Source organism: Cannabis sativa, chromosome 2 (genome assembly GCF_029168945.1).
Source record: "Cannabis sativa cultivar Pink pepper isolate KNU-18-1 chromosome 2, ASM2916894v1, whole genome shotgun sequence".
In the NCBI taxonomy this organism is placed as follows: domain Eukaryota; kingdom Viridiplantae; phylum Streptophyta; class Magnoliopsida; order Rosales; family Cannabaceae; genus Cannabis; species Cannabis sativa.
In genome coordinates, this window is record NC_083602.1 from 18,991,743 (window position 1) to 19,063,831 (window position 72,089).

Below are 72,089 nucleotides of genomic sequence, written 5' to 3' on the forward strand. Positions count from 1 at the left end.
GTGGTTGCCCGTTCAAGCACGAAAGTGAGTTTCGTGCTTTGGCGAATTGTGTTGCTGAAGTTAAATGGATCAGTTCTGTTCTTTCAGAACTTCATGTTTCTCTGCCATCTGCCCCAATCATATGGGTTGACAACCAAGGAGCCGCAAGTCTAGCAGCCAATCCAGTGTTTCACGCTCGATCGAAACACATTGAAATCGACTTGCACTTCGTTCGGGATCTTATTTTGGCCAAGACAATTGAGGTTCGATATGTCCCTTCCATCGATCAAGTGGCTGATATCTTGACCAAGGCATTGAGCAAAGACAGATTTCTCTATCTCAAAACCAAACTTCAATTGTGTCCTACACAATTTCGTTTGAGGGGGGATATTACAGTACAAAGTTAGTTAAAGTCCTCTTCTGTTATTTTCTGGTTTAATCTGTTAGAGTTAGTTACAGTCTCAATTATTGTAACAACTCTCCTTTCTGTAATCTCTCTGCCTATAAATAAAGATCCTAAGGCCATTTTCATGGCTCAAGCTTTGCAAGACTTTGTACCCAAAGTATCTTTGTGTTCATTGATAGTCCTGTATTGATAGCTTCTATAGTATGAGAGTTTCAATTTTAGAAAAAAAAAAAATTAAAAAAATCATACCTTCTCTTAAATTATTCCAAATTGACTACAATGTTCAAAAGGAAAAACATCACTATCTATCTATTTGATAACTCAAATCAAATCTTTAGATAAATAATATTGTTATACGATTTTATTGCTTTTACATATCTATTCTATATAAAGTGTGCCTATATAACTGAATTCTTGGTTTATGAGAAAAATTCCCATTTGATATTTGATGCTAATTATTCGAGAGTAGGTTAAAGCAGAACCATCAAGATTTGAATAATAAGGCAAAAAGTCTCATCGTGACAAGGTTAAAAGTCTCATCTAACCCTAAACTCTTTTAAACCAAATACAAAAAAACCCTACTCTTACCTTCTCTTTCTTCAACGATATTATAACAAGCCTCCAATTCAAGAACAAGGCTTGAATTGCATAAAGCTTTAAAAATCTTTGTATATTCCTGAATCGTAACCATCAGTGGTTGACTCTCTTTGCCAATCATCTGGTAAGTATTATATTTATATTTTTTTTTTTATGTATATGTATAGTTATATGCATGTTTTATTTTTCATATTGTTCAAACCCAATTGGGTCGTTCTGCCATTAAAGCTTCTACTCCCAAAGCATAAAAATTTGGCTTCTCTTTCATTGAGGTATACTGTAACACTACGTGTTAAAACTTCTATTTCTGGCAATGTAGGGATTCCTTGGAATGGGGTGAGAGCTTGCTAGAATTTTCGATATTACCAAGCTTTTTGATCAATTCTCTGATGACGAAGTTGTCGTTTGAGATGTTCGGTAACTATAAGACTATCTTGGAGGGTGTTGCGGCGACTGCTAAGCTCGGCGACAATGGGAATAAGAGAGTTGTGGTGTATGTGAAATCTGGTATTTATAACAAATATGTGGAAATTGGGTAAGATGTGAAGAATTTAATGGTTATTATTTAGTTGTTTGATAAATGAAATGAAATGAATATTAGGATTTTATTTTTGCTTTTTATGTTGGTAATCTCACATTATTAGTGCCCATTAATGGAGGTAGGTAAGTTAGGGACCCTTTGCGGTTTGTTCATTTCAAATTTCACTTTGGTTGAGAAAAGAGTACTTTTTATATGCTAATCAAGAATAGTAAATTGGTATAACTGTTATATTTTTTCTTTCATTCATTAGTGAAAAGTTGTCATTTTTGTTTAAAATCTTTGGAGCTCAAAGAATGAGTATATATAGTCTGGTAAATTTTAGGCACTTTTGTATGTTTCTATAGAAATATTAATGTTAATGTTTTGTGCTTAATTTTATGCAGAGAATAATTACTGGCAAAATTTTTTCTATTTGGTGAGTTTTGCTTTTAAATCTTACGTTGAACTGTTTTTTTCTTTCAATTTACAGATGAAGTTGACGATCGGTGAGGCACGCGATGAGATCAAGTTTTTGGACGGAGTTGTGTTGATTTTTTCTAAAATGGTCAAATACAGGTATATATAGAGATGGTCAACCTCCAAGATTTCTTTTTGGTTCTTCGTATATCAATATCAGCGATCCTAATGCCACTCCCAATTGACTCATTCCAATGATTCTGAAGCCTCCACAAGAAAATGGCCAGCATCCCACTCCCAATCGAGATTAGCAATCAACTCCAATCACCTAAGATCGCTGCCCCAGTTTGGTTCTTCGCCTAAGATATTGTTCCTTTGTCAAATTCACACAAAAGCCCTAAATCATCAAATCTTCTTCTGCTCAACTTGGGTCCTCTGCCCAACCCCACTTCGTCGATTCATTGGCTTCAGGTATTTTGTTATTTTTCATTTCTAGAAATTTCAGTTAATATACAAATGAGTTAAGATTCTCGTACGTATGTAGGAAAAATGAAGTTTAATTTTGTACAATTGATTTCTCAAATCAATTATAAGATAATCTTTGTTTTCAAGTTTATGGTATGTTTTCCCTAAAAAAAAACCAGTTAGAGAAAATAGCATGCTTACAGTAGACCCTTCACATCTCTGCCTTTTAAAATTAAGGTGAATTTGGTTGATTTTTTCTAGGTTTATTTCATTCATTATATGTTTGATTTTATTGGCTAATAGTGTCTAAAATTATTTTAGGGTGTATTGGAAGTTCTTGTGAAATTGAAGATTATAGGGTGGGTGTCGTGTGGTTGGTGAATTGGGTCTCTGATCAAGAAGATTGCCACGATTTTAATTAAGCCATTTGCCAGACTTGAGTGCCTAAGAACATTTTGGCTGTAATTCTTGTGAATGATGGATTGTGGATTACATGAATTGTGATGACTTTTAATAAATTATTAACAATTATTAAAAGTTAATAATTGAGAAAAACAGACTTATTTTCTTTGATAATTCATTTGAGAAAGGAGAACAAATGAAAATTACAAATAAAAATCAAAATAGGTTGCTGGAGTCTCAAAATAATGGAGACAATCTTGCTATACATTTTATTTATTTATTTATATTTGATGAAGATATAGAAGACTGTTAAATCTTAGATTGATCATTTTGGACATCGGGATGAGAATCTAAATTATGCAATCATTTTTTTTTTTTTTGACGAGACTAAATTATGCAATCATTGATTCAAATGTTAACGTCAAACACCATAATAGAGATAACACTATTTTTCGTCATTGTAATATGTTTTATTTAATTAATTCTCTCTTTTTCTTTTACGGAGCTGAGAGCTTTTTTTCCCTTGGGAAGTTTATGTATTTCTCTATTTTCATCAATGTTGCCTTATTATAGTTGACAAACAAGGTGGTAGTGACAATAACCAGGTATGTCTACCATTGCTTTAGCTATACTAATTTGCAATGACATATACATTTGTTTGAAAAGCTTGCTTGGCAGCTGTCTTAGTTTTCTTAACACTCTTTCTTAACAAAATTTAAGATGGCTATAAGATGCTGTAGAGAAGCAATCATTTATAGTCAACGAAAATTATAAAAATATTGGTACAAGTTTTATATCCTTACTCTTAATTTTTATTGTTTCTTAATTTTTATTGTTTGCAGAATTGGACATTTAAATTTGGTTTATGAATTATAACTATAGTTAAATAATGATGGAGAGCTAGCCTGGACTAAATGATGGAGATGAAATAGCAGATACACTGGGCACAAAAAAAATCGTTAGAGGGGAAGCATATCCAAATGTATTGCTATTCTTCTCTTCCATAAGACTAGGAATATGAAATTTATAATCTTAGAAATATGCTGTCTTTATTATTCAACTATGTATTGATGATATTGTCATTGATATGACTATGTAAAGATACTATTTACATTTGAGTATTGTTTCAAATAATAAAATTACTTTCTGTATATATAAAAACAATTTTTTGTAATTATAAAAAATATTTTGTTCATATTTTGCTCATATTTTGGGTTGTTTTGCAGTGTTCATGGATTTATGGCAATCTTATCAAAATAGATGCTTCAGGTTGGCAAGCTTGTATTTTACAGCACGAGTGTGATGATTTAGAGAGAACTCTTAATGCTGATACAATGGTGCCTAGAACATTCAGGACTGTAGAAAACTTAGATTTGCCTCTACCAAATGAATGCCCCAAATCATTTTGAGAAAAATTTACATAATTTGATGCAAGGGGATAAAGATTGAGTTTCACATATATTTTGCTTGGATTCTTGTACTCCTTCTTTGTGCAAGTTTGTACTGTTGTATATCAAAATTCATTTGTTCTTGAGCAAAATGTAACCACATTAGGAAAGTGGCCATCTCTGCTTAACTCTGAGTGTCAGTTTTCAGCCATGAATAACCAGAAAAAGATCTGAATGTGTTAGATACATTCAGCCTAAATTTTGTAATTGGGATTATTGTATAAATATATTTGAATCATTATGATGTATAAAAGAGACATTTTCTCTCTCCTTTAGGGTTATAGTTGATTAAATAATAATATAAAAAAGTAACATTTAGATACTCTTTTAATTTAATTTTATAAGATTAGTTTATGCCATAACAATAAAAAAGACCATCAGATTTCAAAGTAGCACGATCTAGCCACCCAAACAATTTTGATTCAAAAATCAAATGCTCAATCGTAACATCCTAATCGTAGAACACGAGACCAATTTCAATCATAAGTTTATATACACAATTATGGCATTCTTAACAAGTTTACTTTTATAAAACAAATCGTTTAAAAAAATAATTTACAATTAGTTATCGAATTCTTAAACAAAAACTACTAGAACTTAAATAAAACTAATATTTACGTGGCTTACCACGTAACTTTCATCTAGTATATATAAATATATATATTAGTTTTCTAAAAATAAGTAACTAATAAAAAAAATCTATATTTAATTTAAAACGAAATAAAAAATCTAATTTAATAACTAACTATAAAAAAATATCTTTTTCTCAAGAAAGCTACGATAAAAATTTATATAATATAATTGTTACTCAAAAATAATTTATATATACACATGAAAAAATTAGTTAAAAGTGACTGCATAAATTAATTTTTTAAATTTCAAACTCTATCCTATTTTATTGACAGAATAGAAAAAAAATAATAAATAATATTGGTATTATTTAAATAATGTTTCTAAAATCTATTTTATCTATTCATTATATATAAATATAACATTAAACCAAAAATTGTATTTTTTTTTCTAATTTTTAAATCATTTTTCAGAACCATATTTTTTTGAAAAAATAAAAATAAACTAAAATCTAATATAATGACCTACCCTATATGTACATATAATATCTATAATAGTATTAGGGCTTGTTTGGAACGCCGTATTAGGTCGTATTGTATTGTATTATATTATATTGAATTGTATTTTATGCAATATTTTTATGTAAAACTATATGTGGTATTAACTTTTATGGACACCTAAATATATAATATTTTAGTATAAATTAAAGTTTAACATAGTATTATATAAAAATATGATATATAATCCAATTCAATATAATAAAATACAATACAATACGACCTAATACGGCGTTCCAAACGAGCCCTTAATAAATTAATTCATCCTTATAATTATAATTAATAAAACTATAATAGTTTTTTCAATTACTTAATCAATTTTTTTCATTTTTTAATAATTAAGTCCATAATGCCAATTAAAAATTAATTAACAAAATAATTAATAAATTTATCAAACTAAGTCTAATAAAGTCTCAACAATATTTTTTTAAAAAAATGTAAAAAAGTGAAGAAAAAAAATCCTAACTCTGACGATATAATTTATAATAATCAATAATAAAAAAAATAATTACAATATATAATTGAGTAGAGAATATAATTACAAATATTGTATAATGAGTTTTCAATCGATTTATAGATCATTCAACATTAGATAGTGAGTTTTTTTATTTTTTTTTTAAAATAAATTTCTCAATATTTTTAGATCTATTTCTTATAACTAAATATTTTAAATAATTATGTATAAATTATGTAATTATAACTCATTATTTTATGTATTGAATAAACTTATTGGAGACAATAATTTGACGATCGACTATAAATACAATACGATAATGACATCGTGTGAAATAGAACGATGACAATAATTTTGAATAATCGAGTCAGAAAAATAATATTAATTATGGGAAAGAATACAGTTCACTTAAATAATTCTTAGCAAATAACAATAATAATAATAATAATCTAATTTTTTTTCTATATCACCATACTTATTTATTTTATATTAATAATTAATTTTTTAATAGAACAATTTAAAATTCTAGATATTATTTATTAATAGTATAAATATTAAGCATCTTAATAACTAATAATATAACTTTTCGATTATCCTATTAAAAGAATTTTATTTTTTAATAAACAAATTATTAATTTTAATATTATTATATATATGATCAATTTTTTAAGTCATTATTTATTAATTGATAAATACTTATTTTTATGATTATACTAAAGCAGGTGTGAGATTATTATGAATCATACATTATAAATTGAACCAAAAAAAAAAAAAACAAGTGTGAGATTATGTAGAAGAAGAAATAGGTGTGAGATTATGAATCAAATTTTTTCATAATGTATTATTTTTATATTCTAATCATATAAAGTTAATGTCATAATTGTTGTAGTTCTTATTGATATACTCAAATTTCTAAACTTAACACTCAATTTATCGTTTTGTTAGTTTATCAATAAAGTGCCACATGTAAATATAGTATTGGCCAAATTAATTATTCTTTTAAAAAAAATAATTTTAAAAAACAAAAATTAATTAAAATAAACTCATATTATTCAAAAAAGAAAAAAATATTGTATACATATTAAATGAAATAAAAATCAATTTTTCTATCTTCTTCAAGCCATATTATCTTTACTGATTAACAATAAACTTTTTTTTCTAAGGAGATTAACAATAAACTTTGATTCTTGATTCAAATGCTATTTTTTAATTTTATTTTTATATATTCAAAATCCTCATTCCATAAACTTTCTACTAATATTTTTCAATCAATGAACTGAAAAGGTAAACTTTAATTCCTGTATGAAAAATTAAACTCTCAATCTCAATAATCAATAGAAGCAACATCAAATTTCAAGTTCTCAAAATCTATAAAACTAAATAAAAAAAAAAAAACAGTTCTCATAAACACAAACTCAAACATAACCCCAGTAAAACACTAAAACTCAAACATTAAAAACACACAAAATAAAATTCGAACTCAGAACTTAACACACTCATTGAAATAAAAATTAAACTATAAATGAAGATTTATGCTACTATTTTTTCGAATTCCGGTATTTATTAGCAACAAATTTAATATTTTAAGTATTTATGTCACAAATTTTTTAATAGTAATGTTAAAATTTTAATATAATTTTATTAAGTAATTATTATTAATTAAATTATACAATTTATTTTTTATATATAATTTAAAATATTTTATATATCCGCCGCGAAGCGCGAGATGTTTACTTAGTTATGAAAAAAATAAACTAAATTTTTTTTCTCAAATACCGAAATAAATATAAATGCATTAATATATCTCTTTTAGGAGAGACTAAATTGTAGAATTTTTCCCAAACTTTATATATGTGATGCTCATAAGAATATTAAAAAGATAATAATAAAAAATTATATTGCATCCTCATATGTTGCTGCCCAGGATCGAACTGGGGACCTTTAGTGTGTAAGACTAACGTGATAACCACTACACCACAGCAACTTAGTTTTAATATTAATTATAATACTTAATTTAATTATAATAATATACGTTATCACTGCAAGAATTACATTTAATAGTAATATATACTTTGTTAAAAAAAAAAATAGTAATATATACTTTTGATTATTATTTTTGTGGTATTATTTGACAAAAAATTCATATCAAATGCATATATTTATTATATTCATACTTAATTAAGATATCAATCAAAATTGAATAGGGTCGATCGAGCCAAATCATTCAAATTTTCTTATAGTGAAACTGTAATTATTTCTTGTACACAATTATTAAAATATTCAAAAGAAAAATAAAATAAAAAATAACTAAAATAAAAGCAACAATCTCAATCCAAAGGATTATTTCTAATAATAATGATCATATTATTTAATTTAATTTGTTGCTCGACAAAATTTTCTAATCTCGCCTTTAGTAGCATCAGTGATGACTCCAATTCGTCCCATCTTGACCATGGCCTCCCCAAACTTTTGGCGAAAGTCCACCGACCCTTTAGCTAGGGCAGACACGATGCTCTTGGTCTGAGCATCATTGGCTAACTTTTGGTCGATTGCAAGAACACCTCTTTTCATTATAAGTTGATTGTAGAATGACTTGTCTATGACCATAGAACTCCTTGGTGTCTGATCTAAGAAAGCACTGCTAAGGGAGCCTGGAGGGCATTGCAACTTGAGTCTGCTTACCAAGGATGAGTCCATGGTCGGGTCAGCTCTGTTGCTACCACCGAAGTTGTATAGACGATCTTCGAAGAAAGTGCATTCTGATACTCCCACCGAGTGACCGCCTAAAATGCATAAAACAATACATGTATTAATTAATACACCAAAGATTGTGTTGGATAAGCGTACATAATAATGTATTTAATATTAAAAATATAGTGTTTCAAAAAAAAAAAATATATAGTAAATTTAGATACAGATTCATTAAATATTATTATCATGCTTGAAATTATTATACCACTTACAAACTTGAAACTTTGAATACTTATGACGCTATTTATAATTTAGAAAAAAAAATATATATAAATTTTTCAAAATAAAAATATATATATATATAACTTTAAAAGGAAAACCTAGTTTGTCTATACCCGGACCTATACAATACCTTTATTTTATATCAAAGATTTCTTTTCTGGTAAAGATTTAATATCAAAGATTGAATAAAATTTTCTTTCTTCAAAATTAAGCAATTAATAATAGTAATTAATTAAGGTAGGTGAGTAATTATACCAAGAAGATAAACCATGTCATTAACACCAAGTCCTTTTTGCTGAAAGGCCTTAATAGAGTCAGAGACTGATATTTTAGTAGAAGGAAGATTAACATTTGATGCCTTAGATTCTTTTCCATCTAATCTTCCATTTTCTACACCATAATCTATTTCACCACTCTGCATATTTAATAAATATTCAAAGTAATTAATATTATCTTTATAATAATAATATTAAAATTAATAATCTAATAATAACTTTTTACAAAATAACCTTCTAATTTGATCAAGATCTAAAATTCGAGTAGTTATCTAAAAATTTCGACTATCTATTAAATTTTTTTGACCAGATATCTAAGATGTTGATCGCTATTATTTTTTTTAAAAAAAAAAATTATCAAAAATAGGTCAAAGTGAAAAATAACTTAAAAATCGAAGACCATTTATACCAATCGAAACCGAATAGAAATATAATTTATCCAATGTTATAAATTATTTAATAATTAAGTATTAATTCATCAAAATTCATGCATTATTATATATTTACTTACACTAGAGAAGAAAACAGCATCTCTTGTAGCCATGGTGATGATGTCAGCACAAGAGACAACATTAGGGCATTGAGTCTCAAAAATGTTCTTTATATCATCTATAATTTCATAACCTCTTACACTTAGATTTGCACCTGCTCTTTTCTCTGTTGCTGCCCCATTTTTATTTCTATCTATTAGAATTGAAGCATCACAACCCTAATTTCAAATAATACAGACTTTTAGGTTAATTAGTAAAATTAATTAGATCAACATATAATGTAAATTGATTAATTATTTAATTAATGATTACCTTAACAAAACAGTCGTGAAACTGCATACGAAGAAGAGCAGCAACAATACTAGCGTCATCATTATAAGCTTGTTTCATGGCAGTTCTGACAGTTTGCTCGACATCAACTGATGATGTTACAGTTCGGGTTCTAGTCCATGAACCCGAGCTTTCCCTATTAGTGGTGGTGCTCATGCATTTTAGGCTGTAATAACCATTCTTCAAAGCACCATAACACTCCCCACTTAACCCCATAAAAATTATGGCAATGCCCATATAAACTCTAAACATTATTCTATTCATATTCATATTATTAGCTTATATAGTAGTCTAATTATGTAATTAACAACAATAATGTTATGAATGAGTAGTTATAGCAAGTGATGAGATTTAATGAGTATGTTGTAGTTTTAATTAGTCCCCTATATATAGGGTTGCATCATGAGAATTGATTTATTATATTAATTGTTTTTGGTCACTATAATTGAATTGATATATTAGTTGTACAAACGTGGTTGTATAGTGTACTAGTATATTGTGTCTTGTATTATATACTTAAATTAATGTATTATGTATGTATATGATTTGTGTGTTGACTTTTCATAAGTCAAAATAGTGTAACTAATATAACATAACATATATAGGTATGTATAGGTAGGGGTGTTTATTTGACCAAATCTAATGTTTTAAGATATATTCGGATCCGATCCAATTATATATTAGATGTTAAATTTTACAATTCGGTCTGTTCTAATTAATTTTAGTCATCCAATCGATCTAACAGATGTTGAATTGGATTGGTTCTATCCATTAATTAATGTATTTCATGTATATATATATATATTTAATATTTATTGTATTGAATCAGATTCATCCAATATTAATATATATCCAGTATTTATTGAATTGAATTAAATTCATTCAATCTAAAAAAAAGTAAAATTTTAATATTAGTTTTTATATATACATATATTTTTTTATATATAACAATATAAAATTTAATTACTATATTAAATAGTTTAATTGAATGTTAGGTATTAAATTTTTGGACACTCCATCTAATATTCGATTCAATTGGATATTCAAAGATAATATTCAATCCGATTCGATCACAATTGAGTATTCAATATTTGAAGGTCAATTATAATTAAATTAGTTGGTTATCATTGAATTAAATCGATTTATGCACATCTAACATAAGTGCATGTGTATATATATTTCAAGGGTGCATTTTTATTATTAATATTTTAGAGGCTGCTTTTGGTTTTAAATATGTGAAAATTTAATGTTATATTAGTGGTTAAAGGCTAAATCGTGCCTCTTCTTCAAATACTAATGACTATTAATTATTTTAGGAAATTAACAAGTATTATTAGATAATTATAATCTTCATATATGTATATTCCGATATTTTCGCAAATTTCATGTTGTACGTACATTTGCATATGATTCAACTAGATACATACATTTATGTGTTGTATTATTTATTATGTATTTATGTGTTGGATAAAAGTCTCTAATTTTTCAAACATTATTATTATCTTATTGCTATACAAGTTTTGCATAGTTGGGTGGATATGTCTTCTATCTTTGGTTTGTACAAGAGTGCAAACTTTTATTATTTTCTTTTAATAATGTTAATATTTATCATGTTAAACGATCTGCTAACAAAGCCGCACACTATTTGACTTGTAACTCGTGTTATTGGTCTGATCGTAGTTTTATTAAGAATACTATTCCTGCTACTCTTAAGTCTTTTATAATTGCGAATTTGGCTATCTAATAAAATTCTTGTACTTCCATTCAATATATATATATATGGAACACTTCTTAATGGGTATTACCCATGAATGGTTACTAAACAAATTTAACTATAAATATTAATTTTAAAAATATCAAACCATCGAATTTTGATCTAATAACGAATAATGAAATCACAAATTTGAATTTTTATGCTTAATTTAACTACTTAATTAAAAAAAAATATAAAAAAATATCTCTTTTTACACTATATCAAAAATATGTCCATATAAAAATATTTAACTCAAACTCAACTTTTTCTTTTCTTATTTTTCTTGCTAAAAAACTTTTTTTTTTAATTTTTTTTTTTACCGATGGAACAATCTCAGCCTATATGATATAAAAATGAGAGATTTTTTTAGTTAGATAGAAAAATTAAGCATAAAAATTCAAAATTTTTTAATTTTACCCATTCATGGGTAATACCCATTAAGAGTGCACCCATATATATAGATATATATATATTACAAATAGAATATATGTAAAAATGTTTAGACCTTATGTCTTAATTATAATCATTTACAAAATACAAAGTTTAAAATAGTATTTTAAAAAATTTAAGAACCAAATTGTCAATTTATTAAAATACGATATCTAAAAATAGTTTAAAATATACTAATATTTTTTTTTTATAATTTTGGGGCCTGAGTGTTCGGGGGCCCGAGGCACACGTTTGGCTTGCCTCAGCCCTACCCATAATTTTTTGTGTTGTGTCAGTTCCAGGCCATATTTTGTCGTGTCATGCTCGTGTCGTTCTAGAAAACTTGTCCCAAATATCTAGTTGCCAATTGTCACTAGAAGTTGTTCGCAGCGCGGGTGGTGCAGTTTTAGACTATTTTTTTAAACCAAAATACATATGTGATTTTTGTAATTTCTCAAATTGCAACCGCATTGCAAGACCATAAAACCGTGAAAACAACACTACAGAAAAACGGTATAGTACAGTACGATTTAGACGATTTACACTATCATCAGTATAAAATATTAAAATAAAAAAATAGTCTAATAAAACTTAAATAATTAATAAAAGAAAATATCTTATCAAACTTTTACCGTCATAACATATATAATAATCAAATTACATATATATATATATCAATAGATTAACAATAAGAAATGAACAAAAATAAAATAAAAAATAAGAATAATTTATATAGATGTTCCTTAAAAATTAATAGTTTTGTAACATATAATGCGGTACAGTTTGAACTGTGATTATTAAATTCGGAATCGCAAAATGTACCGCATCGTACGATTTGGCGAAAACACAAACTGTAACTGCAGTGTAAATAATTTTAAATCGTATTTTTTATGCGGTATGATATGGTACATAGTTTTCGAATGAGAATACTAAAGTCTAACTTATGTTTGGTATGCATTTTTAATTTTTTTGAGTGAGGTTTTGAGTTTACCGTGGGTTACTCTTACCTTTACACAATAGGAAAATTAACATCTCTGAAAATGATGTGTTTTACTTACCAGGAAAATCAAAACCTAGCTTGGTGAAGCCGCCGTTCTCCACTTCAGTTGTTCCCTTCCTCTTCACTTCACTGAACCAGGTATATCTCTCTGTTGGATATTTATTTTACCAGGATCTTAGATCTACTCACAAGTATGTTTATTAACATCCTAAATAAGAACTTTCTAAAACGATAAATAAACACATATAAAGTTTAAGAAACCTTACATTGGGTGCAGCGGAATAATATGACTCATTCCGTTCAGATATCTAGCCCTTGATTCCTTTCTGTAGCAGAGCATTATCAATATCTGAACCTGGATCTCTTTCTCTGAATCTTTGATGCTGAAACTCCTTTGCTGATGATCTTTCTTCACGATCTTCCTCACTATGATTGAGGTATCACTTGATGTGTGTGGGCACTACTCATACACTAAGGTAGTTCGAAATTCAAAGGAAGAGAAAGAAGAAGTGGCAGCTAAAGATAGGGAGAGAGAAGGCTCAGGTTTTTCTGATTCAGAAGTCTCAGAAGAAAAGTCTAATTTTCCTGAAGCCTTCACTATCTATTTATAGCATTCCACTAGGGTTAGATTTGAATTATATGGCATTAAAATAATGAAAAAATCAACTTAAAATACACACAAAGGTGGCCGGCCATACACTTAGTGGATTGGGCCTTGCTTTTTGCAATTTTACAATTTTAACACCTTTTGTATCTGATTTTCTCAAAAATGCCAATTTCCTAATTCAACCATTTAAATGTCAATTCTAACTATTTAATAACTATAAATCATTATTAAATAATATTGTCATTTATCATATTTATTAATTGAACCATACAAAGTATCATAATTAACAAATATGCCCCTATAAACTCTTTCTTTACAATTTCGCCCTTACTTAGTGAAAATTTCACAAATAGACATAGTCTAATTTGTGAATTATAATTGATTAATCAAAATCAATTACATGAGTTTTACAAGCAATATTATCTCAACTAGTGGGGGGACCATGGGTCTATATAACCGAGCTTCCAATAAGTAGATCAAGAATTTAGCACTAAAATTCACTAACTTATTAATTCTTCGTTGAATCCACGCATAGAACTTAGAATTGCACTCTCAGTATATAGAATGCTCTATATGTTCCAGCATATAGACACATCATTAGCTATCCATTGTTATAATGTGATCAATTATCCTCTATATGAATGATCTACACAGTAAAGGGATTAAATTACCGTAACACCCTACTATGTATTTATTCCTTAAAACACTTGACCCCGTATAAATGATATTTCAGCTTATGTGAAATGAGATCTCCACCATTTATTTTCGTTTGGTCAAGCTCGAAGGAGATCATCCTTTGCTTACTATTCGCCAGATAGAAGCTATAGATTCCATGTTTATGCTAGCGCTCCCACTCAATTGCACTACCGTGTTCCCAAAATATACGTATCACCCTGATGTTGCAATATTTAGCACACGCAAGTGTACGTATCGTTTCAAGTAGTAGACTCACGAGGAGTGAGGTCGATCCCACAGGGAGTGTAGTTAAGTACGTTAAAATTAAACTTTTACTTCTATTTGGTTAAATAAAAGATAGGAAAAATAATGAAGTATAAGAAAAATAGTTGGAAGCAACGATTCAAGAAAATTGATAGTTAATAAACTAGGGTGTTGATTTCAATTGTTTTTATTGAATATGGCTTAATATGATTATTTTCCTAATATTAATTCCTATGCAATAGCAGGTTTACTAAGGTAATTTATAGTCTTCTCAGATATATAAACCTCAATTACATGTAAACTTTCTACTCTCGTGATAAATTTAACATGCAACAGGCATTAAACACAGAAACCCTATAAGCTATCTAAACCATATAGGTACTCTCGTCCTATATTGAAATTCAGTTCTATTCTACTATAGCATATTTGACACTCATTTCTCAGATCTCGCATCAAAATCATAAACAGTTAATTGGTGATCAGGCAATTAAAAGTAGCACAAATAAAATAGAATACATAGAAATTAGGGGGAAAATATGTTGGAAATTATTTTACCAGGATCTAGATTTACTAACAAGTATGTTGGATTAACAACCTAATATGAATTCTAAAACAAAGAAAATAAACACATATAAAGTTAGAAAACCTTACAGTGGGTGCAGCGGAATAATATGACTCCTTCCGTTCAGATCTCTAGCCCTTGATTCCTTTTTGTAGCAGAGCATCACCAAGATCTGAACCTGGATCTTCTTTTCTCCTTCTTTGATGCAGAAATTCCATAGTCTTCCATACTATGATTGAGATACCACTTGATGTGTGTGGGCACTACTCATCTCACAAGGATTTCGAAAATTCTCTCTATTTTTCTCTCAAAATTTCGTGGCTGATAGCATTGATGTCGCCCAATTAGTTACACTGCGGTCGCGGTAGTAAACGGGCTATATGTCGTATCCACAGGGAGGAAAAATACACTCAAAAGGACAGTTAGTAATTTTACGAGAATAAAATAAGAATCTTGAATGTGATGTGAGAATATTTGAGAAAATGATTTTTCAAAATTAAACAAGTAATTAAAATGAGAAGTGATCAGAAAATAATTATTGAAGACACAAGCTTTGTACATGCAATTATATTTTCATAATAAAATTGATTCTTTAACCTCAACTATAATTCTACACCATTAATTATAGTTGGAAAATGTGTATGATTAAGCTCACTAGAAAAATATGTTCTTTAATTAAATTAATACTACTTCTAAAAATACTATCATATTATATAATTTAAATCGACAAAATACCACCGGCAGAATGCAGTAAAAATCATATAATATAATAAACACTCTAATAATTAATAGCCTAACTTACATAAGAAAAGCATGACTGAACTTATATAAAAGTTACTATTAAATTTAAAGTGCAATTAAGAAGAAGGGAAATTTAATATAACAAATGTGAAAAAGAAGAACAAAGAGAATCAATATATTAAAAGAATAAAAATTGCATGAACTTACACTTGAGTCTTGCCAAAGAAATTAGCCTAGAAAAGGCATTGTCTTTACACCAAAATTAATAAAGTAAAATAAAGAAGAAGGAAAGAAAAAGATAAAATTTTGGTATAATAACACTACTAAAATCTGATGCCTTTCTTTGTTGTCTAAGCTCTCTTTTATAGTGTAACTTGAATCCCATTTTTGTAATATTTGTGAAAAGAGCAATGGAGATAGTGGCATAAAAAGCTGAGTAAGTCACTTCCAAATAAGATCATGTCATTTCCTGAACGTGTGCCACTGCCGAATCCCTTTCATTAGTGTGTTGGTTGATTTTTCAATAAATGGGCGTAGTGGACAAAATTGAGAGAACTAGCCCAACTACTTAATTTCATACAGAACAATAGATTAAAATGTAAGAGAATCTTCCAATTTTGTGTCATGTAAGACAAAAGAAACAATGGGCCATTTGGGCTTAGTGAGTCTTGAGGCCCATTTGAAGAATGAAAAAGTGAGAAAGAATTGGGCTTGTCATCTTCTTTCTATTTCATCAATTTGTACACCAAATCTGAAAAATAGCACATAAATTTCTTATAAACTAAATATTTCCATTTAAAATAACTTTACAATTAAAATCATGAAATAATTAATTAAATTAATTTTATGCCTATAATTAAAGACTTAAAATGTACAAATTTGAGCCTTAATCACAACCCCCAGCTAGCTTATTGCTAGTCGCTAGCAATTCAAGCGAACAAAACGAATGTCAATAAAATATTTTCTTGGTCAAAAATTTTAAAAATGGCACAACTATTCAAGCAAAATATTAGGAACAAGCCAATAAGAACTATAAAAAATTACCTTGAATAAATCTAGAGTTGTGAGTGTGTGTACCAAACTTAAACCTTCTTACCGCAAAACCATAGCACATAAAACTTTCGAAATAATATACCAAGTAAAAGTCTCAACTCCATTAGCCTCACAGGTCATTGAAAATATTTATATATGGCTAAGGTATTCACTCATGGAGTTGGAAATTGAAAAGTGAGCACTCGAAATGAATAGATCAATTTAGGACAAACATTTGAATAAACATTGAAACAAAGATAGGTTATGAATTATTTGGACCAACCACCATAAGAGTACCACAAACCAGCTTTTCGAGATTTTTGAATAGACATCATTTACATTTATTCTAGGAGCCAAAACAAAAAAAAAATGAAATACTACAAACTTTTTTTTTTTTTTTCAAACAAGAGGCAACATGTTAGACAAATGGATAGAAATGTTGCTCTTGCAATTTTTTTTTCTTGTTTTTTTTTTTTTTTTTTTTTGAACAAGAGGCAACACGTTGGATATAATGATGGAAATGTTGCTCTTGGTTTTTTTTTTTTTTTTTTTTTTTGAAGAACATAAAGAAAATAATTACAAAAAGGCTCCTTAATAAGATTTGTCTATAGAAATTATCCCTTAAAGCAACATCCAATCAAAACCCTAGTACCATGTCCAAAATAATGATAACCATGTCTAAGAATCAATAAAAATTCAAAAGTTGTTTTCTCAAATCTCGTCACTCACAAAAATATGAACACTTAAACTTGGCAAAGTTTCTAAGCAAATACGTGCTAACACCCATCTTACCACAAAGTTTGGTATGTGCATTTTATAACTCTAGAAAAATTCTAAGTAACAAAGATAGTAAATTGGCTTGAAAATAACATTTTACAAGAATAAATGAGTAATTTTTGAAAATTTTGACCATGAAAATATTAATATGACAAAAATTAAGAAACATGCTTGAATATGCTCACCACCCCCAACTAAAATAAGACAGTGTCCTCAATGTCTAAAGATATAAAAATTAAAAGAATAGGGAAAGAGAACACCTGAAGAGCAAGCAACCATGGATAGCAGCGATATTGATCCTTTAAAAACATAAAAACTGAAAGAAAAAAAATTGATAACAAATAACAAAATAAGATGACAAAGATAAAAGGAAAAAGAGAACAAACCTGTGTACAAGATCGGGAAAGCACTACTCAAGGCTGGTAAACCGGAGCCACGAGGATATCCTCGACAGGCTGGGGCACCCTCTCTATGTAGTGTTTCGCCTTTGGCCATTCACTTTGAATTTTCTCCCATCGGTTGGGTCTTCGACCTCAACAACACCGTGGGGGAAAACGGTTTTACAACATACGGCCCACTCCACCGGATCTCGGTTTCCCGGTGGTGGATATGCAGGCGAGTGTCATAAAGATGCACTCGCTGATTTGGCTCAAATTTTTTTCTCAGGATCTGCTTGTCATGAGCCGCTTTTAATTTAGCCTTGTAGATCCTTGAGTTGTCATAAGCATCATTGCGCAACTCCTCAATTTCTGACAATTGAAGCTTACGATTAAGGCCCGCCGCGTTGAGATCAGAATTTAGGCTTTTTACAGCCCAGTATGCTTTATGTTCCAGTTCAACAGGGAGATGGCAGGCCTTGCCATAGACTAGTCTGTAAGGAGACATGCCTAGCTGAGTTTTGTAAGCAGTGCGGTAGGCCCAAAGAGCATCGAGAAGTCGGGAGGACCAATCTTTGCGGTCAGGGTTAACCGTCTTTTCTAAAATTTGCTTAATTTCACGATTAGCTAACTCAGCTTGGCCATTTGTCTGTGGGTGATAAGGCAATGCAACCTTGTGAAGTACACCATACTTTTGCATCAAATGCTCAAAAGAGTGGTTGCAGAAATGGGTGCCTTGATCACTGATGATAGCTCGTGGTGTGCCAAAACGAGATAACACATTTTCTTTTAAGAATTTTACAACAGTTGTGTTATCTGCATTTCGACATGGCACGGCTTCAACCCACTTGGAGACATAGTCTATGGCGAGGAGAATGTAAAGGTAACCAGAAGAAGGTGGGAACGGTCCCATAAAATCAATTCCCCAACAGTCGAATATTTCTATTACGAGCATTGGGTTCAATGGCATCATGTGTCGTCGGGATAGCGCACCTAGTTTCTGGCACCTTTCACAAGATCGACAGAAATTGTTAGTGTCTTTGAACAAAGTGGGCCAGTATAGACCACACTGTAAGATTTTTGCAGCAGTCTTTTTCATAGAAAAATGACCACCACATGCTTCGTTGTGGCAAAAGTTCAAGACACTAAAAATTTCATCATCTGGAATGCAACGTCTCATAATTTGGTCGGGGCAGTACTTGAAAAGATATGGATCATCCCAGTAAAAGTTACGGACCTCGACCAAAAATTTACGTTTATCCTGTGCATTCCAGGAAGCAGGAAGCTCGCCAATCACTAAGTAATTAACAATATGAGCGTACCATGGTAACTTAGTGATGGTGTAGAGATGTTCATCAGGGAAGTCATCTCGGATAGCAGGGCCATCAGCGGAATCAGAAAACTCTAAACGAGATAGGTGGTCCGCTACCACATTTTCAACTCCTTTCTTATCCTTGATGGTCAAGTCAAATTCCTGTAACAGAAGGATCCACCTAATTAAGCGTGCCTTAGCATCCTTTTTGGAAAGGAGGTACTTAAGAGCAGAGTGGTCGGTGAAGACCGTGATAGGGGAACCGATCAGGTAGGAACGAAACTTGTCAAGTGCGAATACTACGGCAAGCAACTCTTTCTCAGTAGTAGAATAGTTCATTTGAGCACTATTAAGAGTTCTACTTGCATAGTATACGACGAAGGGCTTCCCTTCCCTTCGTTGACCAAGGACGTCCCCTATAGCGTAATTGCTAGCATCACACATGATCTCGAATGGCAAGTTCCAATCGGTGGTGGAATGATAGGGGCAGAAGTGAGTTTGGTGACAAGTGTTTGGAAGGATTCCTCACACTCGGGTGTCCAGTTAAACACCACGTCTTTTGCCAAGAGGTTCGACAAAGGTCGAGCTATCGTCGAAAAATTCTGGATGAACCTCCGATAGAATCCGCATGCCCAAGAAAGGATCGAACATCCTTAACAGTCTTGGGGGCGGGCAGCTTTGATATGAGTTCAATCTTGGATTGATCAACCTCAATTCCTCGTTGTGAAACAATATGCCCCAAGACTATGCCAGATGGCACCATGAAATGACACTTCTCCCAGTTGAGTACCAAGCCTTTCTCTTTGCATCGTTTAAGCACAAACTGCCTTCCAAATTGAGAAGGCTTGATTCAAATGAATCACCAAAGACTGTCAAATCATCCATATATACTTCCATACAATTCTCGATCATATCACTAAAGATACTCATCATGCAGCGGAAGGTGGCTGGGGCATTACACAGGCCAAATGGCATACGCCGAAAGGCATAGGTACCAAAAGGACAAGTGAATGTGGTCTTTTCCTGATCTTCTAAAGCAATTTCGATTTGGTAGTACCCCGAATAACCATCGAGAAAGCTGTAGAAAGGATGACCTGCCACACGTTCCAAGATTTGATCGATGAATGGAAGTGGGAAATGGTCTTTACAGGTGGCGGCATTTAATTTTCTATAATCAATGCACATGCGCCAACCTGTTGTGACCTTGGTAGGGATGAGTTCTCCCTTATCATTTGGTACCACTGTTACTCCCGATTTCTTGGGAACAACCTGAGTTGGGCTAACCCACTTACTGTCGGCAACAGGATAAAGTATCCCGTAATCCAGAAGCTTCAAGATTTCTGTCTTTACCACTTCCTTCATTGGTGGGTTTAATCTCCTTTGAGGATCACGTCGTGGTATGGCCCCGTCTTCCAATTTAATGTGATGGGAGCAAATCAAGGGACTAATCCCTTTAATGTCAGCTAACGTCCAACCAATTGCTCCTCTTTGCTCTGTGAGCACGTTGATAAGTTGTTGCTCTTGAGTTGCATTAAGGGTGGAGGATATGATGACAGGGAAAGTGTTGTTTGCTCCCAAGAAGACATGCTTAAGTTCCTTAGGAAGTTGAGCCAAGTTTGGTTGAGGAGCTTGTACAGTGGATGGTTTTGGTGTTTCCCTATCTTGAGGAAGTCCCTCGAAGATTGGATTCCAAAACATGGTTCTTTTGGTTGGTAATTGATTGATGATTTCAGGGTTGTTTTCAGTATTACCCGACTCAGAAATCTCAGAAATTTCAAAGAGGTCATTGAGATGAGTGGAAGTGTATTGTGCTTCTACCTCTTCTGAAATAAGTGTATCGATCAGAAATGATTGGAAACACTCATCGTTATCAGGTGGTTGTTTACCAATGTTGAAAACATTCACCTCTAGAGTCATGTTCCCAAAAGAGATTTTCATGAGACCATTCCTACAATTGATGAGTGCATTTGCTGTTGCGAGGAATGGTCGTCCGAGAATGATGGGAATTTTGGACTCTAAGTTGACTTCAGATTGAGTGTCCAAGATGAGAAAATCCACAGGATAATAGAATTTATCAATTTGAATCAAGACATCTTCAACTATTCCCCGAGGTTTCTTAACTGATCGATCGGCCAATTGTAGCACCACAGATGTGGGCTTAAGTTCTCCTAGGCCTAGTTGCAAGTATATGGAATAAGGCATGAGATTTACACTTGCACCTAAGTCCAGGAGGGCTTGGCCAAATTCCTGTTCCCCTATTTGACATGAAATGGTGGGACAACCAGGATCTTTGTATTTAAGCGGTGTCTTGCAGTCGATCACCGCACTAGCTTGTTCTGCCAAGAATGCAGTTTTCTTGACATGGTGCTTCCTTTTGATAGTGCATAGATCCTTGATAACTTTGGCATAAGCCGGTACTTGCTTGATTACATGAAGTAATGGCAAGTTAACCTTAACTTGTGTCAAAAAGTCAAGGATTTCACTATGACTTTCCAGTACCTTCCTAGTGGATTTCAAAGCCTGAGGAAAGGGCACCTTTACTGGAAGGTTCTGAGGCACCTCAGCATCTGGAGCGGGCATTGGTACACTAGTGGTTTTAGGTAATGGTGATACCGTACTTTGACCACTTCGGGTAGTAATGGCATTAACCCCTTTGAGATTAGACTCTGAAGGAGCGGAGGTTTGTGCCATATGTTGCCCTTTGGGAGTGATTAGAGGCTGAGCGGGAAGCTTACCGCGCTCTTGAATGACTGAAGAATCATTTAACTTTGTTATTTGAATCTTTATGTCCTTCAATTCCTCTATCACCTGAGTGAAATAAGTCCTGAACTCTAGTTGGGATTCTGCGAGAATTTTCATGGAACTCTCAAGAGAATTCTTTTGTTGATCAAGCCTCCATTGGCTCCCAGATGCTTGATTTTGACTTGTATCCTTCCAACTGAAATTGGGATGGTTACGCCAACCAGGATTGTATGTGTTGGAGTAGGCATTATAAGGCTTCTTGTAATCCCCTAAGGCATTACACTGTTCCTCATCTCCTCCCCTTAACATACTAAGACTAGGGCACTCTTGTGGTTGATGATCAGTCCCTCCACAAATGAAACATGGTTCTTGCTTTTCCACTTTTGCAGCCATCTGGAGTGCTTTACCTTCTTGAGTTTTGAAAGCCTCAAATTGTTTTTTCAAAGCTTCAAGTTGAGCTTTCACACTGTCCTCCTCCTTCAATTGGTAGACTCCGGCTGTTCGTGGCTTGTCTGTAGGACTTGGCGCACTCCATGTGTATGATTTTTCAGAAATTTCTTCAAGATATTCCAAAGCTTCTTCGGGATCTTTCTGTAGGAAGTCGCCATTGCACATCATTTGTACGAATTGTCTTTTGTCGGCTGTGAGACCGTCATAGAAATAGCTGACAAGACGCCAACTTTCGTATCCATGATGTGGGCACTGGCCCATCAAATCTTTAAACCTCTCCCAGACCTGATGAAATGTTTCATGGTCCTTTTGGGTGAAGGTAGAGATTTGCCTCTTAAGGCTGCTGGTCTTATGGGGTGGAAAAAATTTAGAGAAAAATACTTTTGTCATTTCATCCCATGTCCCAATAGACCTTGGCCTTAAGGAATACAACCAGCTTTTGGCTTTATCCTTGAGTGAGAAAGGAAAGAACTTCAATCTCACCAAGTTAATGATGTCAGCTTGGTTGTTGAATGTGGCCACCACCTCTTCGAAGGCCTGAATATGCACATATGGACTCTCATTTTCCATACCATGAAAGGTTGGTAAAAGTTGAATCATGCCAGGTTTGAAATCGAAGTTGGGCATATTCATGGGATACATTATGCATGAAGGTGTGGCCGTACGCGTAGGATGTAGATAATCCTGTAGCGTTCTTGGTTGGATTTCCTGTTGTTGAGCCATCATTGGAAGTGCAGGAAGTATGGGTGATGGTGGTGAATGAGAACGAGTGGAAGAAGACGATTTAGGAGAGTTTTCTAAAATTTCAATTTGTTGTTTTACAAATCTCCCTAATTTGTCTCTATTTCGTGACATTCACTTTTTTTTTTTTGTTTGTGTGTGTGTATTTTCACTTGTTAAATAATGTAAATTACAACTATGTAATAATGCAAGGGTATTCACACAAGATATTCCCAGGCCGATTGGGAAGGTTGCCAAGGTACCGCTTCGTCCCACACTTTTACTAGAACTCCCCGGGGTTGCTAGAAAGTGTAGAGGGTACTCTATCACAAACCTTTAAAGCCAATCTTTCTTAGACAGAATGATCTCAGTTTGTACCACTTTTACCATTACACAATTGGGTTTACACTAAAAAGTTTATGAAAATATTTTATGCACAATTTTTTTTTTGTTTTTTTGTTTTTTTAGCCTAAAGGATAAAAGTCTACAACTAACCTAAAATAAATAAAAAAAATTGGCTAATCCTAAAAAAAGTACACAAAATAAATTAATGTAAAAAAAAACTAACACCCTAATATAGTAGCAAAATAATAAATACAACTAACAAATAAACTAAACAAAAAAAAAAGACTTTTTTTTTTTTTTACTAAAAGAGTAAAGAATAATAATAATGATATATAATGATTTTTTTTTTGAATCTATATATAACTTAAAAAAAAAAAACTAAATTATATTATACTAACTAAAAAGTTTTTTTTTTTTTATAAACAAATAAAGAGAGACAAAAACAAAAAAATAAAAATAAAACTACTATACTAACCTCTTGTAGCGCAGAAACCTCCCCGGCAACGGCGCCAAAAATTGATGTCGCCCAATTAGTTACACTGCGGTCGCGGTAGTAAACGGGCTATATGTCGTATCCACAGGGAGGAAAAATACACTCAAAAGGACAGTTAGTAATTTTACGAGAATAAAATAAGAATCTTGAATGTGATGTGAGAATATTTGAGAAAATGATTTTTCAAAATTAAACAAGTAATTAAAATGAGAAGTGATCAGAAAATAATTATGGAAGACACAAGCTTTGTACATGCAATTATATTTTCATAATAAAATTGATTCTTTAACCTCAACTATAATTCTACACCATTAATTATAGTTGGAAAATGTGTATGATTAAGCTCACTAGAAAAATATGTTCTTTAATTAAATTAATACTACTTCTAAAAATACTATCATATTATATAATTTAAATCGACAAAATACCACCTATGCACGTAAAAATCATATAATATAATAAACACTCTAATAATTAATAGCCTAACTTACATAAGAAAAGCATGACTGAACTTATATAAAAGTTACTATTAAATTTAAAGTGCAATTAAGAAGAAGGGAAATTTAATATAACAAATGTGAAAAAGAAGAACAAAGAGAATCAATATATTAAAAGAATAAAAATTGCATGAACTTACACTTGAGTCTTGCCAAAGAAATTAGCCTAGAAAAGGCATTGTCTTTACACCAAAATTAATAAAGTAAAATAAAGAAGAAGGAAAGAAAAAGATAAAATTTTGGTATAATAACACTACTAAAATCTGATGCCTTTCTTTGTTGTCTAAGCTCTCTTTTATAGTGTAACTTGAATCCCATTTTTGTAATATTTGTGAAAAGAGCAATGGAGATAGTGGCATAAAAAGCTGAGTAAGTCACTTCCAAATAAGATCATGTCATTTCCTGAACGTGTGCCACTGCCGAATCCCTTTCATTAGTGTGTTGGTTGATTTTTCAATAAATGGGCGTAGTGGACAAAATTGAGAGAACTAGCCCAACTACTTAATTTCATACAGAACAATAGATTAAAATGTAAGAGAATCTTCCAATTTTGTGTCATGTAAGACAAAAGAAACAATGGGCCATTTGGGCTTAGTGAGTCTTGAGGCCCATTTGAAGAATGAAAAAGTGAGAAAGAATTGGGCTTGTCATCTTCTTTCTATTTCATCAATTTGTACACCAAATCTGAAAAATAGCACATAAATTTCTTATAAACTAAATATTTCCATTTAAAATAACTTTACAATTAAAATCATGAAATAATTAATTAAATTAATTTTATGCCTATAATTAAAGACTTAAAATGTACAAATTTGAGCCTTAATCAAGCATGCATGAGCAGAGACACAAAGGTTGCTTTATATAGGGAGAAGGGAGAGCACAACTTTCCAAATAAAACAGTTTCCTCTTTTACTGTGTAATTGATTAACTGCCTTATTTAGTGTGATTCACCACTTTCCTATTATAGCTAGGCTTTGATTAGCAATTACATGACAATTAAAAAATAAAAATAATAATTGGGAAATACAAAGGGAGTGCTCGGCCATAGAGGGAATATGTGCCTCACTTGGATTTTGCAGTTTCCTCAATTTTATTTCAATTTCTCCAAAAATGCCATTTTTCCAATTCTAATCATTTAAATGCCAAAACTAATTATTTAATAACTAAAATAGATTATTAAATAATATTGTCATTTAAAATAATTATTAATTAGACATACAAAGTCTCTCAATTAATAATTAAACCTAGAAACCCTTTTCTTTACGATTCCATCCTTAAACTGTGAGAATTCATAAAGTAGACATAGTCTAACTTTTAGAATTATAATTGATTAATTAAAATCAATTAACTGAGTCTTACAAGCAGTATGGCCTCAACTAGTATGGGGACCATGGGTCTATATAACCGAGCTTCCAATAAGTCGAACCGAATTTACCAAGTAAATTCCCTAACTTATTAATTCCTCATTGAATCCACACTTAGAACTTGGAATTGCACTCTCAGTCATATAGAAACGCTCTATATGTTCCACGATATAGACACGTCATTAGTTATCCATTGTTATAACCCTAATGTGATCAATGATCCTCTATATAGATGATTTACACTGTACAGGATTAAATTACCGTAACACCCTACAATGTATTTTATCCTTAAAACACTTAACCCTGTATAAATGATATTTCACCTAAGTGAAATGAGATCTCCACCATTTATCTTCGTTTGGTTAAGCTCGAAGGAAATCATCCTTTACTTCTATTTGCCAAATAGAAGCTATAGATTCCATATTTATGTTAGCGCTCCCACTCAATTGCACTACCGTGTTCCCAAAATGTACGTATTGCCCAGACTAAAGATTAGGCTTAACTAACAAATCAAAGAACACGAATAATACTCTTGAAATTGAGCCTAACCATATCAGGATTTCGATCATGTGATCTAGGATCAACTTATGATATTGAATTGAATAGATGTTTACGGTAAGTTTCAAAATCTAATTCAAAGTTCAATATCGGTCCATTCCAATGCATACTCCATGCATCCGATACTGGTAAACTTTGCCAATGTCCTGGAAAGGACATAACACTTTTCCAAGGTGTAAGAATACCTATCGCTGATTATACCATGTCAGTCTAAATCCAGTGTTCTGACAAATCAGGAAATCTACTTTTGAACATATAATAAAGATTATATTCCACTGTGCTGACAACACTATAATCTTTAACCAACTCATATGTTCTGGACTTAAAAAGAATTCATACATTATATACACATATAATCATGAAATAAATCATGTGAACCATGCAACATAAAATGTTATTTCTGATCTTTATTAATAAGTAAATCTGATTATATGAAATGAGTTTTATTTAGGGCATAAAACCCAACAAAATAAATCATATTAAAACCATAAAACAATATTAAACAATATCCATCTAACCCTAATTAAAGTGTTTAGTTACTCATGTTCATTGAAGCACAAATACACATATTAACTGATAGAAAAGAGATGAAAAATAGAGAAGAGAAGAAAAGAAGAATGCTGAAAACCCTGAGCAGTATGTCTCCAGTATTGCAGTTGATCTCTCTACTCTGTATCTGAACTCTCACTTTTTTTTCTCTCTGAAATTGCTTGCTGAAATCAACTCTTTTCTTCCCTTTATATAGGCATTGAATGCCTAAAAAGATAGAAAAAATGCACATGTTTAAATTCCAATTCGAATTTAAATTTATGGGAAACCTCAAACGAGATATTTTTTCTGTTGCGTCGACTGATAGTATTTTGGTCATAACTCTCTCGATATTGCTCGAAATTAGACGATTCAATATGTTCCAGAAAGATAAAAGAGAGATCTAGAACTTTCATGTTTTGACTTTTTCCAAAATCTAATCAGAACATCATCGAATTCAGGCTTGAAGTTTCAGTTTGCACAATTTTCTCTATTTTAAATATCATGATATTTTTATCTTTTTTCCCATCTTTTTCTCTGATATTTTTCTAATCTTCTTCTATTTTAAATCTGCAAAAATAAAAGATAACAAGCGTAAAAATGCTCCAAACATGATTAAAACTCAATTAAAAATATACTAAACTTAATCTAAACTTAATACTAAAAATAACCTAACACCTGACCTAAAAGTAGGCTTAACTAACAAATCAAAGAACACGAATAGCCTTTCAAGATTGAGCCTAATCATAATAGGATTAAGATCATTTGATCTAGGATCAACTAGGCGATATTGACTTGAATAGATTTTACGGTAAGTTTAATTAAATATAAGTCAAAGTTCAATATCGGTCCCTTCCGATGCATACTCCATGCATCCAACCTGAGCTTTACTTTAACCAATGTTCTGGAAAGAACATAGTATTTCTCCAAATACAAGTAAACTCTTGTTGTAGATTATCATATCAGTAAAACCCTGTGTCTGATAAATCTAGGAAACTTTATTCACATAGTCATGTTTACTTTCCAATGTGTTGACGGCACAATAAACAGGATCAAGTATGTGAAAAGGGTTTCAGATGAATTTATACATTATGTACATATAATCATGAAATAAATCATGTGAACCATGCAACATTAAATGTTATTTCTGATCTATATTAATAAGTAAATCTGATTATATTGAAATGAGTTTTATTTAGGGCATAAAACCCAACTCTCTCTCTCTCTCTCTCTCTCTCTCTCTCTCTCTCTCTCTCTCTCTCTCTCTCTCTCTCTCACATTTTCTGGTTGTGTGGTTGTGTGAGTTAATTGGGGACGAAAATTTTGGGAAGGGATTGGAGGTTTAGGGCATGTATTCTTTATCTTTCTAATTCTTCTTCCTCTACCTTTGTTTGCTACAGCTCCCAGTTTCCTATACATTTCCATAGAGGTTCGTTCTCTCTCTCTCTACACCCAACTCATGGTCACCTTCAATAGCTTTTTGCTTTTGTTTTTTTTTTTTTTTTGAAATTAGGTTTTCGTGTTCTTTTTTTTTTTTTTGAAAAAAGAGGAGAGGTCGATGTCTTAGACTGACCACCCTCTGCAATATATTCAATCCCTCACTTATGGCGGAGGAAAACCGATTAAGACAAAGTAAAGGAGAGTTTAAAAACCAAAAAACTAAAAAACAAAATGCAGAAAAATAAAAGTTACAGTTCATAAACAAAATTATAAGAGGACTCTCCACTCTCTACTCAAATCTAGAAAAGAGAGGTCTTCAAAATGCTTTGTTCTGAAAACCCATGTTGTTGTCGAGAATTTTATTTTGTCCCAAACCACTACTGCAGAGTTCTCTACATCTTCAAAAATCCTGGTATTTCTCTCTAGCCAAATAGCCCAAATTGTTGCTAGGACAGCCGTCTTCCAAAGTATATCCTGACGTTTACTTCCTTTTATCTTACTCACTAACATTTGTGGAACACTTCTAGGTAGAGCCCATATCAAACCAAACTCCTCCAGCAACATTGACCATAATTTGGAGGAGAATTTACAATGCAAAAACAGATGTTCCACTTCTTCTCCACTACTCTTACAGCATACACACCACCCGGGAGAAATGAGTATGAAAGGTCGTCTTCGTTGTAGAACGTCGTGCACATTAACTTTTCCATGAGCTACTAACCAAATAAAGATTTTAACTCTTGACAGGGCTGTACTTTTCCATAAAGATTTGGTCCAAGGGGGTCTGGCACCATTTTGGTTGGAATTAAACCAGGCAAACGCTGATTTACTTGAGAAAACTCCAGTGGCATCAGGTTTCCATATTCTGATATCAACGTTGACATTAAGTAATTAACCTGTTCCAACTGTTGTAACATCCCTATAAGGCTAGGTATTTCTCTTTCCAACAGATTTCTTCTGAACTTGAAGTCCCAACTTACCACACTTTCTCCAGCTGCACCTCCCTCAGCTACCAGATCTATTATACTTACGTTTTTAGCCCTAGAAATTAGGGCCAAACCAGGATAAGTGTGTAGTAGAGATGAGTCACCTAACCATTCATCTTCCCAGAACCGAATCTTATCCCCTTTTCCTACCTTGAACTTCACCAACCTTAAGTATTCATCATATAGATCCGCAATGTCCTTCCATGGTCCCCTCAGGGACATCCGCTCCCCTCTTTTTGAATCCCAAAAATTATTTGCCAAACCATAACGACTCTCAATCACCGTGTGCCAAAGAGACTCAGATTCTAAGGGAAATCGCCATAACCATTTCATCAACAAACTTTTATTTCTCAAAGCCAATCTTCCAATGCCTAGTCTGCCTTCCAATCTTGGTTTGCAAACCCAATCCCAAGCCATTAAGTGATCGCCACCACCTAGATCTCCACCTTCCCATAAGAAATCTCTCATCAATTTCTCCAATGTGTTAATCACTGAAGACAGTGCTTTAAATAGTGACAAAAAATAAATTGGAAGGGAAGAAAGAACGGATTGAATGAGTGTGTATCTGCCTCCCCTAGACAGGAATGCACATTTCCACCCATCAAGTCTTTTAGCACACTTCTCCAAAACAGGATCCCAAAAAACTTTCTTCCTAGGTGAACCTGCCAATGGCATTCCGAGATACTTCATCGGCCAACAGCCCACCTCACATCCAATTTGAGCGGCACATTGGGAAACAACTAATTCGTCCATATAGAGACCCAACAATTGGTTTTTCTTAAGTTAACTTTAATTCCTGATAAGGCACAAAAGCCTTTGACAATCCTTACGAGCTTCAAAAGGGATTCTCTATCATTCGCAAAAAGTAAAGTATCATCAGCGAATTGTAAGTGGTTGATCTGAATTTTATCTTTTCCCACTCTGAACCCAGATAAAGAACCAGAGTTAACTGCTTTATCCACCATTCTTCCCAGTATATCAGCTACCAAAGTAAAAAGGAATGGCGAAAGAGGATCGCCTTGTCTTAGTCCTCGAGATGCTCTGAATTTTCCTCTTGGTCTGCCATTGACAAAAATAGAAAATGAAGTGGTTGAAAGACATCCTCTAATCCATTTTCTCCAAGTACTTCCAAAGCCTTTTTTGTGCATAACCAAATCCAAGAAGTCCCATTCAACTCTATCATAAGCCTTTTCGAAGTCGATCTTGAACACCATACCACTTTTGCCCCTGCTTCTATAATCTTCGACTGTCTCATTAGCAATCATTACTGAATCCAATATTTGTCTCCCCTCCACAAAAGCAGACTGAGTGTCTGAGATTGTGTCTCCCAAAATATACTTCAATCTTGTAGCAAGTGCTTTAGCAATGATCTTATACACACTTGTTATAAGACTGATTGGTCTAAAATCTTTTACCTTACAACTATTTAGTTTTTTGGGGATGAGGCAAATAAAAGTTTCATTCATACTTCCTTGAATTCTACCTTCAACTTCAAAAGCCTTAAAGATGTCTATTAGTTCACCTTTAATTACATCCCAATTCGACTGCAAGGCTGCCATGCTAAAGCCATCCGGTCCCGGGGCCTTATTACCATCACAACTAAAAAGAGCTCTCTTGATCTCATCTTCATCAAAGGGATTTTCAAGCAGACGAGCTGAAGATTCTGAGATTTTTTGCCATTCAATCCCTTCAATATCTGCCCCTTGTTTTCTCTTAGAAGTATATAGCTTGGAGAAGAATGAGATTAGCTCGCTGACTATGTCATCTTCCCGATCGAGAATAGTCCCATCCTCTCTTTCTATCCTTGAGATAGTGTTCTTTGCCTTCCAAGCATTCAACAGGTTGTGAAAGAATCTAGAATTCGCGTCCCCTTCCTTGACCATTTGCACTTGCATTTTAGCCAAATGTTTCTTTCTTTCTCAAAGACTTTCTGTTGCCAATCCTTTTTTATACCTCTCCTTTCATCTGCCAAGGATTGATTCCACATTGAAGTTCCTTCTAATTTATCAATCTCCAATATTCTTCTTTCCATTGCAGCCTTAGCAATTTTGCTATTTCCGAAGGTTGTTTTGCTCCACTTCTTGATATTTTCTTGCACAATTCTGAGTTTGGTCATGAATCTGGTTCCTGGCCATCCCGAAACATTTGCCTTATTCCACCAGATCTCAAAAAGTTTTGAGAAGGATTTATTTTCCAGCCATTGATTGTCAAACCGAAATGGACTAGGACCCCATTTTGGTGGATTGGAGTCAATGACAACCGGACTATGATCTGATACCAATCTAACCATCATTTCTTGTCTCACAAAAGGAAATGACAGATTCCATTCCTTTGTAAATAGAAATCTATCCAGTCTACTACATATTGGAACGTCTCTAAAATTTGACCATGTGAGCCTCCCATTGTTTAATTCAGATCAATGAGTCGTAGTTCCCGAATTAGTTCATCAAACATCTTCATACTTCTAGTGTTCGAGACACTATTGAGCTTTTCCCCCACTCTGCGAACCACATTAAAATCTCCCCCCAAGCACCACGACGCACCACAAATTTCCTTCAGACCAGCCAGTTCATCCCAAAAATCTGGTCTGAGTTTGTATGAGCAAGGCCCATATATCCCAGAAAACCACCAAGGGTTTTTGCCTTCTGCTTGAATCAAGGCAGAAATAGAAAATTCCCCAACCAAAGAATCCAAAACTGTAACGCTTCTAGTGTCCCACACCAATAAAGTACCTCCCAATCTTCCCCATGCTGGATGGTAAATCCAAGCTTTAAATCTAGACCTCCAAATGTTACCAATAAAGCTTCTATCTATTGTTGTTTTTTTGACTTCTTGTAAAATAACCAAATCCGGATTGATTTTACAAATAGTCGCTTTGATTGCTCTCCTTTTGACCTTGTCCCCACTTCCTCTGATATTCTAAGTGAGTATCTTCATTGATATCAATCTTGTATGTGTTTCATGAATTTGTTCTGCTTTATGGATTTTTCTGGGTTGCTGCTGGATTATCTTCAATTTGTGTAGCTGCTGTATACTTTGATTATCTTCAATTTGTGAAGCTGCTGTATACTTTGATTTCCATGTTTGCATTTTTTTTAGCTTAAAAAATTTGTCATACGAGGGGTAATTGATATGTTAGTCAACAAGGTAAATAAGTAATCAAAACAGAGGTAGGCTGCCTCTGTATGAATTTAATTGGGCAGTATATACACATGAGTAGAGTTAGGCTTGTATTGTATTTCACAACAGTAAACAAAAGAAATTTCTTAAACAACAACAGTAGCAGGAAATAGCAGAAAGAAAATAGATCTATAGAGAAAGAATTATTAATTAATTGGTCAAAGAGTTAAAATTTAATGAAGTTAAAATTTAGTTTATAATAAAGAAGCCAAGAAAAGGACTTGGATTTGGTTTTGAAGCCACAAAATGTCTCTGTATTGATCACAAACATTACATTACATAAAAATATATTTTCTCTTACAGAAGCCATATTTTCTCAACATCCCTTTTTTTTAGGAACCCAACCTTTTCTAGTACCCTTTTTGAGAAGCACTATTCTCAACCTCAACTAAAGCCTCAAGCCTCACCAAACCAGGAAACTAATTAAACACCAAAGTAATTGAATGTCTGCCTATACCTGTCCCTGTGTGAGGTCTCACCCCTCTGATTCAGTTTTTGTGGCCCAGTCAAACGGAGATTACATTGCACTATTCTCTTCAAGTCCCCCTTTCAAGCTAAACAAGTACAAGAGATATCAATGCCATGGGGTATCAGGGTTTCCCATCAAGTTGGCATTCGTTCTTGGGGTGACTTTATGAAACTTTTTGCAATATAATAATATGCCATATTTTGGATTATAAACTAGATACTATGTAAACTTTTAGAATTTAAATTTTTAATCAATATTTGGATTATACTATTATGTGTTAAAGAGCTTTTATTGTTGTTTAAATTATTGATTCTTGGAAAATTATTAATAAATTTGCAATTATTGGTGTGACAAGTATATATATAGGAATGGTAAAAGAGACATCGTGTCGGGCCGGGTCAATACCAGGTTGAGTCCGACCCGGTCCAATTGACATTCCTATATCTATTCTATATAAAGTGTGCCTATATAACTGAAATTTTTGATTTATGAGAAATTCATGGGTGACTTTTAATTTTTGTTTAATAAAATAAGAAAATATTATTTATATATAATAAAATAATAATAAAACAAATCCTATTAATATTTGAACAGATATTAAATATTCGAGAATCACACACAAAAACAACCGACGATTAATCTCAAAAATAGCTCTTCCCCTTTCAATTCAAACCACTTTCTTCTCTTCTTCGTCCATCGACGAAACCCTAGCGAGGTACCTCAGGTCCATAGAAGTATTTAAGCGTCAAAATTACCATCCCCACCCACCGTCAACGGCAGGGAGATCAGGTAGAACACCCACATCTCTGCTTCTCTTTCTCTCGGAAGGCAAAGAGTTAAAGATATGCTATTTCTATTTGATCAAAATCTAATCATGCGTTTAGTCAAGTCATACTTGATTCTGACTACTGCCCTCAATCTTCGATTCGGCATCCGCAAACTGCAACTATGTTTTGGTTCTAGGCATGATGTTCGGCTCATCATTTATTGGTATATATGTTAAATTGTAAAAAAAAAAAAAGTGTTGGAATTACTTCTGTTTATAAATTGGACTCCCACATAAATATCTATTCTATATAAAGTGTGCTTATTTAACTAAATTCTTAGTTTATGAGACTTTTTATTTATATTTAATAAAATAATAAAATATTATTTATATATAATAAAATAATAAAATAAAAATAAAACAAATCCCATTAATATTGGGTGATTTTTTTTTTTTTAAAAAAATTATAGTAAAAAATAAGAGAGGTTCTCTCACGTTAACTTCAAACAAATTAAAATTAAACCCTTTAACCAATCCGAATAATTGTTATTTATATATAATAAATAATAAAATAAAAATAAAACAAATCTCATTAATATTGGGTAATTTTTTTTTTTAAAAAAAAATATATTAGAAAATAAGAGAGGTTAACTCTCACGTTAACTTCAAACAAATTGAAATTAACCCTTTAACCAATCCGAATAATTGATATAGTTAATAGTAATTATATTGAGATTTTTTTTTTTTGCGTACAAATCCGAATATAGTGATATGCACATATATATGTAGAAGATGTTGCTGTTATCTAATCTCTTCTTCCCAATATTATTTAATTGAATTTATTTTACATTAATTAATAAATAGGTGGGTCAATTTCAATCTTATTTAATCGATAGATGAGTCGATTCCCAATCAAACAATCGATTCTAGGTAGGTTGCACATACTGCTTAGATCTTATTTACATAATATAATTTTTATTTACTATTTTCTTAAATCTGATCTGATGCCTTAATATTTTCTTAACACTATATATGTAATGTATATTGCATATGATCTTACAGTTCTAAATAGTTAATTTGAAAATAATTGGTTAAATATAATGACGATTCAAAGTTAACTAAGAGAAGTTAGTTCAATTTCCTCTCTGGTGATCAAGATGGTGGAATGTCACTTGAATGTTATCATTGTCAAGCAACTCAGTGAGTACAATTGGTATTTCAAGCAATAATTTTAGCTTCACAGTGTAACTTTATATCTATTTGAGTGCTTTTATTCTTCAGGGTAATTTTAATTTTACTTTATTTGTTTTTGTATTTGTGTGGAGACATTTATTGTTTGGGTTTGATTGTGAATTTTTGTGTTCTTTACATTGTAATGTTCTCACATCAATTTATTTGTAAAATCCAGTGAAAGTTTTTATTTGGATTGTTTTTCATAATGAAATGTCTTTCTTTTTTTAAAAAAAAATTATAATAATAATAATAATAACGTGATCATTTTGCTTATAATTTCTCATTTCAAGAATTACTAATGATAAAATGATTAACTTTGATAAGCTTATGTGCAGGTTATATAAGCAGTAGAGGGAGATTTGGGAATCTATTATCTTTACTGCATTTACATGACTCAACCTTTCCATGTATAACTCCTTTCAAATTTTATCTTTCACTTGGTAAAGTTGCTTCTTTCTTTCCAAACAAATTTATTTAATTTTTTCTCTTAAAGCTTTTTGTTCAACTCATTAGCGTATTTATTTTTTGAATCAGACCTTATATGGCTGTATAGTAGACATAGTTTGATTGTCTAAATCTAGACAACATTCGTCAAGCTCATTCAAAGACAAGGGCAATGGACTTTCAAGTTTGGAGAGAACTGAAATTGATGTTGTTGTAGTTATGTGGTTAAGGATAGAGACAAAGCATTCAATTGTTGAAGGAGATTAAAGTATAGATGATGATAGTGATGGGAATTATGCTAGCATTTAGAAACTTATGTTTGCTCTCAAAAGAGAGCCCAACTTTAATTTTGCTTTTCCTGGAAATGGTATCTTAGGTGTGTAAGGTATTGTTAATTCTTTGATGTTCATTTCATTGATTGTTGACACTAAATTGCTCAAACATTAGCACTTTCTTTAGTTTAGTAAGAAAAGAATTTCCATTAAAAATCAATAGAAATAAAAGAGATCTCGAATTAGAGTTAATAAGAGTATTCCTTGTTGTAGCGATAGAAATGATTATATTTTGTAAATAAAGTATCAATTTATATAGAGTTAATCGATATAATAAATTAATGAGATATCACTCAGAATTAAACTCTCTTTCTGCCACAATTTCAATAGTTGGAAATCCTTCCAATAAATCTCTCTCTTTTGAAAAGATCTGCTTTAGTATTTTTTTTCTTTGCGTTATGTATAAATATATAAAAGTCAGAGATTACCACACAATAAATATTTTATTACTTTCGTAAATACTGCTATATTTATCATGCTAATACTCATTATTGAAGTGATTTATTTTTACTTTGTTTCTTAGGAAATTATTTTCTAAATTTCTATGATTTTAATTTAATTATAAACCACCTAATATAAAATTAGGTATACGTGCCTTGCACGTAACTTTTTTCTAGTATATATATATGTATATTTTACTTTTTATAATTATTTATTATTGTTAATTTTTTTTATAAAATTATATGAAAAATAATAAATAAAAATTATTTTGAACATTTTAAAAAAAATAATAATTATTGTAAAAAAAAAATTCACCAAACAAATTAGATTTTCATATTCCTAAGAAATTTTTACATGAAAAATCCATTTTACACAATTTATTACAAAATTACTCATACACGCTTATACCTACTTTTTTACTTATAAAGTTTGTTTTATTACACATATACCACTTAGTCATCATTCCATCCATCATCAATCAAATCCTACTCTCTTCTCTCTCTTTTTTCATTTTCTTTCAATCAATCCATCATTTCACTCTCTTTTTTTCTTCTTTTCTTTTTATTTTTAATTTTATTTCAATTTTTAATTTTTTATTTTTAATTTTATTTCAGTTTTTAATTTTTTATTTTTAATTTTATTTTCAGTTTTTAATTTTTAATTTTTTTTCCATAACAATTCTTCTTTTCTTTTTATTTTAAATTTTTAATTGTAAAGCTAGTTTCTTATATATTGTTGCTTAGGTCTAGGATTGACTTCTATCAATCAATCCATCATTTCACTCTCTTTTTTTCTTCTTTCCTTTTTATTTTTAATTTTATTTCAGTTTTTAATTAAATCTTTTTAACTTATTAGTTTAACTTTACAACTTCTGAAATACTTTCATGACAAAAGAGAAGACTTTGACTAGGCCATTCAACTGATATAAGCATGTACAAATAAATTCGTACAATTTTAATGTCATTTTCATTCTCGCTGGACTAGCTCAAAGCCACGTCGAAATAATTAGATAACAAAATAAAATAATAAGAAACAATTATTGATGATATTCTATACTTGAAAAGAAAACGATCTAATTCATGCTTATAGTAGTATTGACGTGAGTAGAGTTATAAAATTAATATTAGAAAAGTATTAGGACAAACATGATTAAGATTTATGAGTGAAGGTGGCAAAGCTAATAGATTAGATTAACCTGGTCAGTCCTATTTTTATATCATCAATGGGTAACAATGAGATTTATCATGGATGTTGATGTTCAAAGAGTTTTTCCTGTATTTTAGTTTGTATACAGTTGTTTTGTAGTTTTATTATAGTTTTGCTACTTGCATATGTTATTTCACTATAAAATTCATATGCAACTATTTGCACAAAACTTACTATGTATAACTACTATTTCTTAGTCCCCATCAAATTAAATTCTTGCATAATATATAAACTATCATAAAACGATAATGCAACTATAAGGCAACTATTTGCACTTGCATACAGTTGTTTTGTAGTTTTATTATAGTTTTGCTACTTGCATATGTTATTTCACTATAAAATTAATATGCAACTATTTGCACAAAACTTACTATGTATAACTACTATTTCTTAGTCCCCATCAAATTAAATTCTTGCATAATATATAAACTATCATAAAACGATAATGCAACTATAAGACAACTATTTGCACTTGCATACAGTTGTTTTGTAGTTTTGTTATAGTTTTGCTACTTGCATATGTTATTTCACTATAAAATTAATATGCAACTATTTGCACAAAACTTACTATGTATAACTACTATTTCTTAGTCCCCATCAAATTAAATTCTTGCATAATATATAAACTATCATAAAACGATAATGCAATTATAAGGCAACCAAAACAAAAAATAAATCAAAATGCAACTGTATATAACGTAGATGTATTATTCATGAGGTTTTTTTAAAAATTTTTCACATCATACATTGTTTTGGATTTAGTGGGAGCTCCAGATCTGTTTGTTACAGATCTACATTTCATGAATATAGATTTCGATATTAGGGGGAGTTATTTTGATCGAATAAAATAGAAAACAAATGTGTAATTTCAGTTTCTTCACAGTTTTTCTGATTTTTTTTTTTGTCATTTTCAGTTTAGATCATTGCAGGTATTCTTTTCCAGTTGATTTTGCCAGAATTAATAGTTGTATTTTTCTCGTTTTGGTTTCATTTTGGTTGTTTTGCGGTTTTGAAACAAGTGCGTATTTTCATCTTCATGGTTCGCTCTGTACAGCTGAAGGCTTAGTGCATGTGGTATTTTTGTAAATATTTGTATGTGGACTGTATAAATGTTTAATGGGCGGGCCCAAAGTATTTTTGTAATTTTTTTTCTTTTTTTGTATTTTTTTGTTTTTTTCCCTATTCCTAAGAGGTTTTTTCTATTTTAAACTAAAATTACCCAAAATAAATATTTATACTACTCCTAGAAAAAATAAACATTTATACTATCTAATATTTACAAAAATATTATTTTTAAAGTTTGGTATTTACAAAAATACTGTAAAGAAATAAGATTATACAAAAAATGAACAAAGAGAGCGTGTGAAAGGCACACTCAACTTGGGAACAACATTCAAACTTATTTATGCATGTGAGTCTGTAGCTACAATATTACAAAGACTGCCACGTGGAAAACATATCTTATTATTATCAAAATAAAGTTGACAACTATTTTAAAAATTACCTTTGGATAAAAAAAAAAATTATCTTTAGACACATAATAAAGATTAAATTTATAAAAAAAAAAATAACAAAACAATATAATATTGTATGGACAAAGTGTCATGTCAATCATTTAATTTTGACATAATTTTTATTTTATAAAATATAAAAAATAATTTTATATTGTACTTTTTTTTTAGCTAATTAGAGAAGTAATAGTTTATGTCTTTCATTATTATTTTAATAATATATATTTTTTTAGAGTGCATAAAATTAAATAAAAATTAAAAAATATATTTTTAAAAATATATACATACAATACAATCTCTGCCGTATACATGATAATAAATAAACTAACATTACATATATTTGTGACCATAAAACAACTAAAAAAATACTAAATACTAGACAAGATTGCTACATAATAACTTAGGCATAATATATTATGTCGACAATCTAAAATTCACGAAAAATAACATAAAAACAACATTAATATATAAACACACACATATATATATATTTTTTGTTAGACTTTTTATTTGGGCTTACATTAACTTTTATTGGTTTTATTAAAACTTGGGTTGATTGGATAGTTCTTTGCTGTGTTAGCCCATGTTGTTGGTGATCAATTGTTAATGGGCTTAGCATCTGTGTGTAAAGTCTAGGTGAAGCAGAAGTGTGGGCTTTTCTAGTTGACTGAAGCCTTTGATGAGCAGGCCCAGCCCAACTAGGGTTTTGTAGCTAAGTCCCCTCCCTAACTCTATAAATACATATTGTCTCATCACAATTGTATACCTTTTGATAATCAGATAAATAAACTGCTTCTGATTTAGAGATCTAGGGAGGAAGACTTAGTTGATAGTATTACACTATCAAATTGGAGTAACTGCTGTGGATCAAACAGAGATAATTGCTATGGATCAATCAGGTACACATACCTAATTATTATATATTACTATTGTGTTCTATGTTATATACAAATAAATCTTGGGTATATTATTAATTTTCTAACATGTGGTATCAGATTTCAAATTGTATATGATTTAGAACCTATAATTTGTATAACTATGTATATGTTAATTTTCTTCAATTACATATTAATTTCGTTATTATTTTATGTTGAATTTTTTATTTTTCAATCTTAAAAGTTTAGGGGTTTTATTCTTCATTAAATTCTCTTTCTTTTGATATATTATTTGCATAAAATTATTGAGTGATTTAGGAGAATTTTAAGATTAAACTTTTAGGGTTTATATATTTTCTTTATGAAATTAATTTTGTGTTTTTCAATTCTATTGATTATAATCTGAAATTAATTGTGCATATCTCATCAATCATTGATTTAAAATGTTTCTAAAAGTTTAATTTCCGAATTGGATCAAATTTTCGGGTTACTTTGCTTCTTTAGTTTTTGGATTAGTTTTAATTTAGATCTATCTAAGTTTATGTGTTGTTGCATGAAATTAATACCATAGATCTATTAGAAATTGTAAACCAATCAAAATCCCTCTTTTTCCCGTCCGTTTCGTCACTTTTTTGGCCGGAATTTCGTCCCGACCCGCTCGGGTCTGAACCGGGTCGCACAAAACCCATTTTTTCAGCCATGGAGGTTGCTGGAGGTTGAAGATAACCTGCTGGGACGAAGCCCACTCGCGGCTGCCAGAGAGTGAGAGAGAGTGAGGTAGTTTCGTGACTCCGTTTTCGACGATTCTTTTTTCCAGCATTATTAGAATTTGATTTTTGATTTTTTGGTGATTTTTAATTAATTTTTTGACGCCATTTAATAATAATTATTATTTTAATGATAATTATGCAGTTAAAAAATTATTAAAAATAATTTTTGATGATTTTTCAAAATCCGTAAATCATAGAAAATTTTTTGGGTTTCTTCTCGTTCCATAAGATATAGTCACTCTCTTATTTGATTTATCTTGACTATGTAATCTCCACCAATATTCTTTGTTTCACATTTTTCCATTATTTGTTGTTCTAAAATTTTAAAACTTGATTGTTTGATGTAAAAATAATGTGTTATGGTGGACACTTTTTTTTTTATTATCAATATATTACAAGCAATTTATATGTAACTTTTTGGAAATTTGGTTGAAAATTATTAAATTTTTAATGATTATTTTATCACCAAATTTCATATGTTATAGAAAATATATATTTTAGTTGACTATATGTGTAATTACTTGCCCAAAGGTAGTAGTTATACATATTAGTTCACATTCCATGAAGTGAGTTAATATTAAATGTGTATATTTTAATTATTTTCCCAAAGGTAATAATTTAAATATATATATTTATTTACTATTTTTGCTTGAATTAATATATATTATTTAAGAAATTATTTGCCCAAAGGTAATAAATTCTTAATTGATATGTATTTTTTCTTTATTGTTAACTTCATGAAGGTAGATCATGTGTGTGTTATATTCTCATCCCAAAGGGGAGATTATAATGACCAGTTGATTCTACAATATTTTCTAATTGCTTGGCTCATATAGTTTGATCAAGTTTTAATTTTTAGATTTTTTGGTCTCCTTTCTGAGAACAACAATAACGTTTTTATCTGAATTCTGAATGCTTCCAACTTTAAGGCATGGAAACGAGATGTGAAAATTACTTTAGGCATAATAGATTTGGACTTATGCCTTCGAGAAGAAAAATCTGCTGATCTTATACTAATATCAGAATTGTTGCCCAAAAAATTCTTCATGCACAATGGAAAAATTCAAATCATCTTAGTCTCATTGCTATGAAACGTTTGATTCCTGAATATTTTTTGGTGGTTTGCCAAACACCACAAATGCTAATGAATATTTCAAAGCAAAGAAAAACTATTTCACACTAGTGAAATTGCTGCAGTTGGACATCTTATGAATGCAATGACAACTATTCAGTATGATAAATCAAAGGAGTGCGAGGTTTTATTTTAAAAATTATTAATGTTCAGTACAAGTTGAAAGATTATAATATTCCTCTTCCCGACTTTTACACTATTCTTCAAGTTCTTCATGCACTTCCTGCCTCTTTCAGCCTTATCAAGACAACCTAAACACTTATAGTAAAATATAAAGTGTTAGTAACCTTATTTCTCAGTATAAAGTTAAGCAAAGCAAGCTAACAAAATGAGAAGAATGAGTCTTCTCACTTTGTTTCTCAACTCAAGCCCAACAAAGGATAAAGAAAATATGAAAAGAAGCAACCACAACTAGGGGCTAAGGGATCTTAGAAGATAAGTGAGAGGGAGTCAAAGCTTAAAGTGGCACTTATGTTGGAGTTGATGTTATCTATATTGGCACACTTATTCTTGAATTACAGTTTAGTGTTCAGATTGTTTTGAACAGTACTTTCTTGATTCCTACTTTTAAAGTAATTCAGTTTCGCTTCCGCTTTTAGTTAAACAATGATTTTCTTTTCGTTTTGCCAATTATAGTGTTGACATTATGCAAACTGTTTTTACTCTGATATTCTTTTCAAATTCTTATTGACTTCCTTAGCTTCCTTTTTCAATGTTGTGAATATTGTGGGTAAGAAATCTTATATTAAGATAACATCCTTATTATTATGGCACGATAGATCGGGTCATATTTCTAAAGAAAGAGTTGATCGATTATTTCTAGCTAAAATTCTTCCTCCTGTTGATGTTTCTGGTTGGGATACTTGTGTTGATTGTACTCGTGGAAAATTGACTAAAACAAGAAAGAAGACTGCAAACCACAGTCAATCTTTATTGGAAATTATCCACACTGACATCAGTGAACCTTATTTCACCACGTTGTGCAGAAACAACTACTTTATAACTTTTATCGATGTTTTTTTTTTCTCTTCTTATGGCCTCACCTACATGATTAAAGACGATCCAACGCTTTTGATAAAGTCAAAATCTTTCGAAATATTCTTGAGAAATCATTGGGAAGAGTCATAAAATTTGTTCATTTTGATCGCGGAGGAGAATATTCTAATTTTTATATAGAAACTAAACAACACATGAGGCCTTTTGCTGAATATTTTCCAGAAAATTGTGTAGTTTCTCAATACAATATGTCAGGTTCATTGAGAAAAATGGCGTTGCTGAAAGGAGAAATCGCACTCTCATGGATATGATCAGAAACATGATAAGTAGAACAAATCTTCCAGAGTTTTTATGGGGTGAAGCACTCATGACTGCAACTTATATTTTAAATCGTGTTCCCAGTAAATCTGTTTCCAAAATCCTTTTGAGTTGTGGATTGAGAGAAAGCCTAGTCTAAATCATCTTCATGTATGGGGTTGTCCAGCTGAAGTACGGATTTATGATCCTAATTTGAAAAGTTAGATTCGAGAACAAATCGTTGTTATTTCATTGGTTATCCAATGCGCTCAAAAGGCTATCGCTTTTACTGTCCTACTCGTGGTACGCGAATTGTTGAATCTCAGACTGCTAAATTTCTGGAATTTGATGTTGCTGAAAATATTACTTCACCATCTCTTGAAATGGGGGAGTCATCTAAAGGAAATTTTATTCCTATCTCTTTTTCAAGAGATGATAATAATAGCAGTCTTATTCTTACTCTAGTTGATAACACTCCCATTGCTGATGAATATATTGCTCCTAATATCTAAGATGAGAAGGGTCCTACTATTGATGAGGAACCTATTATTGAAGATCCAGTTATTGAAGAAATTCCAATTGTGGAATATGTCATTCAAAATGGTGGTCGACAAATAGAGGTTATTCCAGAAGTACCTCCTATATGGAGATCTCAAAGACAAAAAATGTCAATAAGGTGTGATGATAAATTTATTTACCTTGGAGAAGGTGAATGTGGTCTTGGTCATTTTGTGGAACCTCTTACTTATAGTGAAGCACCCAATTGTCCACATTCTTCAAAATGGATAGAAGCTATGGATGATGAGATTAAGTTCATGGACAAACATAATGTATATGTGGAAGTTAGTTCTATTACCTGATGGTTTCAAACCAATAGGTTGTAAGTGGATTTTAAAAAAACTAAAAGGGATGAAAAGGGGACAGATTGAAAGGTTTAAAGCGCGTTTAGTGGCTAAAGGCTTTACTCAAAGAGAAGGTATTGATTACACTGAAACTTTCTCACCTGTTTCCACTAAAGATTCATTCAAAATTATTATGGCCTTAGTTGCGCATTTTGATTTAGAGTTGCATCAAATGGACGTTAAAACTGTTGTTCTGAATGGAGAATTGAGTGAGCAAGTCTATATGTCTCAACCTGAAGGCTTCGAGGAAAATAGAAATGACAATTTAGTTTGCAAATTGAAATGATCTATTTATTGTCTCAAACAAGCATCTCACCAGTGGTACTTGAAGTTTGATAAGGTTGTGACACTGTTGGGTTTCATCGAGAACAAGTTTGACTAGTGTATTTATATGAAGATCAGTGGGAGTCATCATATTTTTTCTTGTTCTTTATGTAGATAATATTTTACTTGCCAGCAGTGATTTGTCATTACTAAATGAGACCAAAAGTTTTCTGTCTACCAATTTTGATATGAAAGATCTTGGAGATGCATCTTTAGTTTTGGAGATTGAGATTCATCATGATAAGAATTGAAAATTTCTTGGCTTACCTCAAGAATCTTACATTAATCGTGTGCTCAAAAGGTTCAACATGGATTTGTGTAAAGCTGATTCGTTCTTATTCTGAAAGGGACAAATTTACTAAGCAACATTGTCCCAAGAACGACTTAAAAAGAGAAGCAATGAAGAATATCCCATATGCAAATGTAGTAGGGAGTTTGATGTATGCTTAGGTTTGCACTAGACCTGACATTGCTTTCATGGTCGATGTTCTTGGGAGATATTTATCTGATCCTGACCATGATCGTTGGGTTGCAGCCAAGAAAGTTTTGAGATATTTGCAAAGAACGAAGAGTTTTATGCTTGTGTATAAGCATGTTGACGATCTTCGAGTTGTTGGTTATTCAGATTCACATTTAGGTGGTTGTGTAGATGATTTAAAGTCAACTTCTGGCTATATTTTCACCTTGGCTGATGCTGCTATTTCTTGGAAGAGTGTTAAACAGGCTCTGATCACATCATCTACTATGTATGCTGAGTTTGTTGCATGTTATGGGGCATCTTCGCAAGCTTTGTGGTTGAAGAATTTTATTTCGGAGATACGAGTGGTTGATCCTATTTCCTCTCCTATACTAATCTATTGTGATAATAATATTGTTGTTTTCTTTTCAAAGAATAATGAGATTAGTAGTGCTTCCAAATATAAGGAAATAAAGTATCTCACTATTAAAGACTTGGTTAAGAAAGGAGACATTGTGATAGAATATTGAGAGACCAAGTTGTTGTTTGCAGATCCTTTAACCAAAGGATTAAGTGCCATGTTGTTTGATAAACATGTTTTTGATATGGGCATTTTATAATCTTTTGCTCCTTTGGATTAGTGGGAGTTTTTTGCTTTATCTTTTGAGATTACATTTATATGTAATTTACTTGTTGATGTTATGAACTACTTTGTGGGCCGATACTTTTTTGATTATTGGATGTTTATGCTTTCAGTTAGGCTTTGTTATATTCTCGAGAATAATTGAATTGAAAGCATGTAGTTCATATCTTGTTGTGATCATTGTATTTTAAGTATATTTGCTTAATGACAATGATATTTTGTTGGCTTAATTTTTAAGCATGTTTAGTGACACTTACTTATTTATTAAGTAGTGTATGGTTAATTTCACTGGCTTATTCATTAAGCATCACGGTATCAGTGAAATTGAGGACTGATAAGGATATTATGTTATTTAAATTGATCACATGTTGAACATAAATCCTTACCACACTACTAGACTTATTGACCACATGTCGATTTAATACTTTGGTATTTGTGATTATGAATGTCTTTTGTTGATTTAAAAACAATATGACTGTCATAGTTCATTATCAAAGGTTAAATTGGACCGGTATGTTGAGATGCTATCAGAGAGCTATCATTTTTTAAAGTGGCCACAAATGTTTTCCTGTTGTTCAACCCATGAGTCGTTTTCAAACAAAATTATTTTGATATATAATATATATGTATTAAAATTAATGTAGCCCAAGTGGGAGAATGTTAGACTTTTTATTTGGGCTTACATTAACTTTTATTGGTTTTATTAAACCTTGGGTTGATTGGATAGTTCTTTGCTGTGTTAGCCCATGTTGTTGGTGATCAATTGTTAATGGGCTTAGCATCTGTGTGTAAAATCTAGGTGAAGCAGAAGTGTGGGCTTTTCTAGTTGACTGAAGCCTTTGATGAGCAGGCCCAACCCAACTAGGGTTTTGTAGCTAAGTCCCCTCCCTAACTCTATAAATACATATTGTCTCATCACAATTGTATACCTTTTGATAATCAGATAAATAAACTGCTTCTGATTTAGAGATCTAGGGAGGAAGACTTAGTTGATAGTATTACACTATCAAATTGGAGTAACTGTTGTGGATCAAACAGAGATAATTGCTATGGATCAATCAGGTACACATACCTAATTATTATATATTACTATTGTGTTCTATGTTATATACAAATAAATCTTGGGTATATTATTAATTTTCTAACATTTTTATCTTAATTGAGCAATTTAATAACAATTAATAATTTAAATAATAATGAGCAAATAATTAGTTGACAACTCTAATATAAAATATCAAGTATCACAACAATATTACATCAACTCAAGATAAACTCAAAAACAACACACAACTAAATTAAGTTTAAAAGAAACAACAAAATGCTTGTGTAAAAGTTATATAAGCATTTTTTCATAAATATAAAATATTTTATTTACATTTTAACAATCTATATTTTTTTATTTGCAAATTTAATTTTTCTAAATTTATTTTTAAAGTTTTAAAATTACAAAGACTTCTCATTTAAAAATAATATTGTGGAAAAACAACGAATAAATAACATGACATCAAATGTACTACAACATTCAAATCAACCTGAGATCAATTATAAATAAATTATAAAACAACAACAAAACAACATTGAAAAATAATTAAAAATATAGTTCGTTGTACACATTCTAGTATATTTTATAAATATTTTTAAATGTTGTGATAAGCTTTTTAATGTTGTTTTATAGTTTATTCTGAGTTGATTAGTTGATTTGCATATTGCATTAGAGTTAATATCTTATTTTTTTAGTTGTTTTTCGATGTGCATGTTCATTATAATATAGTTCGACAACACAACTATATAAATTACTTATTTAACTCAATGTATTAAATATATATATATATACTTGATTAGAAATAAGGTAGACATCAAGTAAAAAAATGTACATATTATTATTTTTCTTTTGTTTGAACAAATAAATAATAACGAATAAAAAACTAAACAACACCCTTATTATAATATGCAAATCAACTCAAAAAAAACATAATAACAACACCAAAATAACCTCTTAATTACAAACAAAACTTGAAAACAACTACAAATCACTTAATACAACAATTCATTAATTTACTAATATAAACAAATACTCAACTAAAAATGTAATTTGTATTACGTTGTTAGAATTTTTTTGAATAAATATTATTAAAAAAAGTGTAATTAAAAAAAAAGTGTACTTTAAATATAATAATTCATTTTATTAGTAAAAGACTTTTAGATTATTCTTTCTTAGTAATTAAATAACAGCAAAACAACTACTAGACAACAACACATTTTTTTTTTGTTGACAATCTTCAATGTAAAATAAATAAAAAATAATACAACAACAATCTTAATGTATTACCCATAAAAAACTAAATATATATACATATATTCATTTTCTCTTAATTAAACAACTAAATAACAACGAAGAAACAACACCAAAAATAATATTGGACAACAACACTACTATAATACGTACGAACATCATCAATACATTTTTTTTTTGACAATCTGAAAGGCGCAAAAAAATAAATACAACAATAATCTTAATATGTATTTCACATGAAAAACTAAAAATATATACTTATGTACTCATTTTTCTTAGTTAAACAACTAAACAACAACAAATAAACAAACTGTATGACAACTCTATTGTAATATGCAAATTAAATAGGCATTATAAAATAACCCCACTAATTGCAATCCAAGAAGAAAAAAAAACACCAATAATTCGTAAAATAAATTTAAAAGCAACTACAAAATAATTTTACACCAACTTAATAATATATATATATAAATATATAAATTTGTTAAACAACTTAATAACAATGAATAAACAACTCGATAACAACCACACTCTAATATAAAAATCAATTAGGCATCAACACATTGCAGCAACTTAGAAAAATAACACACAAATAATCTTAAAAATATTAAACAACTTAAAAGCAACTACTAATTACTTGTACATCAACTCAAAAATATATGTACTTAAGAAAAACTAAACATAAATTTATTTAGTACAATTTGATTTGATACTTTATATTAGTAATTTTTTTATTCACTTGAATTTCTAGGAATTAACAATAACTCATTTAGGAATCGTGTTAAGTGCATAAAAATGAATTTTCATATATGTAAAAATTCAAAATAAAATTAATTCTACTTAAAATTTAATTATATTAACTTGATATAATTTTATTTGAAATATTTTTATACTGAAATACTTTTGTAAGAAAATTAATTTTGTGGCACATTTGAAAAAAATGGAAAAGAGCAAATGCTATTTTTAAAAATAAAATAAAAAGATGTATTTATTTTTTATTTTGGAAAAAAATAGTAAAATTTTAAATTAAAAATAATAAAAATAAGGTCTTGGTCAACATAAAATAATAATTTATTAATGAAACATAAATTTAATTTATATTAGTTCTAATATTATTTAAAATAAGCAATTATTTAGCCACATCATTTCTTTTCTCCTTATTTCTTATGTTAAATACTGTAAGTCGTTTAATTAGTATTACATTTGTTTTTTGTTTGGGAGGGTTTAAATCTAAGTGTGGAAGATATCTTTTATATTTAAAAAAAAAATTAAATAAATAAAGTAACCTCCAAATGCGTCAAATGGCGCGTCAACCTTCTACCACTAGCAAGTTGACCCTGCTTGACCCATCACACTTTATGCTGAAACCGTATAAAAGAAAAAATATGTCAATTAAAGTAAAAATGTAAATAGATAAAGTTTTTAGTTATTTTGTGTAAATATTCCTATTAAAAATCTATTCTCATGAAATGAAACCTGAGTACCAAACGCCCAAATTGCCTATTGGATTTGCCTTGGAACCGTAAACCCTATTTTCATATTAAAAAAAAAAAACCTTAAACCCTATTTTCAGACATAAGCACATATCCTTCTCTCTCTTCCTCTTCAACACCTTCTTCCTCCTCCGTTCAAGAACCCCTGAACTGAAACCTTCTCATCCTTCTCTTCACGCTGTCATCTGATTCTGAGAGCCATACAATTGAAGTCAGGTATAGTTTCTTCTTCCAACTCAAAATTCATGCTTTAATGGTATTATGTCTTGTACTCATCACCATATACAGCCTCTGAATCTTTCAGAAAGAAATTGAGACCTAATCTAGCTTCAATGTGGAGCCCCAGAAGCAAAGTCTGAAACTTTGGACAAGAAAAGCTTATAGTAAGCTTTTTTGTTGCTTGATTGATTCAATTGGTGTGATGTTGTTTCTGCTTTTTGGTTTTTTTTTTTTGCCCAATTTGATGTTTTTAATTCTTGTACAATGCTAAATCTTTGTAATTAGAAAAATAAAGTTGAAAGAAAGAAGTTTGATTTGATCACAAACCAAAATGCTTCTAGCTAGAAGTTACTCTCTCATAAAGCTTAGGCGCCACTGTTCTATCTCAGTCTTCATTTTGAATGTTCGAAAAGTTCTTATGGATTACTAATGTGTTCTTTACCTTAAAATATTTATAACCAATCTTAATGGGTATGTCTTGTACTCATTATATGCAGCCTCTAATATTTCAGAAAATGAAACACAAAAGGAATATGAGCAAGAGCTAGCTTGCAAAACTTGGACAAGAAAAGGTGTGAGTATGAATGGTTTATGCCAATTAATGAAGACATTACAAGCATAAAAGTAAGCTTTCTTGCTAATATTTTTGTTGCTTGATTCAATTGGTGCGATTTGTTTCTGCTTTTGGTTTTTTCCCATTTGATGTTTTTATTCTTTTACAATGCAGATCTTTGCTCAATTAGATCCCATTCTACCCTATAGGCATAGTAATAAGAAAATAAAGGTGAAAGAAGTCTGCTTTAAGTTAAATTATAATTGGTAGAAATGCTTCTAGCTAGAAGTCACTCTCTCATAAAGCTTAGGCGCTATTGTTCTATCTCGGTCTTCATTCGATCCTTAACAGTTTGTTCTTCATCATTGTTAAATAACCCTTCTACCTCAAAACCTCATTTTCAAAACACAGCAGAATGTCCACAATTCCATTTCATGTTTCCCCGATACTTCTCTTCGAAGACTGCAAGTTCTTCTTCCAAACAATCTTTACCTCTTACCCGTGATGGAAATTACAACGAAGCTAGTCCTGAGAATCTTGTTGTCTGCCCTGGTTGCGGGGTTCATATGCAAGATGCTGACCCTAAACACCCTGGCTTTTTCGTTAAACCTTCGCAGAAAGACCCTAGGACTTATCGGTTGCATGCCCATCTTGAACCTGTTTGTCAAGAGTCTGAAGTCTCAGATTTCCTTAAAAGGGGTACTGTGATTGAGCCCGAAACCAATGACAGTGACGTTGGTGTGGCTGAAGTTAGGCACGAAAGGCCGGTTGTATGTGCACGGTGCCATTCTTTAAGGCATTATGGGAAGGTGAAGGATTCTACAGTGGAGAACTTATTGCCTGATTTTGACTTTGATCATACCATTGGAAGGAAGCTGGTATCCACATCGGGGACTCGGTCGGTTGTGCTAATGGTCGTGGATGCATCAGACTTTGATGGTTCATTCCCTAAAAAGGTTGCGAACTTGGTGTCAGATACAATTGAAGAGCATTTAACAGCTTGGAAACTGGGGAAGTCAGGGAATGTGCCTAGAGTAGTGCTTGTGGTGACAAAAATTGATTTATTACCGAGCTCTATATCACCGACGAGATTCGAGCACTGGGTTAGGCAACGAGCAAGGGAGGGTGGATCTAACAAGTTAACAAGTGTGCATTTGGTCAGTGCTGTGAGGGATTGGGGGTTGAAGAATCTTGTTGATGATGTCATCGCTTTAGCCGGGCAAAGAGGGAATGTTTGGGCAATTGGGGCACAGAATGCTGGGAAGAGTACTCTGATAAATTCATTAGGAAAGCATGTTGGAGGGAAGGTTTCTCACTTGACAGAAGCACCTGTTCCTGGTACAACATTGGGGATTGTTAGAGTAGAAGGCGTTCTTCCTCGTCAGGCAAAGTTATTCGATACTCCAGGGCTTTTGCATCCCCATCAAATTGCAACAAGGTTAACAAGAGAAGAACAGAAACTTGTCTACATTAGCAAAGAGTTGAAGCCAAGGACTTACAGGATCAAGGTTAGTTTAGTTGAGTTGCTTTTTCCTCATGCCTTTTTAATTTTCAGTTATTTTCATCTGTGATACACTTTTCGCCCCCTTGTTTGCTATATTTCTTGCACTGTTGGACAGTCAAAGCTTAGAAGTAACTATTATTGTATTGTGTTTTGCTTTGTATGTGCCATGATTCATGTTTCATGATGGTATTATAGGCTGGTCATTCAGTTCATATTGCTGGTCTTATGAGGCTAGATGTAGAGGAATTATCCGTCGATTCTATATATGTTACGGTATGGGCATCCGTTTATCTTCCATTACACATGGGTAAAACCGAAAATTCATGTGAAATGGTAGAAGAACATTTCGGTCATCAGTTGCAGGTACAACTTATCAACATACTCATACGCTTTGTTATCATTTGAAAGATCATTTTGGATGTTTATTTATACTTTGACACCCTTTTGTTCGGTTCTGCTCTTTAACTTCAGCCACCAATTGGAAAAGCTAGAGTTAAAGAGCTCGGGCAGTGGGTGAGAAAGGAGTTTCGCGTCTGTGGCAATAGCTGGGACTCTAGCTCTGTTGATATCTCAGCTGCTGGTCTCGGTTGGTTTGCTATTGGACTCAAAGGAGAAGCTCAACTAGGCGTGTGGACTTACGATGGAATTGATGTTGTTCTTCGCAATTCATTAATTCCTCAAAGATCACAGTATTTTGAAGTTTCGGGTTTTACTGTGTCCAAAATCGTTTCCAAGGCTGATCAGTCTTCAAATAAGGCGTTGCGCCAGAGTGAGAAGAAGAAACCAAACAACCGAAAGGAAACTACACCAGCTAATGCAGAGCCTGTTTCTTAATAACATTCTTATTCTTATTCCCATTTCTATTCCTATATTTTCATTCCTCCCAACCAAATGCCACCTTAAATAAAATGGCATAAGTGTAATTGTAATGGGGGTAATAGCATTATATATAGGAAAGAATAGTGAAAGAAAGGGTGTGAAGAATTTGGTTTAGTTTGTAACAGTTATGGGGAGAGAACTAGGTTCTCGAAATCCTGAGTATTAATGAGAGGCAATCTGCCATTTTTATTCAAAAACTATTGTTCTTTCTCTATTTTCTGCAATTGACTAATCTTGATAGGAAAATTCCTATCAGTATACTATAAGATTCAATTTTATTCTGTAATTAGTGAATTTCTTTGTAATCCAGTTGGTGATCAATAAAGTGATGATGATGTGTTGTGAAAATTTCCTTTCATATCAAAGCTAGAAATAAAACAATGTCCCAAAATCAAGACATTTGTTAGCTTTCCCACAATTGACCATAGAGGAGAGAACCAACTTGTATATATCAACACAATCTTTTTTATTTTTTTGGCAGAAGAGTTGAAAAGTACTATTTATCTGTGTTGCATTTGCCCTCTTTAAGAGGAAAAAAAAAACTACACGTGTTATGATGCTCAACTTCATTTATAATGGATTGCTTGGGAATAATATAAGTCTTTGTTTTCTCTTTCCTTTTTTTTTTTTTTTTGAAAAGGATTAAACTCTTTTAGAAATATCAAAGTCGTTGGTCAGTCATCTTTGAATTGATCTAATTTTGAAGATAATTATTGAGTCAAGTGTGGGGACAAGAGCATTCCCTACCACTACCACATGCATTTTTCCTACTAAGGTTTTTTCCACAAACAAGCCACTAAACTAATCACCCTTATATCCTTTTACACTTTAACAAAGTATTAAACCAAAATATTAATAAATATGCATTGTGGTGAACTAAAAAATTAATAGAATATGGAGTTGCTTTCTTTTTTGGTTAGTTGTTTTGAGACTTTTTTCTGTTTCTACAACAACTTTTGCAGAGGTTGATACCATTAGACCTTGAGAAGTTTTGAAAAGACACAGCTTTAGTGGTATCCAAATAAGGAAGGTTTGCACTTGGATTCAGTGGATATTATCAAAATAATTATCTGGGAATTTGGTATAACAACAATGATGTTAAATTGTTTTAATAATTAGTGTATACATTATTATTTGCTGTATTTGCGTATTGGTGTGGATTAAAAGAGTATTCAGTACCACATAGACTGACCAATATTTTGAAAAATGTCTAAAGCTACTTAAACCAATTAATATAATAAATTTGCATCATTTTCAAAATAATAATAATAATAATAATAAATTTTCACATATACTTTTATTTAATTAAATTATAGGTATTTTTGCTTAAATAGATTATAGACTATAGCGGTTACAAATATCCCAAATATCATCTATAGTATTGAATTTGATTAAAAAAAATAATTGTTATTATGTTATAATATCTTAAAATGTAAATTAGTATAAACAAAATAAATAATTAATTGACAATATTCTAATTAAAATATTTGTGTTAAAGCTTCAATGATTTATGACAAAAAAAAATAATATAATTTGTTACATTGTTCTATCTAATATCAAATTTAAAACTTTTAAAAAACTACTTACTATTGGAAAACTAATATTTCAAAAATCCATTAGAGATAATCTTAGCTATTAATAAAAAAATTAAGATAATATGGAATAAAGAAGTAAATCTTGTGTTTTGCAAAAGTTACTAATTGGATCCTCTTTATTGTTAAATGATAAAATGTACTCTATATTTTTCAAAATGGTACAAATAGGATCATGAACTGATTTTTTGTCAAAATAAAATTTAATAATAATCCGATCTAAAGGTGTGTATGATAAAATTGTTTACATTTTTTGAATTTGTTCGTGTTAGGAATTGTCTTCAAATTGGTTATATTAAATAAAAGTTGTCAAAAATTAAGCTTATAATCATATTTTTACCATTTTGAAAAATATAGGGTCCATTTTGTTATTTAACAAAACAGAAGATCCAATCGGTAACTTTTGCAAAACACAGAATCCAAAATAATATTTACCCGATAAATAACAAAACAATAAAGTTTCTACTACTACATGAGCAAGTGTATATTGACCAAGACTTTTCCACAAACAAGACAGAAAAACAGATCGCCCTGTTTTTAGCTTAATAAACTACTAAACCAAATACTAATATGCATTAATGGAGAGTGGTGCAATCGTGAAATAGAAAATTAATAATACATGGAGTTGGTTTCTTTTCTGGTTACCTTATTACTTGTTTTGAGTCTTTTTTCTGTGTCTACAACTACTTTTGCTGTGGTTCATAATGATACAATTAGACCATTAGATATTCTCAGACATAATTACAGCAATAATTCTTTCTTGGTATCCAAAGAAGGAAGGTTTGTACTGAAATTCTTTACTTTAAGAAATAAGGGATTCCAAGGCTATCTGGGAATTTTGTGCAACGACATTGATTATGTAGTTTGTGTTGCAAATCCATGTAAACCAATGGAATATTCATAAAAAAAATATTAATTTTACCCATTCAAATACCAAGCAAAACAATAAAGTTTCTCTTAGAGCAAGTTAGTGTATATATTGAGCTTTCATTGCCATGTGTATTTTTCCACAATGACCAAGACTTTTCCACAAATTATTCAAAAAAAAACTAATAACTTCATAAACTACTAAAGCATATTATATATTAATATGCACAATGGTGAACTAGAAAATTATTAATATAAATGGAGTTGGTTTCTTTTTTGGTTACCTTATTATTAGTTGTTTTCAGACTTTTTTGTGTGTCTACAAAAACTTTTGCTGTGGTTCATAATGATACCATTAGATCTACAGATGTTCTTAGAGATCATAACAGCATTAATGCTTTATTGGTATCCAAAGAAGGAAGGTTTGCATTGGGATTCTTTAATCAACAGGTGGTTTCTTCAACCATCTTTATCTTGGAATTTGGTATAACAACATAACAAGCTATTCAGATGTAGTTTGGGTTGCAAACCGATGTGAAGCAATCATTGTAACATCTGGTTTGTTGAGTATAGACAACAGAGGAAATCTTGTGCTTTTTTCAGAAGAAAATAATAGTAAGAGAGAAATTGTTTGGTCTACAAACTCGTCCAAACAAGCCGCGAAACCATTGGTTCAGCTTTTGGATAATGGTAACTTGGTTTTGAGAGATGAGAAAGATGATAACACAACAAACTACTTATGGGAAAGCTTTTATTATCCTACTGATTCATTGTTACCAGGAATGAAATTGGGATGGGACTTGAGGAGAGGTCTCAATAGGCGATTATCGTCGTGGAAGAGCTCTGATGATCCTTGTCATGGAAATTTCACTTATGGGATTGAGTTTGATGAAGAACTCCATACATATCCCCAACTAATAGCTCGTAATGGAACTGCAATATTTTATCGTCAAGGGATGTGGGATAGCATAAGTTCAAGCCAAAATTCTGGCTATGAATTTGTTTACAATGATGATGAAGTTTTTTACATACAAAATAATAAGTCAATGATCTCAAGAATTGTCATGAGAGATGATGGAAGAATTGAACACCAGGATTGGAGAGAAAACTTTTACAGCTTAATCTGCCCAGGAGACCAATGTGATTCCTATGGATTTTGTGGAGCTAATTCACAATGTAATGTCACAACTGTAACACAGGATTATGGAATATGTTATTGCTTAAAAGGGTTTAAGCAAAAGAATCAAGAACAATGGTCAGAAGGGTGTGAAAGATTATACAGTCCCGCGAGTTGCCATGATGAAGAGAAAGAAGAATTTCGGGAATATTTAGGTATGAGAGTGCCTGATACTAAAAATAGTTTGGTGAGTAAGAGTAACAATGCAAGTGAATGTGAGAGTAAATGCTTGACCAATTGCTCTTGTATGGCTTATAGCTTTACATACTCTGAGTCCAATGTCTTTGTAGCAGACACTGTTTGTGTCCTCTGGTTTGGAGATCTGTTTGATATTAGACAACTTCCTTCTGGTGGTGGTGGAGGACACACACATTTGAAAATAGGTTCGTTTCACATGTGTTCTTGTTTTGGTTTGTTATGTTTGACTAATAATAATGTTTGCTTTTGTTTGTTTATCTGCTCCAAAAAATTATTGTATTTGAAGAATCAAGAACTGATCCTAAACGAGAGGAGAAGGTGAAAGTGAAGAGCCTAGTTATGATTATAGGTATCATCATTGGATTAGGTGGTGGGATTCTTTTGATTGCCTTTTGCATTTGCAGGAAGACACACATTTTTGGTAACATGACTCTTCTCTACATTTTACTTAAGTATCACATAAGACACTAATTTATAACACATCTAGATATGGTTTTTTGGTTATTTTATTTGCTAAACAATTCTAGCTAATTGTCTAACTAAAACATTCTTAAAGCTCCTATAAAGCTTTACCATTTATAGTATATAACTAATATTACAATTAGCTTGGCCCAAAATACTAAAAACATGAAGTTATCATATAATCTCTAGGAAATCTTAGATGGTCAAAAGGTTGTTTTGTTTTCTATTTGTTTTGAGCCTTTAAACCTTAAACAACTTGTAATTTTCCAGAGAGAAACGAAAACAAAGATGATGAATTGGAGCTTCCATTTTTCCATCTACATACAATTAGTCTTGCCACTGATAATTTTTCAGAGGCTAATAAGCTTGGAGAGGGTGGTTTTGGACCTGTATACAAAGTAAGCTTCTCTCTCGAATCTGCTTTCGAAAATTCTCTTTTTCTTTTCTTTCTAAACATGGTAAATAAGTATCTTCATTGTCATATAAAAGGGTACATTGGAAGGAGGTCAAGAAATTGCTGTGAAAAGCCTATCAATGTGTTCTGGACAAGGAGCCAGTGAGTTCAAAAATGAAATTAAACTGATTGCTAAGCTTCAACATCGGAATCTTGTCAAGATATTTGGTTATTATTAAGAGTTAGTCCCACATTACTAATGTGTGGAAATAAATTGTGATATATAAGATGAATGGGCTACTCCTCCCATTGCCAATTGGTTTTGGGATGGAATCTCATTCATCTTATCCTCAAATTCTAACATGGTATCAGAGCCACTTGCGATCTGTTGTGAGCCCAAATTGCCACCGGTCCAAAAAGCCGTTTGTGATCCGTTGTGAGCCAAAGTGCTGCCGGTCCAAACAGATACTTCCGCTGTCTCCCCTATAACCTCCATTTGTGACCTTTCGGCCAATGTGTGCCAATTTCCAGTGTTGGGGTCTTTGACCTGTTTCAAAATTCACAAATTTCCCGACGTGTACACCCACAAATTTCCTGATATTTGGCCTTGTGGGATTCTTTCAAATGTCACGTTCGGTCCTGTGGTCTCTTAAAGGTCGTTCGTTATACCCACACTTTCCAGGCCCAAACGTGAGGAGGGTGTATTAAGAGTTAGTCCCACATTGCTAATGTGTGGAAATAAATTGTGATATATAAGATGAATGGGCTACTCCTCCCATTGCCAATTGGTTTTGGGATGGAACCTCATTCATCTTATCCTCAAATTCTAACAGATATTACATTCATAAAGAAAAGAAACTATTGATTTATGAGTACATGTCCAACAAAAGTCTTGACTATTTCATTTTTGGCAAGACTCTTTTCACCTCTTTTAATACATGTGATGTTCTATAAATATATAAGTTGCCAATTTTGTTCTAATAAAAGTAGATGCCAACATTTGCAGATTAAAGGCAAAGCATACTATTAGAATGGCCTAAGCGTTACAAAATTATATGTGGGATTGCTAAAGGGCTTCTCTATCTTCATCATGATTCGAGATTGAGAATTATACATCGAGATCTCAAAGCCAGTGATGTGCTACTTCATGAAGACATGAACCCCAAGATTTCAGATTTTGGTTTGGCTAGAACTTTTGGTGGAGACCAAATGGAAGGAACTACAAAGAAAGTTGTAGGAACTTAGTAAGTCACCTTGAAAAATATTTTAGTTGCTTTAACATAAATATATTGCATACTAATAAATAGTATTATACAAATGCAGTGGTTATATGACACCTGAATATGTTTCCAATGGTTTGTTCTCAATAAAATCTGACGTATTTACTTTTGGCACATTGGTGTTAGAAATAGTAAGTGGAAAGAAAAGTAGAAGCTTTTACGACGAAGATAGCCTTCTTATCCTCAATGGATTGGTAAGTGTTCATATCAAAAAGTTTCTTAAATGTTACAATGGCTCTTTCTGTTATATTTATATTTTTATAATATTTATTAGGTGTGAACTTTGATGAAAGAAGGCAATGCTTTTAAGCTTACTGAAAAGTGCTTGTTAAGTAATCCATATATGAACATGGAAGAAGCATTGCGTTGCATCCACATTGGTCTCTTGTGTGTGCAACAAAAACGTAATGACATGCCTAATATGTCTTCCGTCGTTTTAATGTTGAGTGACAAGAGCATATTGCCTCAACCCAAACCGCCAGCCTATTTCTCTAACACAGATTTGTGGGAAGGAGCTCATTCCTCCGTTCTTAAGCCCCCATCATGCAATACAAGCATAACAACTGTCGAAGGGCGATGAGAATTCATACAACAAACTGATGGATTTCCCCATTTGAATTTTGAGAACTTAGATCATGATAATTTCTGTTTATTTTGTTTAAATTGCAATGATGATTGGATCTATATGCCGAAATTCATAATGGTTCTTCTACATTGTGCTAATCTTGATGATAAAAGTGAATTTTCAACTTTTTTTTTCTCTCTTAACCAATCATGTGTAGATGGTACACATGTTAACCAATTAACTATTGATGCATTTGGTTCTGCACCTTCTTTAGAGATGAAATAACTTCTGCAGATTTGTCCTATGAATTTTTCTGCAAACAGAATTATCTATCTTTTTGACCAATATGTGTCAATGTCTACCACATGCTCCGAAAATAAAAATAAATATGGCAAAGCAAGCACTGCCAAGGTGATATTTTATTAAGCTCACTGGATTAGTAAGTAGTGTACATAGAAAAAGCCTTAATTATATATCCAAGTTCTAATTTCTGCCTATTTAGCTTGTTTGTCTACCTGATGTATTTGTTTCTGCAATTGGTTTAGTTGAATTAGCTTTTGCTTATTGCTAGGCTAACCCAAGCAATCATCTTTGAATTGATTTAATGTTGAAGTTGAAGATGACTATTGAGTCAAATGTGGGGATAATAAGATAAGAGCATTCACATGCAATCCCTTCCCTATTAGAATATTTTATATATGGAAATTATTTTCTAATTAAGGAAATTATTTTTTATTTAAGGAAATAAATAAATAATTGATTTTCTGATAAATGAATATTTTATATTCATTGAATCTGGATAAAATCAATTATGTAATATTCTATATATGGTCAGATTTCTATATTCATTACCTGATTTGATTTCCTGAATTAATTGTCAAAATATTCTGACAATTAATGTGGCGAAGATACTGATGGAGTATCTCACCTATAAATATAGGGTCTCGGTCCCCGAGCTCCTCACTCATTCTGAATTCATTCAGCAAATTCCATCTAAAGAGAGTTGAGAGAGCGAGGAAGCCTGAACTCCAATACCGAAGCTATCGCAGGGATTGAAGCTCAAAGATCAATGGCTGGAAGTAGATCGATCCTTTCATTGCATATATTATTGATATGATTACAGTTTATTTTTTCGCATTTCATATCATTTGTATATGCTATATTACATACACTATATATATATTCTAACAGTTGGTATCAGAGCGGATTTATCTCTGCCTTGATTTTGGTTGAGTTTCATATATATATATACACTTATATACACTATTCATATATATATATATGTTTGGTTCATTTCGTGGTGTATATATATTACTCATATTCATATAATTCCAAGTATATATATATATTTTTCATACATATATATATATCTTTATTCTTATATATATATTATATACATTTATATACTGTATATATATATTTTCATTTTTCTCGTGTATATATGTTTATATATATATATTATATATTATATATATGCTTTATCGCATAATACATTCATAATATTCATTTTCTTTATGTGATATATACATGCATATATATATATACATGCATATATATATAATCACGATCGGTCCATGGTTAAGTTTTTTCTTTTTTCATTTTTTCGGTGTTCATTTCGAATTCTAAATATATTACTATATTCGTATAGTATTATAGATCGATCTAAGCATTGAAAATCTATTGAAAAATACTTAAGGATGGAAATTTTTTCCGGTTAAAACTTTTTCGGACCCGATTAATTTCGTGATATTAAAGTATATATTTTTTCGTGTTTTCGTGCATAAAATCTATGTAGATCTCTTTATTATTTGATTTAGAACATTTTAGATTTGAAAACACGCAATTTGGTCGTCAGAAACGCAATTTCCGATCGGGTTTGGGTCGGGTTCGACGGACCCGCGTGCAGAAAAACGGGTCAAAATCGACCCGGTTTGGCTGAAGAAGACGACGCAAACGACATGTCGTTTGCCCAAAACGACGTGTCGTTTGCCCAAAAACGATGTGTCGTTTGTCAAAAAATGACGTGTCGTTTGTCAAAAACGACGTGTCGTTTGAAAGGCTTCATTTCAACTGTCGTTTATAGTAAACGACATGTCGTTTTTCACACTGTGAAAAAACGACATGTCGTTTTTCGTCTCGATAGAGCCCTTCAGAGATAAAAAACGACTTGTCGTTTTTCCCCTTGTGGAAAAACGACTTGTCGTTTGCATGCATTTTCAGCCCCTTTAAATTTTGGAAAAACGACGTGTCGTTTGGCAGTATGGATTTTTCAAAAAAAAAAAAAGGGAAAAATTCCGAATATTTTTATAAATTTTTATTTATTTGGAATATTAATTATTTTCCCATTTCAGTGTTAATTTAGTCAATAAATTGCATTTAGTTAATTTTCCATTTTTGTTTAATACATATATATAGTATGAATTAAAAATGGAAATTTGTTTAAATTTGGTAATTTATTACATGATTTATTTAGGCATGTAAAAATTGTGCTAATTTGTGCATTTAATTACATATTACCAAATTTCTGCAATTTATTGTCTAAATTAATTTTGAAAAATCTGCCATTAATTTCATATTAAGGAATTTGCATTTAATTAATGATCATACATTAATTGTATTATTTTGTATTTATTTGACAAATTTATGTTTAATGCAATTAATTTAGATTTGTATGATTTAAATGCTATACATAAATTCCTTTTATAGTGCTAGATATATTTAGAAATATTCAAACATTAAGATAGGTTGAATATTTTATTTAGCAATTAAGTTTCATAAAACTTCATAAAATTATTCATAAAATATTCATAAAACTTTATAAAATGAATAAAATATGAATAAAACGTAAGTAGTTTTGTGGTTTGACATAAGAAAACATGAACCTGGGACAAATGCTCACATCTAGAACGGTTTTTAATGATCTTCGGACGACCACACTAGGAGCACTAATCTCAGTGATTGTCTATTATGTTAATAACGAAATTACTTTTAGGTAGAGCCCAATACCTAATGTCTAAAGTGAAAATATAATTTTTATAATTAGGGAGTAGCCACAACATCTTTAATTATATAAAATTATATATTAATTAAAATTCACCTTAATGGACAAAACTTGTAATTAATTATTTGGATATAATAATTTTACCCCACAGGGATTTTATTATATTTTTATAATTAATTAGGATAATATATTAAGTTAAATTCTCTTAATTTACCCCACAGGGAGTTATGAGGATTTGATTTAATAGTGTTATCACAAATTTTATTTAAAGATAGATTTCATTCCTCCATTAATCTAAATTAAATATTTCATTAAATCTATCATAAAGTTCATATAATTTTATTAGATTAAAATTTAGCCCACAGGCAATTTTAGATTTAATAAAATTTTCATCTTCATCATGTTTCTACATTGGTAAAACATGAATTCATTCAAGCCTCAATTCTTTTAACATCTAAATTTTTTGTAATCCTATTCTTGCAGCTATTTCATCCACCTCTAAATATGCTGAAATCACTAGTGAAATCCCTGAGCTTAGGAGTGACAACTTCAAAATCTGGAAGGAACGAGTTCTTCTCCACCTAGCTTGCACTGACATGGATTATGCAATAAGGAAAGATGAACCAGCTGCTATCACTAATACTAGCACTGCTGCTGAGATTGCACTGCGTGAAAAGTGGGAGCAATCTAATCGTCTCTACATCATGTTCATTATGTCCAGAATTCCTATGGGAATGCGTGGATCGGTGGAGCCACCTGAGAAGGTGAAAGGCTTTATCAAAGTTATGGATGAGCAGTTTGACACTTCAGATAAATCTTTGTTCATCAACCTCATCCAAGAGTTCTCGTCCACAAAACTCACCGGTGTTAAAGGAGTTCGAGAACACATTTCTAAAATGAGGGACATCACTGCTCATTTGAAGAAACTCGACGTTATCATTCCTGATACCTTCCTGGTTCATTACATCCTTCACAATCTTCCTCTACAGTATGGGCCTTTCAAAATTTCCTACAACACACATAAAGAAAAATGGACTATCAATGAATTGATGACCATGTGTGTTCAAGAGGAAGCCAGGCTCCTACAGGAGCAAGGAGAAAGTGTTCACATGACCACTCAACCTAAGAAACGCAAGCCATTCAAGAAGAACAAAGGGAAAAAGCCCATGGCTCCCAAGGCTGCCATAAAGAAAGATTCCATCAAATGTTTCTTTTGTAAAGAAAAGGGACATGCTAAAAGGGAGTGCAGCCAGTTCAAGAAATGGATGGATGACAAAGGTAATCCAATTTCCTTAGTATGTTATGAATCTAATATGGCTAATTTTAATCTTAACACATGGTGGATTGATTCCGGTTCAACAATTCACATAACAAATTCCTTGCAGGATATTCAAAATCTAAGGAAGCCAGTGGCAAGTGAGCAAAGCATCTTATCTGGAAACAAGATGGGCTCACATGTGGAAGCTATTGGAACATGCAATTTAGTTTTAAGTAATGGTTTTATTTTAAAGTTAGAAAAGACCTTTTATGTACCAAGTTTCTCTAGAAACTTGATTTCAGTTTCAAGACTTATACCTTTTGGTTTTTCCTTTACATTTTCAGACAAATATTTCAATTTATATTATAAATCTGAATGTGTTGGAAATGGTATTTTGTCTGATGGTCTTTACTGCCTTAATTTACAAAATAATACCACTAATAATGTTATGCATGTTCGCGCTGGCACTAAAAGATGTGTTATGAAAGAGGATTCCTGTACATTGTAGCACCGGAGATTGGGACATATCTCCATTGATAGAATTAAAAGGTTGGTAAAATATGGGGTACTCAATACCTTAGATTTTACTGACTTTGATACTTGTGTGGATTGCATTAAGGGAAAGCAAACCTCCAAGTCTGTCAAAACTGGTGTCCATAGGAGTTCTGAAATATTAGAAATCATACATACTGATATATGTAGTCCAGATATGGAGTCACATGGTCAGAAATACTTCATCTCATTCATAGATGATTACTCACGCTACATGTATATCTACTTACTTCATAATAAAAGTGAAGCATTAGATGTCTTTAAGATATTTAAAACTGAAGTAGAGAAACAATGCAACAAGCAAATTAAGATAGTGAGATCAGATAGAGGAGGTGAGTATTATGGTAGATACACAGAAGATGGACAAGCACCTAGTGCATTTGCGAAGTTTCTTGAAGAAAATGGGATTGTTGCCCATTACACCTTGCCCGGTACACCCGAGCAAAATGGTGTTGCAGAAAGAAGAAACCGAACATTAATGGACATGGTGCAGAGTATGCTTAGTAGCAACTCTAATCTTCCTAAATCCTTGTGGACTGAAGCATTAAAGACATCCGTGTACATATTAAACCGAGTTCCAACAAAGGCAGTCTCAAAAACTCCTTTTGAATTATGGAAAGGTTGGAAACCAAGTTTGAATCATGTACGCATTTGGGGATGTCCATCTGAAGTCAGAATATATAATCCACAAGAGAAGAAATTGGACCCAAGGACCATAAGCGGATTCTTTATAGGGTACGCTGAAAAGTCTAAAGGTTACAAGTTTTATTGTCCATCTCATAGCACAAGAATTGTGGAATCAAGGAATGCAAAATTTCTTGAGAATGCCTTGATCAGTGGGAGTGATCAATCAAAGGACTTAGGTCCTGAGAAAGATCCTTCAGAACCTTCCACTTCAAAAGCAAGATTGATAATGGTTAACACTCCTGTAGTTCAAACGAATGTTGAACAACCATTACCAATCACTGAAGATCCACAAGTTGGTAATGATAATCCAGTAGATCAAAATGTTCAAGAGTTGCCTGCAACTGTTTGACAACCTGCCGAACCCCTGCTGCTGCTCCCCAAGAGCCTGTTGGTGAAGTCTTAAGAAGATCTACTAGACCTATCAAACCAAAGATTTACAAAGACTATGTTGTGTATTTATTAGAATCTGATATTGGAATTGGAAATGATCCAGAAACGTTTTTACAAGCTATGAACAGTAGAGAATCAAAATTGTGGTACAATGCTATGGATGATGAAATGAATTCTATGAGGTGCAACAGAGTCTGGGAACTTGTAAAGTTGCCTAATGGGGCGAGAGCCATTGGCTGTAAATGGGTCTATAAAACTAAGAAAGACTCATTAGGCAACACTGAGAGGTACAAAGCGAGACTTGTTGCTAAAGGATTCACTCAAGAGGAAGGAATTGACTATACGGAGACTTTTTCTCCTGTATCAAAGAAAGATTCCCTCAGAGTCATCTTGGCATTAGTTGCTCATTTTGATTTAGAGCTGGAGCAGATGGATGTAAAAACTGCTTTTCTGAATGGTGATCTAGAGGAGGAGGTATACATGAAACAACCAGAAGGATTCTCCTCTAGTGAAGGTCAGGATTTGGTATGCAAGCTCAAGAAGTCTATCTATGGATTAAAACAAGCATCCCGCCAATGGTATTTAAAATTTCATGATGTCATCTCTTCCTTTGGATTTGAAGAGAATGTCATGGACCAATGCATATACCTGAAGGAAAGTGGGAGTAAAATTTGTTTTCTTGTTTTATATGTGGACGATATTCTTCTTGCATCCAATGATAAAGGGTTGCTACGTGAAGTGAAACAATTTCTTTCAAAGAACTTTGAGATGAAAGACATGGGTGAAGCATCCTATGTCATAGGCATTAAGATTCATAGAGATAGATACCGAGGTATCTTAGGTTTATCTCGAAGCCTACATCAACAGAGTTTTAGAAAGATTTCATATGAAAGATTGTTCACCGAGCGTTGCTCCAATTGTGAAGGGTGATAAATTAAATTTGAGCCAGTGCCCAAAGAATGATTTTGAAAGAGAACAAATGAAGAACATTCCTTATGCTTCTGCTGTCGGAAGCCTAATGTATGCTCAGGTGTGCACAAGACCCGACATTGCTTATTCTGTCGGAATGTTGGGAAGATTTCAGAGTAACCCGGGGATAGACCACTGGAAAGCTGCAAAGAAAGTAATGAGGTATCTTCAGGGTACTAAGGATTACAAACTGATGTTCAAACGAACTGACAATCTAGAAGTAGTTGGCTACTCAGACTCAGATTTCGCTGGTTGCAGTGATTCACGTAAATCTACATCTGGTTACGTGTTTATGTTTGCTGGTGGAGCTGTGTCCTGGAGGAGTAACAAACAAACTTTGACTGCTACTTCTACTATGGAGGCTGAGTTCGTTTCTTGTTTTGAGGCTACATCACATGGTGTATGGCTAAAGAGTTTCATTTCAGGCCTTAGAGTGGTTGATTCCATTGCAAGGCCGCTAAAGATGTTCTGTGACAATTCAGTTCGTTTTCATGGCTAAGAACAACAAAAGTGGAAGTCGAAGCAAGCACATCGACATTAAGTACTTAGCTATTAGAGAACGTGTTAAGGAAAATAAAGTGGTCATTCAACACATTAGCACTGAATTGATGATTGCCGATCCTATGACAAAAGGCTTGCCACCTCATAAATTCAAGGATCATGTAGAGAACATGGGACTTGGTTCCCTTATGTAATTTGTACAAATAAAGTTATTATTAATGAAACTCTTATTTTGATTTTTCTCATATTTATGCACATCTTAATTTTACATTTGAGAAAATTTTCAGAGGACCTGAATAAACATAAGGTTTAGGGTTTATTCACTTAAGTACATTGCCACATAAAGTACATTGTTATATAATAAATGTATTGTAATACATGGAAGATAATACTCGATTCATAATGAGGACATGTCGCTATGATTCGTATGTTTATTATATAATGAGGAACGTTGGGTTTGAATATTTTAGTTTAAATGCTGACCAAGTGGGAGAATATTAGAATATTTTATATATGGAAATTATTTTCTAATTAAGGAAATGATTTTCTATTTAAGGAAATAAATAAATAATTGATTTTCTGATAAATGAATATTTTATATTCATTGAATCTGGATAAAATCAATTATGTAATATTCTATATATGGTCAGATTTCTATATTCATTACCTGATTTGATTTCCTGAATTAATTGTCAAAATATTCTGACAATTAATGTGGCGCAGATACTGATGGAGTATCTCACCTATAAATATAGGGTCTCGGTCCCCGAGCTCCTCACTCATTCTGAATTCATTCAGCAAATTCCATCTAAAGAGAGTTGAGAGAGCGAGGAAGCCCGAACTCCAATACCGAAGCTATCGCAGGGATTGAAGCTCAAAGATCAATGACTGGAGGTACATCGATCCTTTCATTGCATATATTATTGATATGATTACAGTTTATTTTCCGCATTTCATATCATTTGTATATGCTATATTACATACACTATATATATAGTCTAACATTCCCTACTAAGGTTTTCCCACAAATATAATTGTCTCTTTTCTTTTCTGAAACCTACCACTCTGTCTTTCCATATAATTACTAAGATTTTTCCACAAACAATAAGAACCATCCATATGCCATTAATTCCATTTTTGAACTCATTGACTCCTTGTCCAGAACACATTAATAGCCTCTTCACTGCAATTTCTTGACCTCCTTCAAGCGTACCCTAATACATGAGGATGATGATAATTACTTACTAATTTCAATCTTGATTTATTTCCCTATCTAGGTAAATGAGAGAAGCTTACTTTGTAAACAGGTCCAAAACCACCCTCTCCAAGCTTATTATTCTCTGAAAAATTATTAGTGGCAATACTAATTGTATGTAGATCAAACCATGGAAGCTCCAAGTCATCATCTTGGCTTTCGTTTCTCTCTGAAAATTACTAGTAGTTGTAAATATCAAAGCCTCAAAACAAATGCAAAACAAAACTGGAAATATAACCACAGATTGAAATTTACAAAATGGACCATAAAACTATAACAATTTTGTAGGGGTACTCAAAAAGGACATGAACTTCAGACCTATGGCAGCAAAGCAAACCATGTGTTTTTTGAGTGCTTTGTAAAAATAGCTTTTATGACCATTATGGTCACAAAATGATCATAGATTTACATTCTGCGATCATGATGATTGCATAGTGTAAATGAAGTGAGATTATTTTACAAATTTTAGCATTTGAAATGATTAGTTTAGCAAATTTCTCTCGATATGGTGTGTTTTAGATGTAAAGTGGTAATTTAATTACATATGAATTTCTATTGTCTTATTTGACAAAATAGTTAGTAATTACATAAGTTTGGTAATTAATGTTTAAAATAAAAAGTTTTTAATAATTAAACACAACATGAATTAAAAAATAAAAAATGGACAGAATGAAGTAAAGAAGAGAGTGTTACCAAAAATGTGTGTCCTCTGTAAAAGCCAATCAAAATAAATCCACCAACTAATAATCCAACGATGATAGCTATAATTATGACTGCTCTCTTTCACGTTCACCTTACGACGACTACCATCAGCTCTTGTTTCATTATGAATATTTGGAGCTGTGAAACAAAAGAAGCAAACATTAGTCAAATATTGAACAAGGAAAAGGAGATCCATATAAAATGTACTAACAACACATGTGATGCGAACCTATTTTTGAATTTGGTATTCGAATATAAGTATATTGTCTTTCACCACCGCCAGAAGGACACAAATTTCATTTGAGTAATTTGACCCTGAGAATTGATAGCTATAAGCCATACAAGAGCAATGGCTTAAGCATTTACTGTCGCATTCGCTTGGATAATTAATCTTAGTCACCCAACTATATTTAGTATCAGGCACTTTGAAGCCTAGATATGCATCAAATCCTTCGTAACTAATAGAATTGTTGCTGGAACTTATGTCATCCCACATCCCTTGCCGATACAATATTCTAGAGGAGAATTAGTTAGAGGATATGTATGGTGTTATTCATCAAACTCAATCTCATAAGTGAATAAGTCCCATCCCAATTTCATTCCTGTCAACAATGAATCAGTAAGATAATGAAAGCTTTCCCACAAGTAGTTTGTTGTGTTTGCATCTTCCTCATCTCTCAAAACCAAGTTTCCATTATCCAACAGCTGAACCAATGGTTTCGCGGCTTGTTTAGACGTGTTTGTGGACCAATGGTTCTGAAAAAACCACAAGATTTCCTCTGTCATCTATAGTCAAGGAGCCAGATTGTCCTACATAATAAATCAGACCTTCTGATGAGTTAATATCTCTCAGAACTTCTGAAAGTCTAATGTTATCAACTACACCAAAAGTTGTCGTAGAAACAGAAGAAAGTGCCAAAACAACTAATAAGGTAACCAGAAAAGAAAGCAACTCCATTTATGTTAATAATTTTCTAGTTCACCACTGCACCACAATGCATGTTAATATTTGGTTTAGTAGTTTGCTCTGTATTGCACACAGGTGGAATGCATATTAGTATTAGGCTTGTTTGTAGAAAAGTCTTGGTCATTGTGGAAAAACAGAAATCATAAAAAAAGTAGTTTTGTACAATAATAAAAGTTTGAGCTATATTTTCATTCGAAAAAAAGTTGAGCTATATTTTGTACAAAATGTATTTTGTAATATTTTTACATCAACTTTTACTATTGTGCTTCGATGCATAATTGTAAATCTGCAAAATTTAATATGTTATTTAATGCTCACTTAATAATTTATTAAAAAATATAAAATAATAATAATAATGTAAAGTTAAATGTAAAATTTAATAATAATAATAATAATAATAAGAGAAATGCTAAAGGGCACCAATGGTACCTAGCACTCTCCTACATGTCAATATCACTATTATCGTGTCTCATATAGTTTAATGTAATAACTTTTAGGGAGTATCGCTAGATAATCGCAAGGCAACATGTCTAGAAGGGTGCTAGGCACTATTGGTGCCTACTAGCAATGCTTTGATAATAATACAAGTCATTTAATATAGAGAAGTATATTACTTAAAATTTAATAATAAAATATTAAAATAGAATAATGGTAAATATAAAAGCATAACATTTATTGTGATATAAATTTTGCATCAAAAATCTTGATTATGATACAAGTCGGGGATCTTCTACCCACGTGCAGGGCAGTCGTGTGCTATATTGTGATGTAAATTTGGATCACTTTTAATTATGTGAGATTTTTGCATCATAATTTAGCAAGTCGACTTTTAACAAAGTGAACTATATTTTACATTTGCATCACTTATTGCATCTCATCTCCATTAGAGATGCTCTTAGTAGGAATATGCATGTGGTAGCCACATTAGATCAATTCTTCTGCATTAGGTCAGGTCAACCATCAATTTTGACATTTCTAAAAAGGTTTATTCTAAATAAAAGAAAGTTTTAAACAATTAAAGTACCTAGAAAAGAAAATAACTCCATTATTAATTTTCTAGTCGATGATGGTGCCTCAAGAAGCACAACGGGAATTAATGGTATTGGTGTAAGTAGTTTTCAGAAATACTTTGAAAATCTTGGTCAGTCAATGTGGTATTGAATACTCTTTTAATCCCCAGTAATACGCAAATCCAGTGAATCATAATGATGTACACCATAAGTTAAGAGACATGAAAATGGAATTAATGGCATATGGATGGTTCTTATTGTTTGTGGAAAAATCTTAGTAATTATATGGAAAGACAGAGTGGTAGGTTTCAGAAAAGAAAAGAGACAATTATATTTGTGGGAAAACCTTAGTAGGGAATGATAGACTATATATATAATAGTGTATGTAATATAGCATATACAAATGATATGAAATGCGGAAAATAAACTGTAATCATATCAATAATATATGCAATGAAAGGATCGATGTACCTCCAGCCATTGATCTTTGAGCTTCAATCCCTGCGATAGCTTCGGTATTGGAGTTCGGGCTTCCTCGCTCAATTGTTATAGTTTTATGGTCCATTTTGTAAATTTCAATCTGTGGTTATATTTCCAGTTTTGTTTTGCATTTGTTTTGAGGCTTTGATATTTACAACTACTAGTAATTTTCAGAGAGAAACGAAAGCCAAGATGATGACTTGGAGCTTCCATGGTTTGATCTACATACAATTAGTATTGCCACTAATAATTTTTCAGAGAATAATAAGCTTGGAGAGGGTGGTTTTGTACCTGTTTACAAAGTAAGCTTCTCTCATTTACCTAGATAGGGAAATAAATCAATATTGAAATTAGTAAGTAATTATCATCATCCTCATGTATTAGGGTACGCTTGAAGGAGGTCAAGAAATTGCAGTGAAGAGGCTATTAATGTGTTCTGGACAAGGAGTCAATGAGTTCAAAAATGAAATTAAGCTAATTGCTAAGCTTCAACATCGAAATCTTGTCAAGATACTTGGCTACTGCATTCATAGAGAAATGAAGCTATTGATTTATGAGTACATGTCCAACAAAAGCCTATACTATTTCATTTTTGGTAACACTCTTTTAACCTATGTGGTGTTCTTTATATATATACAATTTGCCAATTTTTTTCTAATATATGTAGAAGCCAACATTTGTAGATGAAAGGCAAAGCATACTTTTAGAATAGCCTAAGCGTTACAAAATTGTATGTGGAATTGCTAAGGGCCTTCTCTATCTTCATCGTGATTCAAGATTGAGAATTATAAATCGAGATCTCAAAGCAAGTAATGTGCTACTTTATGAAGACATGGACCCCAAAATTTTCAAACTTTGGCCTAGCTAGAACTTTTGGTGGAGACCAAATAGAAGGAAACACTAAGAAAGTTGTAGGAACTTAGTAAGTCATCTTGAAAAATCTTTTAGCTGCTTTAATATAAATATATTACATACTAATATACATTGCTATGCAAATACAGTGGCTATATGGTACCAGAATATGCTTTCAATGCCCTATTCTCAATAAAATCTGATGTATTTAGCTTTGGCACATTGGTGTTAGAAAGAGTAAGTGGAAAGAAAAGTAGAGGCCTTTACGACGAAGATAGCATTCTTAACCTCACCGGATTGGTAAGTGTGCATAGAACAAACTTTATTAAATATTACATTGACTCTTTGGAATTTTTATTTATATATTTATAATGTTTATTAGGCGTGGACTCTGATGAAAGAAGGCAGTGCATTTAAGCTTATTGAAAAGTGCTTGTTAAATGATCCATACAACAACATGGAAGAAGCATTGCGT

At 31.6% G+C, this 72,089-nt stretch overlaps 3 protein-coding genes, 2 long non-coding RNA genes, 2 other non-coding genes and 2 pseudogenes across 14 annotated transcripts; 6 read left to right on the forward strand and 3 right to left on the reverse strand.

Annotated features, from left to right (window-relative positions):
* The first annotated feature begins 889 nt into the window (after positions 1-889).
* Positions 890-4,504, forward strand: LOC115720845 (uncharacterized). 3 transcript variants are annotated; one of them, XR_009686165.1, is made up of 5 exons: positions 890-1,106; positions 1,302-1,517; positions 1,993-3,391; positions 3,629-3,768; positions 4,013-4,504. It is a non-coding gene; the product is annotated as an uncharacterized LOC115720845 (long non-coding RNA). The 3 variants fall into 3 exon arrangements; XR_009686163.1 differs by having other exon boundaries at positions 891-1,106; positions 1,993-2,390; positions 2,706-3,768; XR_009686164.1 differs by having other exon boundaries at positions 1,993-3,768.
* A 3,222-nt stretch (positions 4,505-7,726) lies between these two features.
* On the reverse strand, positions 7,727-7,799 carry TRNAV-UAC (transfer RNA valine (anticodon UAC)). The gene has a single exon. It is a non-coding gene; the product is annotated as a tRNA-Val (tRNA).
* A 228-nt stretch (positions 7,800-8,027) lies between these two features.
* Positions 8,028-10,268, reverse strand: LOC115720844 (peroxidase 60-like). Its single transcript, XM_030650031.2, has 4 exons — positions 9,867-10,268; positions 9,575-9,772; positions 9,044-9,203; positions 8,028-8,598 (listed from the first exon to the last, which is right to left on the reverse strand). Exons 1-4 carry the CDS (start codon positions 10,152-10,154, stop codon positions 8,189-8,191), a joined length of 1,056 nt encoding a protein of 351 aa, XP_030505891.2. The 5' UTR covers positions 10,155-10,268; the 3' UTR covers positions 8,028-8,188.
* Positions 10,269-22,840: 12,572 nt separating this feature from the next.
* LOC133035261 (small nucleolar RNA R71) lies at positions 22,841-22,947 on the forward strand. The gene has a single exon (XR_009686538.1). It is a non-coding gene; the product is annotated as a small nucleolar RNA R71 (small nucleolar RNA).
* Positions 22,948-49,279: 26,332 nt separating this feature from the next.
* Positions 49,280-52,652, forward strand: LOC115720842 (GTP-binding protein BRASSINAZOLE INSENSITIVE PALE GREEN 2, chloroplastic-like). Of its 6 annotated transcripts, none has more exons than XM_061110237.1 (6): positions 49,280-49,516; positions 49,589-49,683; positions 50,032-50,143; positions 50,247-51,580; positions 51,772-51,939; positions 52,048-52,652. In XM_061110237.1, exons 4-6 carry the CDS (start codon positions 50,345-50,347, stop codon positions 52,408-52,410), a joined length of 1,767 nt encoding a protein of 588 aa, XP_060966220.1. In that variant the 5' UTR covers positions 49,280-49,516; positions 49,589-49,683; positions 50,032-50,143; positions 50,247-50,344; the 3' UTR covers positions 52,411-52,652. The 6 variants fall into 6 exon arrangements, with proteins under 6 accessions (XP_060966220.1, XP_060966218.1, XP_060966221.1 ...); XM_061110235.1 differs by having other exon boundaries at positions 49,311-49,516; positions 50,017-50,143; XM_061110238.1 differs by having other exon boundaries at positions 49,311-49,516; positions 49,605-49,683; positions 50,017-50,143.
* A 2,014-nt stretch (positions 52,653-54,666) lies between these two features.
* On the forward strand, positions 54,667-58,004 carry LOC133028994 (G-type lectin S-receptor-like serine/threonine-protein kinase At4g27290). Its single transcript, XM_061109217.1, has 5 exons — positions 54,667-54,928; positions 55,365-56,474; positions 56,576-56,710; positions 57,022-57,149; positions 57,241-58,004. Exons 1-5 carry the CDS (start codon positions 54,667-54,669, stop codon positions 57,382-57,384), a joined length of 1,779 nt encoding a protein of 592 aa, XP_060965200.1. The 3' UTR covers positions 57,385-58,004.
* Positions 58,005-58,156: 152 nt separating this feature from the next.
* Positions 58,157-59,119, forward strand: LOC115720843 (G-type lectin S-receptor-like serine/threonine-protein kinase SD1-1; annotated as a pseudogene).
* A 7,521-nt stretch (positions 59,120-66,640) lies between these two features.
* LOC133028981 (uncharacterized) lies at positions 66,641-69,428 on the reverse strand. The gene is made up of 4 exons (XR_009686166.1): positions 68,535-69,428; positions 68,297-68,443; positions 67,645-67,772; positions 66,641-67,562 (listed from the first exon to the last, which is right to left on the reverse strand). It is a non-coding gene; the product is annotated as an uncharacterized LOC133028981 (long non-coding RNA).
* A 1,097-nt stretch (positions 69,429-70,525) lies between these two features.
* The window catches only part of LOC133034180 (G-type lectin S-receptor-like serine/threonine-protein kinase At4g27290), a 1,940-nt pseudogene continuing 376 nt past the window's right edge, over positions 70,526-72,089 (forward strand).

Excerpts from the sequence above, each read along its gene's own strand:
- LOC133028994 (XM_061109217.1), top strand. The coding sequence starts at position 54,667 with ATGGAGTTGGTTTCTTTTCTGGTTACCTTATTACTTGTTTTGAGTCTT. Across the intron at positions 56,475-56,575 it reads ACACACACATTTGAAAATAG|AATCAAGAACTGATCCTAAA; the intron begins GTTCGTTTCACA and ends TTGTATTTGAAG. Across the intron at positions 57,150-57,240 it reads GTTTTGGACCTGTATACAAA|GGTACATTGGAAGGAGGTCA; the intron begins GTAAGCTTCTCT and ends GTCATATAAAAG.
- LOC115720842 (XM_061110237.1), top strand. The coding sequence starts at position 50,345 with ATGCTTCTAGCTAGAAGTCACTCTCTCATAAAGCTTAGGCGCTATTGT. Across the intron at positions 51,581-51,771 it reads CAAGGACTTACAGGATCAAG|GCTGGTCATTCAGTTCATAT; the intron begins GTTAGTTTAGTT and ends ATGGTATTATAG. Across the intron at positions 51,940-52,047 it reads ATTTCGGTCATCAGTTGCAG|CCACCAATTGGAAAAGCTAG; the intron begins GTACAACTTATC and ends CTTTAACTTCAG.
- LOC115720844 (XM_030650031.2), bottom strand. The coding sequence starts at position 10,154 with ATGAATATGAATAGAATAATGTTTAGAGTTTATATGGGCATTGCCATA. Across the intron at positions 9,773-9,866 it reads TTCACGACTGTTTTGTTAAG|GGTTGTGATGCTTCAATTCT; the intron begins GTAATCATTAAT and ends ATTTGAAATTAG. Across the intron at positions 9,204-9,574 it reads ATGCTGTTTTCTTCTCTAGT|AGTGGTGAAATAGATTATGG; the intron begins GTAAGTAAATAT and ends TTAAATATGCAG.